The 72,089-nt window shown below is 36.7% G+C and overlaps 1 protein-coding gene across 1 annotated transcript; it reads left to right on the top strand.

The window, feature by feature from the left end:
* Positions 1-14,732: 14,732 nt before the first annotated feature.
* Positions 14,733-68,203, top strand: LOC139006210 (endogenous retrovirus group K member 10 Gag polyprotein-like). Its single transcript, XM_070408727.1, has 2 exons — positions 14,733-14,907; positions 66,912-68,203. Exons 1-2 carry the CDS (start codon positions 14,733-14,735, stop codon positions 68,201-68,203), a joined length of 1,467 nt encoding a protein of 488 aa, XP_070264828.1.
* The last annotated feature ends 3,886 nt before the right edge of the window (positions 68,204-72,089 follow it).

Genomic DNA, 72,089 nt, shown 5'->3' with positions numbered 1-72,089 from the left:
GGTGAAAAGTCTCAGCCTCAGGGACTGAATCATTTTTCATTTGCTATTGAATAGGATATATTTATTTATATTCTATTTGAAACTTTGTAAATATTTATTTTCTTTATTTTAAGTGAAAAACAAATAATATTATCAAATGGTCTCAGTAATACTTTTTCCCCCCTTTTGGAAACCAGTTCTTTTATGTTTTCCTTCCTCATCAGTGTTACAACTTTCTCTTTTTGTGAAATTGTAATGTACATACCAGTAAAGTACATAAAACTCTGCAAGCTTAATAAACAAAGTGAACTGTAAAAATGAATTATATAAATGTTTATAATTTTATATATTTTTTATTTATTGATTAAGGTATTACATATGCGTCCTTATCCCCCATCGCCACTCCCCACTCATGCCCTCCCCCCCTGGTGTCTGTGTCTATTGTTTAGGCTTATATGCATGCATACAAGTCCTTTGATTCATCTCTCCCCTTTACAACACCCTCCCTTCCCTGCCCTCTGAGGTTTGATGGTCTAATCTAGTGGTTCTCAACCTGTGGGTCGCGACCCCTTTGGCGGTCGAATGACCCTTTCACAGGGTTGCCTAAGACCATCCTGCATAACAGATATTTATATTATGATTAATTACAGTAGCAACATTACTGTTATGAAGTAGCAACAAAAATAATTTTATGGTTGGGTCACAACATGAGGAACTGTATTTAAAGGGCCAGAAGGTTGAGAACCACTGGCTCTAATCCATGCTCCTCTGTCGCTGGATTCGACCATCAAACCTCAGAGGGCAGGGAGGGTAGGGTGGGGTAAGAGGGAGAGATCTATCAAAGGACTTGTTTTTGTTCATCAGTTTATGTTGTTCATTATATTCCACAAATGAGTGAGCTCATGTGATATTTACCTTTCTCTGACTGGCTTATTTCGCTTAGCATAATGCTGTCCAGTTCTACCCATGCTGTTGCAAATGGTAATAATTCCTTCTTTTTTACTGCAGCCTAGTATTCCATTGTATAGATGTACCACAGTTTTTTAACCCACTCATCTGCTGATGGACACTTAGGCTGTTTCCAAATCTTAGCTATGGTAAATCATGCTGCTATGAACATAGGGGTGCATATATCTTTCTGATTGGTGTTTCTAGTTTCTTGGGATATATTCCTAGAAGTGAGATCACTCTCATTTAAATTTTATTTATATGCTATATTTAACTAGGCATGGCTGAATTATTATTAATTTATTTTAACCTAAATAATTGGGCAAAGGTAGTAAAGGCAGTTTTCAAATGGAGCAAAGGTATAAAGATATCACTAATACCATAAGTTGGATTTATGCTTTTCTATTAAATAGTATTATATGATGATTGATTTAATTATAATGTAACTGGCCACTTATAAATGATTTAATTATATTTGTAGATAAACAATTTATTTATATAAGTTTTATAAATGTTCAAGCAATTATCAATAGATTAATATAGTTTCATTTCTTCATGTATTGCTTTTTCTTTGGTGTCTTAAAATTCTGTTTAGCTTAACATGATTTTGGGTAAAGATTTAAAGTATATATGTAGATCAATTTAACTTAAGACTAATTACTAAAACAATGCATTTTTGTGTTTCACTACCTTAACTTCTTTAATTAGTGTGTACTAATTAATAATATCTAATTTTATTTGAGGTTGTATTAGTGGAGAAATTACTTTATAACCACTTTTTTGTTATTGTTAATTCTCACCTGAGAATATTTTTTTTTCCCATTGCTTTTTAAAGAAAATGGAAGGGAGGGAGAGAGAGAGAGAGAGAAAGAGAGAGAGAGAGAGGCATTGATGTGTGAGAGAGACACATCAATTTGTTGCCTCCAGCATGGGCCCTGACTGGGGCAGGGATTGAACCTACAATATTTGGTGCACAGGCTGATGTTCTAACCATTGAGAAACACCAGCCAGGGCAGCACTATTTTTTTAATTTTTTTTTTTTTTTTTTGCATTGTGGAAGGCAAAGGCATTTATTTGTTCCTGTCTCTCCCTTTTTAAAACCTTTTATTTTGGGGCCAGGTAAATTTTATATTGTAAGCTCAGTGTTTACATATTTATTATGTTCTGACCTCTTTTAAAAAATTTTAAGAAGAAAATATCCAATGTGGCTAGAATTTTAAATATAAGTTGAAGGAGACTTGCTGGTGGGGCGCCTTGGTTGATTGTTGATCCTGAAGGAAATCAAAGAATAAATGAAATGTTCTAAGCACCTAAGTTGTACTTTGTATATAGTAAATGGTCATTAAATGCTTGCTAAATAAATATATTGGTACTTCACACTATTTCAAAAGAAGCATCTCTTTGGATAAATATTACCACCATCAGAGTTCAGGTCAAGAAACTGCGTCTAAGAGACCAAGTTCTCAAAAAATTAGACTTGTCTAAATATACTAGTCTAAGTTGATTCTCAGCAAAACACTTTGTCATTCCTTCTAGCATTTTGTCCCTTATGACATACTGCAACCACATCTAGACAGCCAAGTAAAATTATACCTTTAATATCTAGTAGAAAAAAAAAGGAAAAGATAAATATACACACCACAACAGATACCTACACAATACTACTTTACTGTATTTGTTATATAATTGTTTTTATTTTATTTTATTTTATAATTACATTTTTTGGGGTTAGGGTTAGTTATATACTTCCATATCAATGCTACATATGAACACATCTTTTAAGACCAAGATGATTATAATCACTTTGGTTAACTTTCTATGAAATGTTATAGTGATTGATAAGAAATTAGCAGAATTCCCACTCACCTTTGTTTTTCCATCAATTTGATGGGGATCATCAATGCCTATAAGATCAGTACTTATTTATAAGGTCTTAGCTGTTTTTAATTATAATATCAGGAATTAAGAGATTCTCAATAGATTAATTATTTAATTTAAGTGCTATGGTATTATTGTAACTTAAAAATGTTTCCTCAATTAAGTGTTTTAAGTAAGTCAATGGATATGCGATGTTATAGCTGTGAATTATTAACAATCAGACTAAAATATATAAGCATAACTAATGGACATAAGACACTGGGGGGTAAGGGAGGGCAGGGGTTTGTCAAGGGTGGGGGGGATAAAAAGGGCACTTATGTAATACCCTTTGTAATACTTTTAGCAAAAATAAAAAAAATAATAAAAAAAACAATTAGACTAAAAGATCTTAATATGTTTCCCTTTGCATAATACTAATTATTGGTTTTATATCAGAAGAAAATTATTGTTTGCTTTTTTAATTTCAATTTTAATTTATTTTATTTTTAACATCACCATTTATTTCCTCTGTGCCCTCTTCCACTCCCTCCCCCACAACCACCACTACTGTCTGGGACCCTGAGTTCTCTCTGTTCCCCCCCCCCCCCATTTTTCTCAATCTCCCTACCTCCTGAACACCCTGCCTCCCCAATCAGAGCTCTCTGAATGCTCTCTATCTGTGAGTCTGTCTTTATTTTGCTTGGTAGTTCAGACTGTTCATTAAATTTCACATATGAGTCAAAGTATATTGCACTTGTCTTTTTCTGACTGGCTTATTTCACTTAGCATAATGTTCTCTAGGTCCATCCATGCTGTCAAAAAGGGTAAAATTTTCTTCCTTTTTATGGCCGAGTAATATTCCATTGTGTAAATGTACAACAGTTTTTTTATCCACTCACCTACTGATGAACACTTGGGCTGCTTCCAAATCTTGGCTATCTTCTATATAATAAAAGCCTAATATGCTAAGTGTCCAGTTGTCCGGTCATCTGTTCAACCAATCAAAGCGTAATATGCTGATGACATGCTAAGGCCGCTCAACCACTCGCTATGATGAGCACTGACCACCAGAGGGCAGACACTCCGACCAGTAGGTTAGCTTGCTTCTGGGATCCAGCCAATCGGGACTGAGTGAGATGGGCTGGACGTGCCCTGGAGCACTCCCTTGGTTCCTCCCTGGCTGGCCAACCTCCTGCCTCCCTCCCTTTGGGGTCCCTTGCCTGTCCTGTGCCTTCTCACAATCTGGGGCCCCACAGGGGATATCAGAGAGCCAGTTTTGGCCTGATCCCACAGGCCAGGCCGAGGGACCCCACTGGTGCACAAACTTGTGCACCGGGCCTCTAGTTGTAAATAATGCTACAATGAACATAGGGGTGCATATATTCTTTTGAATTAGTGTTTAGGGTTTCTTCAGGTAAATTCCAAGAAGTGGAATTACTGGGTCATAAGGTGGTTCCATTTTAAAGTTTCTCAGGAAACTCCATACTGCTTTTCATAGCGGCTGCACCAATCTGCATTACCACCAACAGTGCACAAGTGTTGCCTTTTCTCCACATCCTCTCCGACCCCTGTTGTTTGTTGGTTTATTGATAATAGCCATTCTGACAGGTGTGAGGTGATATTTCATTGTGATTTTAATTTGTATTTTTCTGATGATTAGTGACTTTGAGCATCTTTTCATATGGCTATTGAATATCTGTATATCCGCTTTGGAGAAATGTCTGTTCAGATCTTTTCTCTATTTTATTTTATTGGATTGTTTGTATTTTTAGTGTTGAGTTATATAAGTTCTTTCTAAATTTTAGATATTAACCCCTCATCAGATGTATCCTTGGCAAATATGTTCTCCCACTCAGTGGGTTGTCTTTTCATTTAGTTTGATGTAGTCCCATTTGTTTATTTTTCTTTTATTTCCCCTCCCTGAGGAGATATATCAGGAAAAAATATTGCTATGAGAAAAGTCTGAGATTTTACTGCATATTATTTTTTCTTGGATACTTATGGTTTCAAGTCTAGCATTTAAGTCTTTAATCCATTTTGAGGTTATTATATGTATTGTAAAATAGTGGTGTAGTTTCAATTTTTTGTGTATATCTGTCCAATTTCCCAACACCATTTATTGAATAGACTATCTTTAGTCCTTTATATGTTTTTGCCTCCTTTGTCAAATATTAATTGACTATAAAGGAGTGGATTTATTTCTGGGCTTTCTATTCTGTTCCATTCATCTACATGTCTGTTTTTTTGCCAATGCCATGATGTTTTGATTACTGTGGCTTTGTAGTATAGTTTGATATCAGGTAGGGAGATTCCTCCAAATTTGTCCTTTCTCAAGTTCACTGTTGCTATTTGGGGTCTTTTGAGGCACCATACAAAGTTTTGCTAATTTGTTCTAGTTCTGTGAAGTATCTCATTGGTATTTTTATACTAATTGTGGTGAATCTGTAGATGGCTTTGGGTAGTATGGACATTTATTGATGTTAATTCTTCCTATCCGTGAACATGGTATATGCCTCTATTTTCACTTTGCTGAGAGTTTTTATCACAAATAGAAGCTGGGTTTTGTTAAATGCTTTTCTGCATCCATGTGATGTATCATGTTAATTGATTTGTGAATGTTGAGCCAAACTTGCATGCTAGAAATAAATCCCACTTTATCATTGTGCATGTTCTTACTCATATATAGCTGAATTTGATTTATTAACATTTTGTTGAAAATTTTTGCATATATATATATATGTATATATATATATATATATATATATATATATATATATGTATATATCTTTATCTGGTTTTGGAATCAGGGTAATGATGGCCTCTTAAAATGAGCTTAGGCTCTTTCCCTCCTCTTGAAATTTTGGAATAGTTTGAGAAAAATAGATATTAATTCTTTGAATATTTGGTAAAATTCACCTATGATGCCATGCAGTACAGGATTTTTTGTTGAGAATTTTTTTATTATTAATTAGGTTTTGTTAGTGTAACTGGTCTGCTCATTTTTTTTTGTTTCTTCTTGATTCAGTCTTGGAAGCTCATATGTGTCTAGGAATTTATCTATTCTTCCAGATTGTCCAATTTGTTGGCATATCATTGTTTGTATTGTTTTCTTAAAATTCTTTGTATTTCTGTGGTGTCAGTTGTCACTTCTCCCATTTTATTTGAGATTTTATTTATTTTGGTTCTCTTTTCTTCTTTCTTTATGAGATTGGATAAAGAATTATCAATTATCTAATCTTTTCAAAGAACCAGGTGTTGTTTTCATTGATTCTTTTGTATTTATTTGTTTGTTTGTTTCATTTATCTCTGCTCTTACCTTTGTCATTCCCTGACTTTTACTAACTTTGGGCTTTGGTTGTTTTTCTTTTTCTAAATAGTTTAGGTGTAAATTTAGTGGATGTGAATTAAATGTATCAAGTTTAAAGATTGATTATACATGAACATCTATTTTTGTAGTTTTGGGAATCATTAACATAAGATCAGTGCTGGCTTAAGTTGTCCTGCAATCTATAGCCCATTGATAACTTAAAAATCAATGTATTACAGTTGTCATTGTGGAGTACATATGTGTTGTATATTAAGATTAAAGATTAAACCTTTGAAATAACCATATGCTCTAAGATCTGTTGGACTAACGTTTGTTTAAAAGAGCAATTTTAGAGAGAAGTAAAATTATTATTGATTAGAAATTCTGCAGAAAGTATCCTTAGAATAAGTATTTTATTTATTTAAATTTAATTAAATTTCATTATGATGCTTATTGATTATTTATGTCAATGACTACAATAATAAAATACTTTTTGTCACAATTATAAAATATTATTAAAAGAAAAATAATATGAAACATTGATTGACGTAGTAACTGAAATAGATGATACTAGAATAAGAAATACTTCTTTTCAGAAATAAGTATTATCTCTAAGAATATATAAACATGTAAATTTAGAAGTTCCCTTAGTTAAAACCAAATAAACGATGTATACATTTCAATTGCAATGTAAAGGGCATTGAAATGATAAACTTTCTCATTTATACCTTTTTTTAAAATTTTATTTTTTTAATTTTATTGGGGTGACATTGGTCAACATGAACATATAGGTTTCATGTGTGGTTTACTAAATTACAAAATATGTATATAAGACCACGTGCCCACTACCCAAAATCGAATCTCCTGTCACCTCATATTAGGACCACTTTTTTCCCCCACCCTCCTCCCTCTGGCAACCACCACATTGCTGTTTGTGTTCATAAGTTTCAGTTTTATATTTCACACTAGTGGCCTGGTGCATGAAATTTGTGCACTGGGGGGGGGGGCAGTCCCCCAGCAGGGCCTGTGCCCTGTCACAGTGTGGGAGCCCTGCAATCCATTGCCCCAAAGAGGTAGGCCCTGCCCACCCATCCAGGGCTCCTCGATAGATTGCCCCAAAGAGGTAGGCCAGAGCCAGGGGTCCTGCCTCTGCACCGCATGGAGATGTGAGACCCTGAGGCCTCACCACACAGAGGCCTTCGCCGGGCCCCACCTCTGAGCTAGGTCACACAGAGGCTTCCAGACCCTAGTGGAGCCGCGTGGTGGCCTCCACTGGTCCCCAGGCCTCCTGATGATGGATTGTGATGGCGTGACTCAAGTCCCCACCCACCCGCACCTGCTGTGCACACAGCCTCCTGCTGATCAGTTGTTATGTGTGAGGGCATCCCAACCATTGGCATATTACCCTTTTATTAGTATAGATATGAGTTAAATCATATAGTTCTTAGCTTTGTCTGTTTGACTTATTTCACTTTGCATAATGTTATCCAGGTCCATCCATGTTGTTGTAAATGACGCTATTTCATCCTTTCTTATGGCTATGTAGTACTCCATTGTGTATATCTACCACATCTTCTTTATCCAATCCTCTATAGTAGGGCACTTTGGTTGTTTCCAGCTCTTGGTCACTGTGAATAACACTGCAATGAATATAGGGGTGCATATATCTTTGCATATAAATGATTTGAAGTTTTTTGGGTATTTACTTTTTGAGTAAACACAGCTAAATATTGAGACTGCTTATCATTCATTGCACAACAATAGTGCAAAGCCATACTTTCTTATCATCTCTTTCTTGTAGAACTTTAATATCATCTTATTAAAATACATTTATTAGTATTGATATATTACTTGAGGCTCTAAAAGTTTTGGGACAAAATTATGCTATCTAATATTCCTGACATTATATCTCAAATTTGATGTGTACTATCAATGTCCCCTTTCTAGTCATAATAAAATATTATGCAAGGCAGGACCAGGTACTTGAAAGCCTATAGCATATCACTGAATAATTTTCTTAAGGTTCGCAAAAACTCATGAATCAAAAATATTTTTAAGAGTCTATTTATGGATGACTCGATTAAAAAGTTCTGACAGATACATACAAGGAAATATTATTCAGCCATAAAAAGAGAAAATTTTACTACTTATGTCAACATGGATGGACCTGAAAGAAATATGCTAGGCAAAATAAGTCAAACAGAGACAATACTGCATTATCTCACTTAAATGTAAAATCTTAAAACAAACAAAACAAAAACACCTCATAGTAAAAATATTAGACTTCTTGTGGTAACCAGAGGTGAGGGGGCAAGGGTGAAATGGAGGAAGTTGGCCAAAGGTATGAACGTCCAGTTTTAAAATAAAAAGTACTAGGCCTGTGATATACGACATGAAGACTATACCTAACACTGCTCTATAAAATGCACACTAGATGTTAAGAGAATAAATCCCAAGAGTTCTCATCACAAGATAAAAAGTGCTTTACTTTTTCCCCTTAATTTTCTTTTCTTTGTGTATGTGTAAAGATGGATAATAGGTAAACTTATTGTGGTAATAATTTCACAGTATATAAATATCAAACTATCATGTTGTATGCCTTAAACTTATGTAGTGATATATGTCAATTATTTCTAAATGAACGAGAAAACAAATTCGACAGATGAAATATAACAAGTTCTAAATCAATTGAACTGCATAATTATCCAATAAACATTTCTCCATCTTGTCAACAAGAATATCATAAGACACTTTCAAAATTTATTGTTTATATGAATAAAAATAATAAGAAAAGAGTAGTCTTTTTAACAAATGGTGCTAAAACAACTGTTATTTCCATGCAAAATAATAAATTTGTACTCTTTTTTGACACCTACAGCTATTCAAAAATATATTCATATTCATCATAGGTCTTAATATAAGACCAAAAGCTGTATAGCTTTAGAACAGCGATTCTCAACCTGTGGGCCGCCACCCCTTTGGGGGTCGAACCATCGGAAAACACATATATAATTACATATTGTTTTTGTGATTAATCACTAAGCTTTAATTATGTTCAATTTGTAACAATGAAAATACATCCTGCATATCAGATATTTACAATAGGATTCATAACAGTAGCAAAATTACAGTTATGAAGTAGCAACGAAAATAATTTTATGGTTGGGGGTCACCACAACATGAGGAACTGTATTAAAGGGTCGGGGAATTAGTAAGGTTGAGAACCACTGCTTTAGAAGAAAACAGAATTAAATTTTCATGATTTGGGGTTAGGCAAAGTCTTTGTTAGTACAATACCAAAAACACAAGTGGCAAATTCAAAAGTAGGTAAATTTGACTTCATTAAGATTGAAAATGTTTGTGTTTCAATGAATATCATCAATAAAGTGAAACAAACACCCCATAGAATGAGAAAAATATTTTAAATCATTTATCTGAAAAGATTATGGTGTCTCTTTTAATCTATTCTCATCAGTGCTCCATAAATCATCAATCTCACAAGTACCTAATTTACATTTCCTATATTTTTTAAGTTCGAATGAGCAAACATATGTATTCTTTTATAATTTTTCTCCTTTTTGTACAACATAAACACATACTATAGATATTTTTCAATTTGATTTACTCACTGACTGACATATAATGAAAATCACTTTACATATATCTTCATATGACTATCTAGCATTCCACTCAGTACATATAACAGAGTTTATTAAGCCAAGTCTCCTATTTATAAACAGTTATATTTTCCCAATAGTTTGAACTAAAACTATGTTGCCAACAATTACATTATTCATAGGTATTTTTTACTATTGGAGGTATACAGGGTGGGGCAAAATTAGGTTTACAGTAATGAGTACTCAAAACACAGAGTTTATAATTGTATTATTTAATGATTGTATTATTTTCTATATGAACAACTGTAAACCTACTTTTGTCCCACGCAGTATATTCAGATTAAATTTCTAGAGGTGAAATCAACAAAAAGTGTGATTTGTTAGATATTTCAAAATTCTTTTTAATTAGGACTGTGTGGAATTGCATTATTATCAATAATACATGAGATTCAATATTTTCCCGCAGAAAACCAACAGAGTAATTTTCATTTTAAAAATGTTTTTCAAATGTGATAGGTAAATATATTGATTATGATTTTAATTCTTATTTGTCATATTATAAGTGAGGCAAAACAACTTTGTACATATGTGAGGAACATTTTTAGAAATGTTTTGAAAAGTAGTTTTTAATTACATTTACATATTTTTTTTTAATCTTTTTAAAAATGTTTCTCTGTAGTTTCTTAGGATTGCTCTGGTCCCTTGCATTAGCTACTGAAAATATTTTCTTCCAGTTTGCTGTGTATCTTTGATTTTAATGTTGTTTTTGTTTTTGCAAAGTCATCATGTTTTTATAGAGTCAAGTTTACCAATCTTTTCTTCCAGTGCATCTGAATTTTGAGTCATACTTAGGATGCCTTTCCTGACACTCCTGTTATTTTTCATTATTTTTCTAATTAAACAATAGTATTTGTATCCTTACTACTGTTGAAGACACTTACCATGTCCTAAGACACCGGAAAACCAGATATGGTCAAAGGTAAAGAAATAGGAGATTTCTATTTGTTATTTATTCATTAATTTATTGATTCAACACATACTGCTGCTAGAGAACATGTTCTGGGAACACATTGCAGACATCAAACAGAAAACAGGATATAATATGCATCCTTACTTTATAAGGATTTAGAACTCAATTTTAGACATAAATCAATAAATAAAAATGGAAATGCAATGTGTATACTAGAATTATTTTGGAGAGAATAGAAGGAAAGTAACATAAAAAGATAAACTATTATTATCTTAAATCTTGAAGGATGTGTAGACTTTTCTCATAATCAGCAAGAAAGAAAGAGATAGAGATATAAATTCTGGAAGAAAAAGAAAAGAAGCAAACTACTTTGAAAAGCTATAATATATGTGGGATTAGGAGGTGTATAGGAAAAAAATGAGATGGGTACTTTAAAAATATATGACCGGTTCATGTTCTTATCTCAGATCACAGAACACATCTTACAAAATTATAATTTTAAAGACTTAGAATTAAAAATTTATACTGGGGCCACCTCAATTTCTATCCTGTTAGATATTTTTCTGGGGACAGGGAGTGATATTTGAAATTGCAAGGCATGAACTGTCTTGTTTGCGTTAGCTTAGATTATATCTGCAATATATAGTTGCAAGGGTTTGTGCATTTATTCATTCAGTCAGTCCATATTTCTTGAGTCCATTATAAACATTGTATTAGGAACTAGTATAAGTAAGTGAATCCTTAGCACAATAAAAATAACAGTTTATAGAAGAGCTAGACAAAATAAACAATGAATATGTGCATTTATGATATGTAAAATGAAAATAAACTAAGATCATTTTATATGTACAAGCAACTGTTTTTACATTTTACATAGAATATTAAATAGAATATACTGGGCAACTATTAAGAAGGGTCATTGTTTTTATCTTCACTTACAAGGAAAGTGATGTTTGGTAATCTTTGCTTTTATATATATCTCCCTTGCTACTAATTTTTTTTCTTCAGCATATATTTAAAAATGAGAGGTAATTAGCTAAATTTAAGTATATGAACTTAATATAATCTAGATGTAGTTAATGCCTTTTATAACATTAAAGTTCATGAGGAAACAAATATTTAAGTTTTATAAAATACAAATAGTAAGTATTAAGAGAAGAGCCACCGAATTTTGCCCTTTGATCAGGAAGACATCCACAGGAAGCCAGGCCTGTGCTGAGCTCTAAATGATGAATAGGTGTGGCAAGTCAAACACAAATCAGGGAAAGCAGAGGAAACAAGAAGTTCAAGAACTCAGACCCTTGAAAATGCATAGAATAAGAGGAAGATATTTACATGTAGAAATTGATTGGTTAGAAGATGCAATTGACAGCACAGTGAGAGTAAGACAAAAGAAATAGTGGGGATCAAAATTGCTGCTATAACGTAAGACCAGTGTTATTTCAGAAGAAAGAAAGGAACAGTTGAAATACATTGGGAGAATCGGTTAATTTTGCTAAGAATTGTTAGAGACAGAACATTAAACTGTGTTTTACTGAATAGAATTTCATTCTGATCCCTGGTAATTCCTCTGATCCCTGGCAATTTTGCACATACTCTGAGGTTGGCAAGGAGAGGACTTCCATCTTTGTTGGGTCTTCCTGCTAGTAGGAAATGAGATTAAATGGAAAGGATGGGGGGGGGGAATGTGGTTTTAAAAATAGCTTATACATTTCATAGGATTTTGGTTATTGATTGAAAATATATTAGCATCAATGGAGAGGATTTCCAGGTTTAAGTATAATATTTTTCTGCTATATTCAATACCACTCCACAAAGTCTATTAACACCTGTTCTGAGACTGGTTGGCAAATCTATTCTATTACCATTTAAATTATGTAATGTAGATTTGTATTAAAAAAGCATTAGAACATTCTCATTTTACTTCATCAAAATACTTGTGAAAAGGTTATAGCCCCGACCATTTTCACATGAGTGTATAGGCCAATGTTTAACATAAGATAGAACATATTTTGATTTTGCATTAGTTGGAATAGTTTTTGAAAACTGTATATTATTGCTAAATAAGTGTACCCTTGCTGATTCTTTTTAACATCAATGGATATTAAAATACATCATATATTTTAGCACATTTATTGAATCAATAAAACATTCATGAAGTTGTGCTTCATTTTTTATTTTTTTAAATTTCCCCACACTAATATTTTTAAATATATTTTTATTGATTTTTTAGAGAGGAAGGGAGAGGGATAGATAGAAACATCAATGATGAGAGAGAATCATTAATTGGCTGCCTCCTGCACGCCCTCTACTGGGGATCGAGCCCGCAACCTAGGCATGTACCCTTGGCTGGAATCGAACCTGGGACCCTTCAGTACACAGGCCAAGGCTCTTATCCACTGAGACAAACTGGCTAGGGCTGAAGTTATGCTTTAAATTCAAGGTGTTGCCCTGTCAGAATGGCTATCATCAACAAATCAACAAATGACAAGTGCTGGTGAGGATACAGAGAAAAAGGAACCCTAGTGCACTGCTGGTGGGAATGCAGACTTGTGCAGCCACTGTGGAGAACAGAATGGAGTTTCCTCAAAAAACTAAAAATGGAACGCCCATTTGACTCAGTGATCCCACTTCTAGGAATATATCCCAAGAAACTAGAAACAAGAATCAGAAAGGATATATGCACCCCTATGTTCATAGCAACACAATTTACCATAGCTAAGATTTGGAAGCAACCTAAGTGCCCATCAGCAGATGAGTGGATTAGAAAACGGTGGTACATCTACAGAAAGGAATACTACACTGCAGTATAAAAGAAGGGATTCTTACCATTTGCAACAGCATGAATGAAACTGGAGAGCATTATGCTAAGCGATATAAGCCAGTCAGAGAAAGATAAATGACATGATCTCACTCATTTGTGGAATATAATGAACAACATAAACTGATGAACAAAAACAGATCCAGAGACAGAGAAGCATCTATCAGACCGTCAAACCTCAGAGGGAAGGTAGGGGAGGGTGGGGGAAAGGGAGAGATCAACCAAAGAACATATATGCATGCATATACTATAGTACAGTGGTTGGCAAACCGGGGCTCGTGAGCCACATGCGACTCTTTGGCCCCTTGAGTGTTGCTCTTCCACAAATACCACATGTACAGTGCTATTGAAACTTCGTGGCCCATGCTCAGAAGTCAGTTTTCGGCCTAGGCAAGTCTATTTTGAAGAAGTGGCATTAGAAGAAGTGGGGGTGTTGGTCGGGAGATGCGGCGCAGGCGGGCCATGGGATATGCAGTGCAGAGGAGGCTGGCGATTCATGCAGGAGTTGAGTGAGCCAGTCAGTCAGCAGTCTCATGTGCAGTGGTTAGTGCTAGTCGCGTCAGCAAATCGCATGCGGGTGACAAAAGTACCTACTCAAAGCATAAAGTTACCTGTATTTTTCCAACCAGCTGCAAATCCTACAAGTATTTTTGTCATCAATTTAAGAATTGTAATTATTTTGTGTTGGTGGCTTTATTATTATAAAATGAAACATTTTTTTAGGTGCCCTGTTTGAGATGGCTACAAAGAAGAAGCAAAGAAAAACGGACGGTGAAAACCATGAATTTAAAGTTGAATGGACTGAGACTTCCACATTTATTCAAAATTTAAATGGCCTTCCGACCTGTTTTATTTGTCAGGAAAAATTGGCGCATAACAAGAAATCAAATTTGGAGAGAAACTTTACAACTAAACACGTGTCATTTAGTACTAAATATCCTGTCAGTGATGCAAGGAAGAAAGCAGTTGAGGAACTTCAGAAGAGTCAAGAAAAATCAAGTTCTATATTTAATTACTGGATGCAATCTTCCAACAATGTTAATACTGCAAGTTTTGTGGTTAGTCAAGAGATTGCTAAGAGAGAAAAACCATACACAGACGGCGAATACATAAAAAGTTGTTTTATAAATGCATCTGAATAGCTATTTCAGGATTTTAAGAACAAAGCAGATATTCTAAAAAAATTTAGAGTTACCATTGTCTGCTAAAACAGTGAAAGATAGAACAGTCAAAATGTCTTCGAATATAACCAACCAGCGAGTCGAAGATCTTAAACTGGTTTCAGCTTTATCAATAGCAGTTGACGAGTCTTGTGACATAAATGATACAGCACAAGTTTCACTTTTTGTACGATTTATTTCACCTACAGGTCCTAAAGAAGAACTTTTAGGATTATTGCCACTCAAAGGTTAAACACGTGGAGAGGATATAGCAAATGCTGTGATTGAGTGCATTGAAAAACATCATATTCCACTCGATAAAATTGTCTCAATTTCAACAGACGGGTCGAAAAGTATGACCGACATAAGAAACGGGTTTGTTGCTATTTTGAAAGAAAAAATTAATCACGAGATACTTACTTACCATTGCATCATTCATCAAGAAGCGCAGACATTTCCAGAAGAAATTTGCAAAGTTATGGGATTGGTGATTAAGATTATCAACCCCATTATAGCTAAAGTTCTTAATCATCACCAATTTAAAGAATTTTTTAGTTGAAATGGAAAGTGAGTACGCAGATCTTCTGCTGCATAACAAGGTACGTTGGTTATCAAGAGGAAACGTTTTGAAACGTTTGCTTCCTTATTAACAGAAATTAAAGCATTTCTCCTTGAGAAGGGTGTTCACTATCCAGAACTAACGAACGATCAGTGGATCCAAAAATTTTATTTCATGGTAGACGTTAAGTCTCCTCTAAATCAGCTTAATCATAAACTACACGGGAAAGGAAACAGTTTTTCGATGTTAGAAGAAGTTATTTCATTCGAAAACAAATTATCTCTTTTTGCTCAAGATTTTGAAAGAGAAACTTTGATTCACTTTCCAAGCCTGTTGAAACATTGCCAAGAAAATAATTCTGATATTGACATTTGCTATTTCAAAAGAACACTTTTAAATATGAAGGAAGCTTTTCTCAACAGGGTTCAGGAATTCAGAAACAGCAAAGCAATGTTAGCCTTTTTTAAAAAAACCTCTCAATGCTACTGTAACAGAATTAAATTTTTCTCCCTTTAATATTGACATTGGCAACTTTGAAATGCAATTTCTGGATTTGAATAAGAAAGAACTGTAGAGCTCAAAATTTGAATGTCTTTGTGCTGATATAGAAATATTGGAGAAAAACAAATGTGAACTTAGTTCACAGCACAAGTGGTCTGCTTTGAAAGACCTGGAGAAGGAAGATATGTTGATTTTTAACACCTGGAATAGTATTCCTGACTCATATAATCAACTGAAAAAAACTAGCGTTTGCTGTTCTTTCCTTATTCAGGTCTACTTATTTATGTGAACAATCATTTTCAAGCATGAACTTTATCAAGAGTAACTTGAGAAGTTGTCTTATTGATGAGAACCTGGAATCGTGCCTAAAATTAAAAACAACAACATACAAACCTGACTTACCCAAACTTTCCAAGAAGATACAAGGCCATTGTTCACATTAGTGTTTGTCAGTCATTGTCATAATTTAATTTTATGGATATTGTAAGGTAAGTTGTAAGGAATTTAATTTTATCAATAAATAATATCGTTAAGTATGATATCAAGTTTTATTCAACGTACCTATAGTTTAACTAAGACTTAAAACTTTAAGTAAAGTTTATTAAGTTAATTTTAGGGAACGTTGTGGAGTGAAAGAAGATGTGGTGTCGAGGATTGAGAAAGGTATGTTGAGATGGTTTGGACATATAGAGAGGATGAACGAAAGGAGATAGACAAAACAAGTATACAAGATGAGTGTGGATGGAAGAGTTGGAAGGGGTCGACCTCAGCGAACGTATCTCAATGAGATTGAGGACGTTTTTAGCAAAGGCCAGCTTAGGAGTGCTGGGGTCCAGCCCCAGCGGGTCCAGGGGTTCCCAAAGGTGTGGACGGAGTCGGCGAAGGATGTTTTACACAGAGACAGCGTTCAGAACTCTCTAGCTTTCCTCAGTCTCCGTGGATCTTCCCTGTGCCTGGCTGAGGCCACAGAGAGAGATCCCAAGGCAAGCTGAGCCTTTATTTTATACTGAGCGGTAAACAAGGTAGTGGTTTCCATAGTCACACAGTAAGTTACACTGTTGTAAGTTTCACTTGTTTACACTGCTCTTGTAAGTTTCCCTTGTTTTTGTTCTTGTTGCACTTCCCTCAGCCCATTAACTTCCCGAGTAAGATCTAGGGAGCTTTATACAAGGTCAAGCCTAATTATGCTAAGAGGACTGTGCTCTCTAAGCTGGGACTTGTTTATGACTTTGCCCACAGGTCAGTCCGAGGCTTAACCCTATATCAGTTCCCCACATCTCACCCTTCTTTTATTTTTTAAGCTACCATAATAACGGTAAAATTTAAGCATCAAGAACAAAACTCTGGCTATTAAAACAATAACAAAACAATGCCAATGCAAAACCTAAAACATTTTAAAACTTATGCATAACATTTCAAGAACAAAAAATGTTTTAAGTCCCAATTTCAACATCCAACAGTTCTGAGTCCAAGTTTCAATGTCCGACAGTTCCTTATGTGTACATGTCAGCAATGATATTTCAGTTCTGGATGGTGGAAAAATGGTGGCAATGCAGGTCCGACCCTCTCTGGTTTGATCCTGGGCAACCTGCAGTGACGCACAGCTGCTGACTGCTAGCATGGCAAAGTGTCGTCAGCGTCCTCCATCTCTGGATTGTTTTTCCTCTTGTCTTCATGGCTGGAGCATTCCTGATAATTCATCTCTGTTGCAGGAATCCACATGGTCTTGAAGTTGTTTTCTGAAAATATACAAACATATTCTCGACCGAAGGTTAATAAAGGGAATTTTACTTGGGGTCCTTTTTATATTTGCCCAAATGATTTTCCTTTGGCTTATTTTGACACCGTGTGTGTTTTCCTGGGTGTCTTGCTGTTAGCATTATAAATGAAAAAAATTTTCTAGATGTGATTTAGTTACAGGATATTTTTCCTTACATGGTATTTTTCCACTTAGGAGTACCCTAATTAAGTTAATAACAATGTACCTACCTATATAGTTTAAGTTTAAAAAATTTGGCTCTCAAAAGGAATTTCAATTGTTGTACTGTTGATATTTGGCTCTGTTGACTAATGAGTTTGCCAACCACTGCTATAGTAGATTGTTATTTTACTAGTGAATTGTACAGGATCTTTATATATTTTAGAGACTAATTCCTTATTAGATACATAGTTGCAAATATGTTCTCCCATTACATAGGTTGCCTTTTCATTTTGTTGATTGTTTTCTTTATGTGCAGAAGTTTGTAGTTTATTGTAGTCCCACTTGTTCATTTTGGCTTTTATTGTCTTTATTTTTGATGTCAAATCTAAAAAAATCACTGCCAAACCAATGTCAGGTTGTTTAATGACTATGTTTACTTCTAAGAGTTTTATGGTTTCAGGTCTTACATTTAAATCTTTAATTCATTTTGAATTGATTTTTGTGTATGGTAAAAGATAGTGGTCTGTTGTATTTGTTTGAATGTGGCTGTCCAGTTTTTCCTGCACCGTTTTCCCATTGTATTTCTTGATTATTTTGTCATAAATAAAGTGATAATACATGTGTGAGTTTATGTCTGTGCTCTCAGTTATATCCCATTGACATATATGTCTTTTTTAATGCCAACACCATAGTGTTTTATTACTATAGCTTTGTATTATTGTTTAAAATCAGGAAGTGTGTTGCGTCCAGATTTGTTCTTTCTCCATATTGCTTTGACTATTTGGCATGTTTTGTTGTTTCATAGGTATTTTAAGATAGTTTGTTCCATTTCTGTGAAAAATATCATTGGTATTTCACAGTTTTTAAATGGGAATGAAAATACATTTTCAATATGATTAAGATTCTTGTAACTATCAATTTAAATATAGTAAATATTGTAGAATTGCAATGTATATGCTTCTTAACTCTTTTTAAAAAGCTTCCAATCTTTCTATATGTGTATTTTCATGAGTTAACTCTATTATTATATTGTGATTATACAGAGTAAAACTTTGAATAACTCTTTATTAGAAGCTTTGGTGTTCTCAAGTGAATAGTTTTCCTTTTTTAACATTACCAGAGGGGCCCGGTGTATGAAATTCGTGCACTGGGGGGGGGGTGGGGGTGGAAGTGACCCTCAGCCCAGCCTGCACCCTCTCCAATCTGGGACCTCTTGGGGAATGTCCGACTGCTGGTTTGAGCCCAATCTTGTAGGATCGAGCCTAAATCGGCAGGTGGACATCCCTCTCACAATCCGGGACTGTTGGCTCCCTACTGCTCGCCTGCCTACCAGCCTGATCACCCCCTAACTACTCCCCTGCCAGCCTGATCAACTCCTAACTGCTCCCTTGCCAGCCCAGTTGCTTCCAACTGCCCTCTTCTGCCAGCACAGTTGCCCCTAACTGCCCTCTCCTGCCTGCCCAGTCGCCCTTAACTGCTTTCCCCTGCTTACCTGGTCGCCCCCAACTGCCCTCCTCTGCCAGCCCAGTCACTCCTAACTACCATCCCCTGCCAGCCTTGTCACCCCTAACTGCCCTCCCCTGCCGGCCATCTTGTGACTGTGGGCACTGCCATCTTTGAGGGCGTGACAGTCAATTAACATATTGCCTTCTTATTGGCTGTGGGCGCCCCCATCTTTGAGGGTGGGATAGTCAATTAGCATATTCCCTTCTTATTGGCTGTGGGCACCCCCATCTTTGCAATGGTGTGAGGGTCAATTGCATATTCCCTATTTATTAGATAGGATTTTATGTAGCTGAGTTTCAAAAATTTTTAAGTTTTTTTGTTATCACTAATGTGAAACCTGAGATTAGTAATGAAAACTTGGACTTCTGAAGTATATATGATTACATTAATTTAATTATTGAATCAGTGTTTCAGATATGCACTTTAGGCTATATCAGGAAATGCAATATGGTGTAGCTCTCATGGGTAACAGGGCCTCCTTTGTTATGAAGAAGGTTTGAAAAGAAAACCCTGAGCTTCTTGTATTAGGATGGCGATTTTTAACAAGCAGCTAAAGAGAAAGAAAGCTTGGGAAGGTATGTGGAGTACTGGAAATAAATCTGTCACTTTATTATTCAGTATTTAATATTTAAGATACATACACTAAGACTCTTAGCTCAGCAATGATGAGAATGGGGGGTTTACTTGTCCAAAGTATTAAAAATATTTCACAAAGAGGAAATTTAAAAACTAATCAGTAGGCCCCTGCTCTACTGCTACAATACTCTTGCCATTTTGCTGCTGTTGAAAACTATTGAAAACAGATGGTCCACGTAGCTCTGTGATATTCCTGCTCCTGCTATAATGACTATGGAACAAAGATCCACAGGTATTTCAGGGGATTCTACCCTTTCTGTTTCTACCCTATAATCTTTTCCTATAGTGCTCTTCTGTATCCTGTATCCCTGTTCAGTCTTCACCAATAAAGGATTTAATGTCATCACCTGACTTAAGAAATCAGTGGCCTGTAAAATGCATATTCATATGACCAAGTTTGATAAACTTTATCTTCTTTTTTAAAAAAAATATATTTTATTGATTTTTTACATAGAGGAAGGGAGAGGGATATAGAGTTAGAAACATCAATGGGCGAGAAACATCGATCAGCTGCCTCCTGCACACTTCCCACTGGGGATGTGCTCACAGCCAAGGTACATGCCCTTGACCTGAATCAAACCTGGGACCCTTCAGTCCACAGGCCAACGCTCTAGTCACTGAACCAAACCAGTTAGGGCTAAACTTTATCTTCTTTATTAAACTACTAGAGTCCCATTGCAGGAAGATTCCTGCAAGAATAGGGCTTCCTGCAGCTGGGTTTTTTTCTCCCACTCCCAGCCGCTGTGTCTGGGTTTCTCCTCCTGCTCCCAGCCGCTCCGGCTGGGTTTGCCCTCCCACCTCCCGCCTCAGCAGCCTTGGCTCCGTTCCTAGCTCTGCCGCCTCTACTTTGCTTCCTTCTGTAGCGCTTCGCTTCCACGTTGTCTTCAGTCTTCGATCCCAGCCTGTATATGCAAATTAACCACCATCTTTGTTGGTGGTTAATTTGCATATCGTGCTGATTAGCCAATGGGAGGCGTAGCAAAGGTACGGTCAATTACCATGTTTGTCTATTATCTTTCTCTGACTGGCTTATTTCACTTAGCATAATATTCTCCAGGTCTATCCATGCTATTTCAATTGGTAAGAGTTCTTTCTTTTTTACAGCTGCATACTATCCATTGTATAAATGTATCACAGCTTTTTTTATACACTCATCTGTTGATGGGCACTTGGGCTGTTTTCCAAGTCTTAGCTATGGTGAATTGTGCTGCTATAAACATAAGGAAGCATATATTCTTTCAGATTGGTGTTCCAGGTTTCTTGTGATATATTCTTAGAGTGGGATAACTGGATAAAAAGGGAGTTACATTTTTTTAATTTTTGAGGAAACTCAATACTGTTTTCCACAGTGGCTGCACCAGCTGTGTACTAGGGTTCCCTTTTCTCTAAATCCTTGCCAACACTTGTCATTTTTTGATTTGTTGATGATAGCCATTCTGACAAGTGTGAGGTGATACCTCATCATCATTTTAATTTTCATTTCTCAGATGATTAGTCACTTTGAGCATTTTTTCATATGTTTCATGGCCATCTGTATGTCATTTTCATTGCAAACTATCAACAATCATCCTTTGGATTGAAGCGCTAACTATACCTGTTGCATGACAGTTCAGACTGCTACAGAAATGGTTCCACTGTAGAAGGATTAGATTGATAATATATGCTAATTCTGCTTTCTGTCATCTCAAAGTGGTTTCAAGAAATGTTGCTTGTTCTGATACTCCAAACTTAATTGATATAAATGCATTATAGTAAACTACAGAGGTTTCATCTCAGTTACTCTTGCAATCTTACAAATAACCGCTGAGGTAGGAAGTTCTATATTTTGGCAAAGAAACCTCGAGTGTTACATCTTGTAGCTAGAAAACATGAATGGAAACTGATATGAGAACTAAAGGAATTGGAGCAGGCCTACAAGCTTTACTTGAAATATATCATGGAGAAGGTGTGAATGGATGGGTTTATTCAAACATAAAAAAGAAAAAGCTTGAAGAGATTTATTATTAGCTTGGGGTTATGTGAAAAAGATCTTGTACAGTAACAATGAATAGTTTTTTATCTCTGTTCACTGAATATAGGACAAGAGGGGATAGGTTTGCATTTTAGAAAAGAAGTACTTCCTGGCAGAATATCCTAAGCACTAGAATGTGTTGCAAGGGGAGGTTACAGTGCCTCCTTTTCTAAAGGTGTTTAAAAAATATTTTATAAAAATAATCCTTTAATAATTCAGGTATTATCTAAGTGAAAGGCAGGGGGGAAAGTGTGCTTATTTATTGGACCAGTTTAATCTATTCCCAAGAGTGAATTAGGTAAATAAAAAATGTTTCAAAATGTATTTTTTTAAATAAAGGGTTGTACAAAATTTTGTAGTTAGCGAAGTTTTTATATTTGAAAATTCTTTTAAAAAAATAAGTAATAAGTTCACTTGCCCAGCTAGTGTGGCTCAATGGTTGAGCATTAACCCATCAAACATGAGGTCACCTAATGGATTCTGGGTCAGGGCACATGCCCTCATTGCAGGCTCAATCACCAGCAGGGGGCATGCCGGAAGCAGCTAATCAATGTTTCTCTATCTCATTGATGTTTCCATCTGTCTATTCTTCTCCCTTCCTCTTCTCTAAAATCAATAAAAACATATTTTTAAATAAATAAGTTCACTTGATTTTATTTACCCAACTGAAATAAAGGACTTAATGAAGGACAGAAAAGTCATAGAGAATTTTTTTCACTGCTATGGAAGGTCATATAGTGAAATGCCATTTAAAAATATATAATTAAATGTAGTTACACTCACGAATATCATTGTAACGTTTAATATGGGGATAGTCATATCTCATGATTTAGACCATAAAGTAATTGCTGTCAGGGTAAGAGGGAACATTTTATTTTATTTACATTCTAACATGTTATTTGACATTTGTATATTTACTCTTTATTTGTTTGACTTATTTCCTCTTTATGGTGCTGCAGTCTGGCCTTTGGCACTGACTGTATCTGAAAGCAAATGTGCAAACTGTCTAACAACATTTATATACTCATGTTGAAGTAGAATAAGAGGTCACAAAATAATAACCATTTTACCGTTAACAAGATAAAACCAGATACATGAACTAAGCATAATGTTTGAATAAATATATTTTAAAACATAGCATTACTTCAATTTATGTGCCAAAAAATGGCACTAGATCAGCTTATTTCAGGAGACAGTAAAGGATTCTGTTGGCATATAAAATGTTGCAATCATTACATTAATCTTTTCATGCTGTGAATCAGGGGAATAGGTGGTTGTTTTCTAGTTTGAAGGGGTAAGTGTTCCTACACAGATGGCATTAAAGAGAAGAGTGTTGAGGAGAACATGATTATATGAGGGAAGGCAGGACAATGCTCCAAAGTCTTTTGTTGTAGATAGTTGGGGAGATATGACTCAGAAAACAAAGTAAGATATCAATTGAAACATATAAAAACATATGAAACAATTGCATGTATTATTTTTACCTACAGAAAAATTCAGTGCTATAAAACTAGGTATCAGAGATTAGAAATCAATTATTTTAAGTCCTTATCTGTCAGAGACTTCACTAAAATTATTTCTCAGTGCCAATTCCTAGCTCTGACATTTTTTAGTGCTTTTTCTTTCTTTAAAATTTTTTTCCCAGCTTTATGGAGTTATAACTGACAAAAATGTGTATATTTATGATGAAGAACATAATGTTTTCAAATACATATACATCATGTCATTAGGTCTGCTTAACACATAGATCACCTTGAACACAACACACTGTGTGTGCATATGTGTGCGGGTTGTGTGTGCGGTGTGAACACTCAAGGTCTATTCTTCTAGCAAATTTCAGTTATACAATACAATGTGCATTAACCAAAGTCATCATTCTACACATTAGATCTCCGGTATTACTTATGCATAAATGAAACTTTGTATTCTTTGACTAACACACTCCTAGTTTCTCAACCTCCCACTCTTGACTACCTCCATTCTACTCTTTGCTTGTATAAGTTATACATTTCTAAGTTCAACATATAAGATTATACAATATTAGTCTTTCTCTGTGGCTTATTTTACTAATTCTGTTTTCCTTCTTTTTAAAAAGTGAATCATATTTCACTGCCTCCTTATATGTCACATTTTCTTTAACTGTTTGCCTGCTGATGGACAATTAAAGTATTTCCATATCTTGGCTATTGTGAATAATGCTGCAGTGCATAAGAAGTGCAAATACCTTTTTTGAGATATTGATTTTGTTTGATTTCTGTATATACCCAACAATAGAATTACTGAATCATATGCTAGTGATATTGAAAACATTTGAGGAAACTCCATGCTGTTTTCCACGTAGAAATAAAATCAAGCACTAAAACAAACAAGGAGATCTGGGAGTCTTTGAACCACTAAGAATCAAGGGGACCTTTGAACACTTGTATCAATGATAGAGCAAAAAAATCATTATATTAATGGGGGGAAATCATCAATTCTAGAAAAATGGCTTCAATTACTATAGAGCAGTACATTCAGAGAGCAAGAAGCCTATTCAAAGGGAGCAGCAAATGAAAACAATATCAAGATTCTACACTTGGAAAATTTATTCAACCAAGAAAGTTTTTTTAAAAGATGTTTTATTGATTTTGAGAGAGAGAAAGGGAGAGGGAGGGAGAGAAAATTGATGTGAGAGCGGAAATGTTGATATGCTAACCTCCTGCATGCCCCTTACTGATGATCGAGCCTGGAACCCAGGCACATGTGCTGACTGGGAATAGAACCACTTGCAACCCTTCGTTGCACAGGAGCATGCTCAATCAACTGAGCAGCACTGGCCAGGGCCCAAGAAAGTTTTAAATCACTAGTTTTTTTTTTAACCAAATAATCTCTCATGCTACATAATACAAATTGATACTCTTACAAATTATTTTATAGTTTGTCTTAAATAATCAGCAATAATGTGCTCATTAACTTCATTTAGAACTTTAACTCATTAGAACATTTTAAAGCAGTGATGGCGAACCTTTTGAGCTCGGCATGTCAGCATTTTGAAAAACCCTAACTTAACTCTGGTGCCGTGTCACATAGAGAAATTTTTTGATATTTGCAACCATAGTAAAACAAAGACTTATATTTTTGATATTTATTTTTTGTATTTAAATGCCATTTAACAAAGAAAAATCAACCAAAAAAATGAGTTCTCGTGTCACCTCTAACACCCGTGTCATAGGTTCACCATCACTGTTTTAAAGGATATTAACATTCTATCTCAATAGTTAATATGGTAGCATTCCTAAATGTTCCAATATTACAATTTAATAATTTTTTCTTTAATTTCAGTTTTATTGATGTGTAATTAACAAATAAAATAATCAGATATTTAATGTGAACATATGGTGATTTGATATTTATAAACATTGTGTTTTGGTGAGAACATTTAAGTTTCTACTATTTTAGGAAATTTCAATTATACAATAAAGTGTCATCAATTCTAGTCACCATTTTTATATTACATCTTCAGACCTTATTCATCTTATAGTTGAAAGTTTGTACCCTTACCAAGCTCTCCCTATTTCTGTCAATCCCTACTTTTCTAATATCAGTTTCCATGACTTTTTGTTCTTTTTTCTTTTAGATTCCACATATCTAGAGTGGTACTTTGAGTATATACTTTCATTGTCTGGCTTATTTTATTTAGCATAATGCCTTCAAGATTCATCAATATTGTCATAAAAAACAGGGTCTCCTTATTTCTTATGGTTGGATAATATTCCAATATATATCCCACTCTATATAATATATATTCCACTATATATCCTTTATCCATTCATCTTTTACTGGGCACTTAAACTTAGTTTGTTTCTATAAATTGGCTGTTATGAATAATACTGTGATGAACATGGGAGTGGTGATATCTCTGTTTTTATTTTTCTTTGGATATCTAGACCTAGAAGTGGGATTGCTAAAATACATAGTAGTTTTATTTTTAATATTTGAGGAACCTTATACAGTACTATTTTTCATAGTGACTGTACCAATTTACATTCTCACCAACAGTGCACAAAGGGTCCCATTTCTCCACATTCTTGCCAACTCTTGGTATCTCTTGTCTTTTTCATAATATTCATTCTATAAGTTGATATCTCATTGTGATTTTAATTTGCATTTCCCTCATGATTAGTGATGCTAAGCACTTTTTTTCATGTACCAGATGATCATTTGTATGTCTCCTCTGGAAAAATGTTTTCTCAGATCCTCTGACCTTTTTAAAATTGGAATTTTTTGCTGTTGAGTTATAATGTGTTTCTTATCTATTTTCAGATGAACCTCTTTTCACATATATGGTTTGCAAATATTTTCTTGTATTTCATAGGTTGCTTTTTCATTTTTTTGATACTTTCTTTTGCTATGAAGAAAGAAGCCCTTCTTTATGTACTCTTTTTCTTTTTGGTTTTGTTTTCTTTGTTTTTTTGTGTGTCAAATACAAGAAAACATTGCCAAGACAATGTCAATGAGTTTATTGCTATTGTTTTCTTCCAGGAGTTTTATGTTTTCAGATTTTACATTCAAGTCTTTAACCATTTTCAGTTTATTTCTATGTATAGTGTAAGATAGGTATCCATTTTCATTTCTTTTGTATGTGGTTGTCCAATTTTTCCAACACCATTTATTGAAGAGAATATCCTTTTACCATTATACATTTTAGTTCCTTTATCATAAATACATTAACCATATATTCATGATTTATTTCTGGGCTCTCTATTTTGTTACATTGACCTATTTGTCTATTTTAATGCCAATCCCAATTGTTTTGATTACTATACCTTTATAACATACTTTGAAATTGGAAAGTGTAATGCATCCAACTTTGTTCTTTCTCAAGGTTGATATGTCTATTTGAGGTATTTTATGGTTCTATACAAATTTTAGGATTATTTTTCTATTTCTGTTAAAAATGCCATTTGAGTTGTGATAAGAATTGCATAGAACCTATAGATTGTTTTGGTTAATATGTACATTTAAACAAGATTAATTCTTCCTTTAATTCTTAGTTTTTTCATCTTTTTATATCAGAAAAAATGCCCTATGATGTTTTCAAATGTGAAATGTGTATAGCATGCACCTAAAATTTGTTAATTAATGCAAATAAAATATAAATGATTTGCAGGTATGTAACTTTATAGTTAATATATTTATGCTATGTAATATATATCATTAAAAAGTTCTCTTTTGGAGAAATAACATTAAAATGAGATATACTTAAATGCAGTATGAATGGTTTCTGAAAAATCTTGTCCAGGATTCTTTGGCAATAAATTGGGATAAACACTTTTTCCTACCTGGTTTTCTAACTTCGAGTGGCTAGCATTATTAGTTTTTATTTAATAAAATCCACATGCGTTTATTATGTGACATGTTGAGTCATGTCTTGTGATGTGTTGTAAAGTAATTTTACCAGTTTCCTGCTATATACTTACCCAGTGTATTTTGAACTCATTCTGTAACTCCAATGGAATAAATGATAATTTTTAAAACAAAGTACACATCCAATAAAAAAACCACACTGACATTTTAGAATAAGATAGAAGATAAAAAATAGTAGATAATTTAGAAAATGTGAACGTTGTTTGTAATCTGACACTTCTTACTGTTATTGTTCACTTGTTTTATACCCACTGGAAAATATTTGTTATTTTTGGTAGAACTTCAAGTTTATGTTAATACAAAATTAACTAAAATTAAACTATTTTATTACCTTTCATTGCCCTAAAACCATAAGTTTAAGCTGTGGCCATCAAAGGCCCAATATGTGTTAGTAAAGTCTATCCGCTAGTATTGTGAAAGTCATGTGTCAAATGAAATGTCTGGCATCATGTAGATAAGCTTTGATGTAAAGGGAACTACCAAGGACAATCCAGTTAACATTTAAAATATATGAAGTCATTTCTGAATACAGGAAGAGAGAAAAGATAATAAAAGTATCAAAAAGAAGCGAAATTAATTCATGCAATGAAATGAGCCAAGGAAGAATAATGTATGGCAAATATTTGAAAGGCTGTTTAACCAAAGGAACATTACTTTATATCTTTGACTGTTACATAAAAAGTGAGAATAGATTAAAAAGCACACACAGAGTACATCAAGGTGGCAGAAACTTTCACTTTGCATTACTTCTCTTCAAATAAAAGGATTGTACATGATTATATGATTTTAAAATATTTTATTACCTCATATTTAGCAATGTTGTGGTCTGTGTCATTGAAAGTACTTTCTGTACTGTGGAGAAGATAGGGATTCTGTCCATACCTAATAATACTGGAATATCCAGTCAAGGGCCAACAATGTAAAACAGATGCATAACTGTCTTAAGCATCCTGTATTTTATATTACTGTACTTCCAATCCCCTTCAAGCAAGCTCACTCACTGGTAATGTCAGTAGCCACATGGGTGGCCTATCCAGTTTAATGAAGTTTTGACAAGTATTAACTTAATTAAAAGTAACTACTACTATAAAGTGAGCCATTTCATTTCCTTAAATCTGTGTAAAATAGATACAAATATTTAAGGTAGAATGATTAGTTTATAGCAGCTTACATTGTGAAAGTCTTAGAAATTATAAGAAGCACAATAAATTTCTACTCGTTCATACTCTTTAAACCTTAGATTCAGAAGAAGCAGGAAGACTGAGTTATAGGTTAAATTATTTGATCAAATTTGTACCCTTAGTTGGAGAGGAAGACACAAGTTTAAAGATTTCTCACCACAAATGCTGGTCATTCTCCAGCATACCACACTAGCTTGATATATATATAAACTTTTTAAATTTGACCAATGCTATATTTTTAAGTATTCCAAATAGAACAGAACATATTATTTTATTTGTATATTTTTCTGAAATAAAATTTAATTTCTATAAAAATTCATACAAACTAGAGTATTTCAATATTGTCATATTGATGATTGATCTGAATATATGTATTTTATTATAAAGAAAATAACCATCATACTCATGCTAATTTCTACTTGTGTAAAGTTTTTCATTAAGAATTCAAAATATTGCCCTAACTGGTTTGGCTCAGTGGATAGAGCATCAGCCTGCAGACTCAAGGGTTCCAGGTTCGATTCTGGCCAAGGGCGCATTCTTGGAGCATTTTTATTTACATAATATTTTGATCTTCAAATTTCCCATTAAACAGCCCGACCAGTGTGGATCAGTTGGTTGAGCATCATTCCATGCGTCAGGAGGTCATTGGTTCGATTCCCAGTCAGGGACATGCCCTGGCTGCGGGCTCAATCCCCTATAGGGGACATGTAGGCTGCAGCTAATCAATTGATGGATGTTTCCTTTTCACATTGATGTTTCTATCTCTTTTTCCATCTCCCTTCCTCTCTCTGAAATCAATAAAAACAAACTTAAAAAAATTACCATTAAACAAAGAAAACAGCCCTAGCCCATTTGGCTCACTGGATAGAGCGTCGACCTGGGGACTGAAGGGTCCCAGGTTCAATTCTGGTCAAGGGCATGTACCTTGGTTGCAGGCACATCCTCAGTAGGGAGTGTGCAGGAGGCAGCTGATCAATGTTTCTCTCTCATCGATGTTTCTAACTCTCTATCCCTCTCCCTTCCTCTCTCTAAAAAATAAATAAAATGTATTAAAATAAAAATCAAGATAAAAATAATCATTCTCCCCTTAAAAAAATAATTCAAAATATTAATAAAAAGTTTTGAGTAAAACAACATTTAAGGGGAAGAAGAAAGTATACCTTTATTAATAGTTTTGCCTAATAATACATTTTTGAGATATAATTTAATGGATGATCTCAAATTAAATACAAATTATGTAAAATAATTCATAAAAAGATATTTACTTGACAAACATAGATATAAAGGAGTGGGACATATTAATGTAGAAAATACATTCGCACTAAATGTGCTGCAGTAGAAATGTAATAAAATAACAATAAGAACCAAATTAACACAATAAAAATAATTAGAATTCAGAGGCTGAAAAATGTAAGGGGTAATGATAATAGGATCTCTTTAAAAATATGTTGTAATTTTAACATTTTGAAACATTTTGTTTAGTAAATATTATTTTAGCTCCATTATATCTTCAAAGTAAATTTCATTTTAATTTGCAGTTCTAAGAGGTTAACCTACAGAAATAAAAATGTGAAAAAATGAGTATGTATGATCATTTTAAAACATAAACATCATTATTTTTGAGGCTAGCACTGCCCTGATATTAAAGCCAGATAAAGACACTACAAAGAGAGAAAGGAGAAAGAAAGAAACAAAGAAAGGAGGGAAGAAAGAAAGAAAGAAAGAAAGAAAGAAAGAAAGAAAGAAAGAAAGAAAGAAAGAAAGAGAAAGAAAGAGAAAGAGGGAGGGAGGGAGGGAGGAAGGAAGGAAGAAAGAAAGAAAAAGAAAGGAAAAAAAGAGAAGGAAGAAAGGGAGAAAGAAATTCAGTTCAATATCCTGGATGAACATAGATGCAAAATTCCCAACAAAGTTCTAAAAACCCCACATCCAATAACACAATAAAAGCATCATAATCCTTATCAGTGGTATTTATCTCTGTGATATAAAGATGATTCAGCATATGAAAGTAAATTGAAGTAATGCACCACATTAACAGAGTAAAAATGACACAATCATCTCAATAAATACACAAAAAATTAACAAAATACCATACCCTTTTGTAATTAAAAACTTTCAGCAAACTAGTAATAGAAGAAAAATACCTCAACACAAAGGTCATAAATAAAAAGCCCATTCAAGTGTTGAAAGACAATACTGTTAAAGCAATCTCTAGTTTAGTGAAATTCCTATCAAATTAGCATTTTCTACAAATAGAAACAAAATAATGCTGGCCCTAACCGGTTTGGCTCGGTGGGTAGAGCATCGGCCTATGGACTGAAAGGTACCAAGTTCATTTCCGGCCAAGGTCATGTACCTTGGTTGCGGGCACATCCCCAGTAGGAGGTGTGCAGGAGACAGCTGATGGATGTTCCTCTCTCATTGATGTTTCTAACTCTCTATCCCTCTCCCTTCCGCTCTGTGAAAAATCAATAAAATATAAAAATAATAATAATAATTCTGAAATTCATACAGAACCACATAATACCCCAAATAGCCAAAACAATCTTAAGAAAAATAAACAAACTGGAGGTATTACTCTCTGATTTCAAAATATTTTACAAAGTTAAGGTAATTAAATCACTGGTACTGACATACAGACACATGTTAATAGATAAATCATATTGGAGAGTCCAGAAATAAGCCCATGCATATATGATCAACTGACTTTGACAAGGTTGCTAAGAATACACATGGGGAAAAAGTACTCTATTCAACAAATGGTGCTATGAAAATTGGAAACCCACATGCAAAAGAATAAAGTCTAATGCTTATTTACATTATACGCAAAAAAATAACTCAACATGGATTAGTCTTAAACATACAACTTGAAGTTATAAAACTCCTAAATGAAAACTTTGGAGAAAAGCTTCATGACATTGGCCCTGCCAGTGAATTATTGGATATTACACCAACAGCACAATCAAAAAAACGAACAAACAGAACTACATCAAACTAAAAAGTGTTTGCACAGCTAAGGATATGAGAATGGAAAGGCAACCTACAGAATGTAAGAAAATATTTGCAAACTTCATGTCTGATAAGAACTAACTATCCAAAATATATAAAGACTTTCTTCAACTCAATAAAAAATAAATAAATAACCCAGTTTAAAAATGGGCAAATAAGATATAATCTCACATTTGTTAAAATGACTACAATTTAAAAAACAAAAGTTAATAAGTGTTGGTCAGAATGTGGAGAAATTGGAACTCTTTGTGCACTATGGGTTAGAATTTAAAATGAAAAAGCCAATTTGGAAAACAGTATAGATGTGCCTCAAAATATTATAAATAGAATTACTATATGATCTAGATATGCCACTTCTAAGTGGTTATTTATTTAAAAGAGCTGAAATCAGGGTTTGAAGAGACACCTGTCCTCTCATGTTCATTGCAACATTATTCACAACAACTAAAATATGAAAATAATCTAAACATCCATCAATAGATGAATGAATAAATAAAATGTGGAATAGCCTGGCCAGTGTGGCTCATTGGTTGAGTGTCAACCTATGAACCAGAGGGTCACAGTTCAATTCCCAGGCAGGGCACATGTCTGCGTTGTGGGCTTGATCCCCAGTGTGGAGTGTGCAGAAGGCAGGCCATCAATGATTCTCTCATCACTGATATTTCTATCTCTCTCTCTTTCTCCCTTCCTCTCTGAAATCAATAAAAAGATATTTGAAAAAACAAAAATAATAATTAAAAAAAGAACATGTGCAATAAATCTACAATGGAATATTGGTCTTAAAGAGGAAAGTCTGCAATATACAACAACGTGAATCAACCAGGAGGACAGTATGCTACATGAAACAAGGAAGTCACAGAAGGACAAATACTGTATGATTTCACTTAAATGAGTTATCTCAAATAGCCAACTGCTGAGAGGACAAGGTTAGAATAGTGATTACTGGGGGGAGAGGGAAAAGGAGTTACTACTCAACAAGTGTAAAGTTTCAGTTATACAAGATGAATGAGTTCTAAAGATCTGTTTTAAAACACTGTGCCTATAGTTAAAAATACTGTCTTGTACATGTAAAATGTTTTCAAATGGTATATTGCATGTTAAATGATCATTCTAACATTTAAAAATATAGGAGTGGCAAAAATATGGTGATGGAAGGAGACTTGACTTAGGTGGTGAACACACAGTGCAGTATACAGATGATGTGTGTTGTGGAATTGTGCACCTGAAACCTGTATGTATAATTTTGTTAACCAGTGTCACCTCCATAAATTCAATAAAAAGAAAAAATATATTTGTGAGGATAAATAAAGCAACACTGAATTAGTTGAGGTGGTTATTGTTTAACAGACTAGATTTGCCTTTTAAATGCCTCTTGACACTAATCTCATGAATGTAATAGCATTTAAGCAAAGGCATTTGAATATCCTTTGATCAATACAACAAGTGAAATATCTGGAGCAGAAGAGTGCTATAACATTAAAAATATTAAAATAGCTACAGAAAGGTAAAACTTTAGTGGTGAAAAAGAGGTAAACCTCTGAGAATAGCTGTAGTTCAGCTGAGAACTAGTGAACCACGTAAGGGGCAAAACCACATAAAGGAAGAAAGCAATTGGGAAGAATTTGCAAAAGGAGATCTTAGTAATAACAAATGTTTTTGAGCAGCTTACTTTCTGAAAAGTTTATAGTAAACACTTTACAAACATTTAATTAGCTCAACTATATGAAGTATATTCTACTATTATTCTCATTTTGCAGGTAATAACACAGGTTTATGAAAATAAACCAAATGCTATATGGTAAGTGGCAGACATAGAATGGAAGTAAGAACTTAATGTAAATCATATTTTTAAATACGATCATATCCCGATTCCTTAGATATTCCTAACATTTTTCTAATTAAATATTTCTCCATTGATCAGTTCCTATATTGCTACCCTCTGGCCTGGATCTCCAGAACAAAATTATAGTGAACCCAAACTCATAAATCCCTTACGCCATGCTCATATCCCTCTCACCACCTAGATATCTATCATAATTTCCTCTGTCCAGTATCAAAGAAAAAAAATTAACTTTATATATCTATAATTTTAGCCTTCTTAGTCACTCATTCCTGACTTCTCTTGGATGTTGCCCTATCAGCCATCTCCTCCCTATAATGAGTCCTCACTTTCAACCAAAAAACTTTTGTTCCTGCAATTATAATAAACACTCTTTCTATATTGTTTTATTCTTTTGTTAGAATCTGCTATATCTCCTTCCTTTTGTATTCACTCTGACCTTTTATTCACTCAAGAATTTATAGCAATTGAGTCTTTATGCAATACATTTCCTATTATATTATAACTAGAGGCCTGGTGCACAAAAATTTGTGCACTCTGGGCGAGGGGAGGGTCCCTCAGCCCCGCCTGTGCCCTCTCGCAGTCTGGGACCCCTCGGGAGATAACGATCTGCTGGCTTAAGCCTGCTTCCGGGTGGCAGAGGGCAGGCCCAATCCCTAGGTGCAGCCCCTGGTCAGGCTCAGAGCAGGGCTGATTGGGGAGTTGGGCGCCGCCCCGTCATGCACAGAGCAGGGCGGATTGGGAGGTTGCGATGCCACCCTCAGTCACGCTCAGGGTAGGGCCAATTGGGGGGTTGGGGCACCACCCCCTGTCACACTCAAGACAGGGTCGATGGGGAGGTTGCGGCACCACCCCCTGTCATGCACAGAGCAGGGCCGATCAGGGGGTTGGGGCGCTGCCCCCTGTCACACACAGAGCAGGGCCTATCAGGGGGTTGGTGCGCTGCACCCTGTCAAACACAGAGTTGCATGGCAATCAGGGGATTGGTGAGCTCCCCCCTGTCACGCTGATCCTGGTGCCGGGAGCCTCGCTGCTCCTCTGATCCCAGTGCCGGGAGGCATATTACCCTTTTACTATATAGGATAGAGGCCTGGTGCATGGGTAGGGGCTGGCTGGTTTGCCCTGAAGGGTGTCCTGGATCAGGGTGGGGGCCCCACTGGGGTGCCTGGCCAGTCTGGGTGAGGGGCTGAGGGCTATTTTCCGGGTGGCGAGTGACGGAAGCTTCCAACTGCTCCTTGTTTTCTTTTTTTTTTTTTTATTCTGGGCCAGCTTTAGCTCTGAGGCCTCGCTGCTGAAAACATCGATACAAAGTTGCTAAAGCCCGGCTGAATGAAAGCCGGTTTCTGGTGTTTTGATTAGCTTCTTATTTGCAACATAGTACATAGTTTCTTAGAGTTGCAACTCAGAGGCCGGCAAGTGAGGTGGGGAACGTTGGAGTCTGCAGCAAGCAAGCCTCATGTTCGCTTCAGTGCCTGGCTGCCGGCCGCCATCTTGGCTGACAGTTAATTTGCATATACTCACTGATTAGCCAATGAAAAGGGTAGCGGTCGTACGCTAATTACCATGTTTCTCTTTTATTAGTGTAGATTGCCTTTATTAGACTAAGGTCACCAAGAATTACCTCAATTTCCAAAACAATAATGAAAGGGCGAGGGCTAGGCCCTCCACCTTGCCCCAGGGTAAGGGCTACGCCCTCCACCTTGCCCCAGGGCAAGGACTCCATCTTACCTTGGCCACGTGTTTGGCAAGGAGCTTCTTCCCAGAAGTCTAAGCCTCTGCTAGCCACACCCAGGAACAAGACACCGACTTGTGCCTGGCCAATCAGCAGAGCACAGTCCTTTCTCCTCCCCTTACTCCAACTCCTCCTATATAACCAGTCTCCACACAGAGTTATCTCTCTCTCTGCTTCCTGCTGCTGTGTTGGCAAGGTGGGGGAGCCGAGCTAGCTCGAATAAAGACTCTTATGCTTTTGCATCGGACATGGCTGGCTCCCTGATGTGGTTTCTTGGGGATCCTGAAATCTGGGCATAACATCTGGGGGCTCGTCCGGGATTCCCAAGACCATTGAGGGACCCCCCCAATCCATAGAGTCTGACTGGCCGCGGTAAGTGTCTGTGTGTTGTGTATTCTGTTCTGTGTGATATATGTTATCTCTAAGGGACTCATCCTGTATCTGGAGGAATGGCTTCTAGATGGTACTCACCATCAAAACTCGGACTGGCTAAAGGTTCGAATCTGGCCTATCTTTTAAAAAAGGTAGAAGAGAAGCATTCCTAGGCAGTTTTCTACTGCCTCTGTTCAGGGACTTGTTCTGTATCTCTTCTGTGTGAGCTCACTTCTGGAATCTGTGCCTGAGGGGTCCAGGCGGACGCGCCATGAACGACCACAGGCGGGGGGGAGAGTTAGAAGACGTTCTGCTCCCCACGAGGGATGTGTATTCCCCTCATGAGAGATGTGTATTCCTCTCGCGGATTTGAGACGAGGGGGGTCGCTCCCACCGGTTTGGCATAAGGCCATCGTCTAGTTGCTTCCATGGAGATGGAAGGCTGTTCTTTGGGGCCCCCTGTTTGTCTGTGTCTGTGTTTTTGTTTTCTGTGGACTTACTGGACGGATGTTATGGGACGGACTCAGACTGCTCCTTTGGGTATTGTGATTGATCATTTCAAGGAGATTGGGGGAGGCTGTAGAGCTCCCTCAGGAGTTGGAAAGTTGTTATTGTTTAAACTCTGAGTGAATGTCTGGTGAAAGTGTGTGAGTGTGGAGGGAGGGGGCCTGCCCTCTCCCCTCCTTTGTGTGGCTCCACGACTTCGGTCAGGTGGGCATCTGAGTGAGGATCTGTGAAAACAGGTCACCCCCTCCTCAAGTAAATGCGTCTGGGATTTCTGTGCATGTGTAGAGAGAAAAGCTGGCTTAAAACTAATGCGCGCACTGTCCGATTTTGGATAGAGTTTTGAGCTAGAGTCTCTTTGCAGATGTGCAGGATGGAGCCCAAGACTGATCATTTACCCCCCCCCCCCCCCCAAAAAAAAAACGGATGCTAGCTAGATTCTAGACTGATTGAGAAATGCTGAATATTTTGACTTGCCAGCTAAAAGTTTAAGGTTCGGATTGAATTGGGAAAAATTGTGTTATTGTGGTAACTAAATGCGTTTGCTTATTGGTACAGCCACCATTTTGGCCTGCATGACTTGGCAGCTGCCATGTTGGCCGCATGGTTTGCCGCTCCCCTGGGGGCCGCCATCTTGAAACAGCAAAGGCCCCTCCCTCTGATTTAGTCAGGGGTGGAGCTTTAAGGTGGAGTTTTATGGGGCAGAAGTAAGCTTGCCTCGCGGATTTATTTTTAAGCTGATCTCTTAAATCTAGAAAACCCTGCTTTCCTTAAACTAAGGACAATCAAAGGTTATGTCAAAGTCTTTAAAAGGGACTGATAGCAGTAATCCAATTTCTAAAAGTCAGATAGAGACTGTGGTTTCATGCTGATATTCAAGGGCATATTTTTCCTTTGCCTGGGAGGGACAGTGCAGCTGTCCCAGGGTCGGGAGGGCTCCAGCTAACTTGCAACTCAGTGTTTAGGAGACCCAGGATATGCCTAAGTTTAACATAGGTTACCCAAGGACTCTAGATAATGTGTTTACCCACAGCTGTGGTTTGGTTTGCATGCTGTCTCTGCTTCTGTAAATTAATCTGTCCTTATTGCTTAAATATGTATCCTTGTTGTTAAATTTGAATGTATTGTTAATCTGAGGAATGTTAATTATTTACATGTCACCTAAAAATTAAGGCTAAAAGTTTTAACTAACTGAAAAGTATGGCTTTGGTGTGATGGGAGGAAAGAAATTTTGAATGGATGGTAGGCCAGTAAGCTGGAACTGGTCACTGGTGGTGGATTGTGAGAAGGGCTGGACACTGCCTAACTTCTCCTTCCTTGGTACCCCTGAAACATCAGAGGGTACTTTTGGCCTTGGTTTTCTTGGTTTCTGGTTTTGGATTTGTTTGTTTGTGATGAAAACCGTTTCTATCTGAATGAGACATAGGTCAAGAATCCTGTCCTGGAATGTGGGAAAGGGAAGACCCCCACATCTGTTCCTGTCAGGCCCCCATCAGAGGACTTGGGCGATGTTCCTGTTATCAGCTCAAGAGCCCAAGACTGTAAAAATACTTGTTCACTGAAAAGGTGTAAGTGTAAATGTTTATTTGATGTTTGTAAGCATCTCTGTTTGTTTGCTGGGAACTTTGATTTGCTATGTGATATTCTGTGCTGGGTTGGGATTTTGGAATTCTGGGGTAAATTTAAAAGGTATCTGTGGCTTTTCTAGTCTGATTGGGACATTTAAGGATGGGGCTCACAGTTCCTCAGGACAGAGATTTCACGGGCCCTTCCCCCTGCCTGTGAAAGGAAGGCAACGGGCTCTAGAATCTGTACGAGACCAGCCCAACCCCAACTCCTCCTCATCAGCACAGACCAGGAGATTGGGTCTACAGCAGAAGGCACCGCCAGGAGACCCTCGAGCCACGTTGGAAGGGTCCCTACACTGTGGTGCTGACGACCCGCACCACTCTCAAGGTAGACGGCGTCGCGACCTGGGTCCATCTGTGATCTGGGAAGACTTCGTCACCAAATGGAGCGTCGATCGAGATCAACGCAACCCGCTCAAGCTCAAGCTACGGCATGCTCGACCTGCCTGATGCTGGTAACATTGCTCGCGATCACTCCTGCTACTGGGAGCCCCCACAATACTGTGTAATAGACTGAGATGATGCTTGCATCTTCATGGACATGGCTCCAAAGAGACAAGGATAATTCATAGGAAGGTCAAGAATAGACTTTAGTAGGATTTGGCTGCCTGAAGCGGCCATGATGCCAATATTATGTTTCATTGTATTGATATGTTATATTGACCTTTGATTCTCTTGCAGGTTTGAATGTATGTTGGCTGTCCTGGAAGGGGACTGTGTGGGGTGAACCCCAAGAGTAGAGGGTGTCTGGCTGCCAAGAGGGCAGGTGCCCAACTGGGCAGGGAAGGGTGCCCATCAGGTTTTGGTCTCTGTTGAGATACAGTTGATAGTTGGTAGCCTGTGTACTGCTTGCAGGCCTTTGTGACGATGCCCATGTCAGGGGTAGTAAGCTGGAAAAGGCCTGCTTAGAATAGAAGGTCTAAAGCATGGTTATGCATAGGAAGAAAGTTTAATGCCAACAATTAAAAGGAATTGGCAAGGAAAGTCAGAAAATCTTAGAGTAGATCAGTATGTCTTTCTTATGTAATTCCTCCGAAATTTGGCAATGCTAACATCAGGACATTTCTTTGCATAGATTCAATAAGGACCGGTTCCTAATAGTGGTTTTATTAACGGAAAACTTTGACTGGAGTATCATGTTTTAAAAAGCCCTGTCTGAGCTCTAAAGACTTGAAGCCAGTAAGAACGCCATGAAGAAAGCCTGGTATCCTGCTTGGAAGCCCCTGAAGATGGCTGGCGCTGGAGTGTCAGGCCGATGCCCTACCATCACTGGCGGTTGGTAAGAGTAGAAGGGGAGCAGTAAAGATGCTTCTGCATCCCTGCGGAACCCCCCACACACTCTGGGCCGCAACAAGTAGGAGGGCTACTGAGATGGGCCTTAAAGCCTGGAGCGTGGGCTCAGGTGGAGTTGCTACAGGTGAGGGATTCACCTAACTCAGCAGATACTGCAGGCGGGCCTGATGGCAGCTGGGTGGCGTGGCTTCCTGGCCCTACGGGGCACATTAAGATTCAACCATGAGATTCCAGCAAAGGTAATCAGTTACCATTCTTGTTGTGTTTATGCAAACATAATCTTAATTTGGCTTTTTGATAGCCATGGAGGAATTTTAAGAAGAAAAATCCTATTTCAATAGAAGTTGTTAAAGCTAAAATGTTTCTTTCCCTTCCACCAGACCATTTGTTAAGATATGCCCAGTATGGGCCTCTAGCAATGGTGGAATAGAAATGCAGTCCGTCTCATGATTGAGCCGGAAGTTCCAAGACAAAGGGGGGAATGAAAGGGCGAGGGCTAGGCCCTCCACCTTGCCCCAGGGTAAGGGCTAGGCCCTCCACCTTGCCCCAGGGTAAGGGCTAGGCCCTCCACCTTGCCCCAGGGTAAGGGCTACGCCCTCCACCTTGCCCCAGGGCAAGGACTCCATCTTACCTTGGCCACGTGTTTGGCAAGGAGCTTCTTCCCAGAAGTCTAAGCCTCTGCTAGCCACACCCAGGAACAAGACACCGACTTGTGCCTGGCCAATCAGCAGAGCACAGTCCTTTCTCCTCCCCTTACTCCAACTCCCCCTATATAACCAGTCTCCACACAGAGTTATCTCTCTCTCTGCTTCCTGCTGCTGTGTTGGCAAGGTGGGGGAGCCGAGCTAGCTCGAATAAAGACTCTTATGCTTTTGCATCGGACATGGCTGGCTCCCTGATGTGGTTTCTTGGGGATCCTGAAATCTGGGCATAACAAATAAAGGTATATCAAGTCTTATATTTGGATCTATCTTGAGTGTGGCACTAGAATTCCCAACTTCTTTACTAACAAACTCTATTTTCCTGGCTTCTGTGCTACCACACCTTCTTAGTTCTCCATAAAAGTGTGATTATTTTGTTTCAGTCTGATTTCTGGACTACTCTTAATCACTTTTGTCCTTAGTATAGTGTTGTTCTCTTAAAGTTCAGCCTTATGTATACCATGTATAACTTTTATAAAATCACCTTAACTGATTTTATAGACTCTCATTGTTGGTCGGTACCAATTCTAATAAGTCCCAAATCTGTATGTACTCTCTTATTATTCAAATGGTCTACATACACTACTATGTTGATATAGCAGAAGAATTTCAATGACAGTATTTCAAAATTTATCATCAACTATCCCTTAGGGCTTTTTCTTCCTGTAATAATCTCTGCCTCACTTTGTTTAATAGCACTATGATCCATTTAGTTACCAGTATTAGAAAATTTAGAGCTATTGTTTATGACCATGTCTCTTTAATACTAATAATCTATTTATTAAGTATTCTAACATTGGTGTGTTCCCCAAACTACATATATTAGAATCAGGCTAATATTTAAGTATTTAATATCAGCACTAAGCTGATATTAGAATTTCCAATGTTGCATAATGATTCAAATTTTATAAAACATTTTGATACTGATTAGATTTTTGCTATATAGTAAAATTAAGGATTAAATATTATATAGTTCACAACAAAAATATTTGTATTGAAGGAAAGAATCAGAGTCTATGAGTCTGGTCACAGAAAGACTAGACTAACAAATTTTTTTACTATAAATATATAATTTTATAAAGCATAAAAGTTATAAAGATAAAATCTATAATCTCATACAGAATCTTTGCCAAATATACATGGTAATTTATAGGAGAAAGTGAACTAAAGACAAGAGAAAGGTAAGTGCAGAACTGAAGTTGACCAGTACTGGAATGCAGCAGTGGTTACAAAGGCAATATTTACCCAAGTAAAAGTCTATGTGTAGCTGTATCTTTCAGTGTAAATTTAATCTGTGGATACTGAGCTACACTTGTACATATGGAAAATCTTATGTGTATGTCTTGTTATCTATCCTCCAGAGAGTAATTTCCACTGTCCTGCTTTGAAATTCAATCCTTCTCATACCTTCCAAGCTTGATTTGACATTCAGGATTCTGAACTGGTTTCATCCTCTGGAAACATGGTAACCATAGTCTCTTTTCAAATTTACTAGTGAAGTCAGTTACCTTATAACATCAGCATTTATTAACAATATACTCCATTATTTAAAACACACATTACAATGTTATAAAGTAATGGTTAAACTAAAATAGTATGAAAATTTACAAGTAAATGTTCAAAATAACTTATTACAATGCATCTTGAATGCTGTTATTTCTAAGACTCATAAAGAACAAAATATGGATGACTGGAACTCCAACAAAAGAATGGCGATACTGTAAACTATTTCTGAGGGCACAGTCCTCTGAATTTGACCAGTTTCCCTTCTTGAAACATTTGTTCCCAAGGAACACAAAAAATATTTATGTGAATAAATATTTTAAAAAATAATTTGACTTCAATAACTTTGAATCTAAAAGTTGTTGTTTGTTACAAAACAAAAAGTTATAAATTGACACTTTATCATGTTTTAGTGGTTGTAAATTGCATTGATAAAAGGTATCATATGATTTTTGTTTAAAAAAAAAGAAACAGCATGTGTCTCATTAATTGTATAAAAAAATGACTCCTGCCCAGCATGCATGGCTCAGTGGTTGAACATCGACCTATGAATGATGAGGTCATGGTTCCATTCCCAGTTGGGGTACGTGCCCAGTTTGCAGGCCTGAGCTCCAGTGTGGGGCATTCAAGAGGCAGCCAATCAATGATACTCTCATCATCACTGATGTTTCTTTCTCTCTCTCCCTCTCCCTTGATCTCTGAAATCAATAAAAATATATATTTTTAAAAAGAATGACTCCTAATTTATTGGAGCTGAAAATGAAGAATTTGTCTTTACCAGTTTGATGCCATATGTATTACAATCCTAGGTATTAAGAACACTCCCCTCAGTCCCCAGTTATTTCTGTCTTTTCTAAACCAAAGGAAAAATTGACCAGTAGGTTGAAGCCAGAAGTGACCCTGTCACTAAAGAACAAAGAGAGTGAATAAAAAATCAAAAGCTTATTTCACCTAATAGCAATTAGATCTAGCATGTTCTGAGGTACTATAGAGAGTCCTAGTTATAATGTAGTTTCTCAGACTCAAGCAAATATTCAGTGTAGGTGTTCATAGACAATAAAGCCACAAATTTCCACATGAGAAATTACATTAGTAAATAGAGTACCACTGCTAATTTTGGATAAGATACTTATAAGATCATGATTTGCTTTTGATTATTTTTTCTTATGTAATGGAATAACTGATCTGATTCCAGAAATAATTGTTTTTATACAAGTTGTACATTCACATATACATTTGGGAAAAATATAACAGTGCCATCTGATTAGTAAGAAATGACAAATGTAGGAGAATGTCTTAAGATCAATGTGATTCATTAAGTCTATTAAAGTAAAAAAAAAATGCCATAGGAATATTGAAAAAAATAACAGAATAGCAAAAATTATTTAAAAGCAAAATTCTGAAATAAATTTTGAAAGCTTCTATAAGTATATAGCACAGCCATTAATTTATAACAAACATGTATGAAGAGGCAATAAAAAGTCTGAGCAAGCCTAGGAAAGAATGAGATTCAGTGTATAAATACATTTAAAATGAAAATTAGGTATAGGTGTATGATACGTGATTTTGTGTGTTTGTGCTGTGAGTTTCTTCTGAGGATATTGATTTGCTTGCTTGTCAAATACCCATTGTTAAAGATTATTGAGTATTTTAAAATTATTTAAAATGTTAATGTTATTTTACAGAATTTTAGATAATTTTGAAAATAATAGGTACAAAGTCATTAATGACAAAGGAAAATAGATCTGGGGAGATTGCTCAATACCCCAGATTCTCATGAATAGACTTTTTCCTAAGGGTTAGAACTTACTGTGTGGTGAAAGATAGGGAACATTGTTGAGGTTAAACATATTTCCAATCAGCTCAAGCAAGCAGTCCTTTCAGAGGCTATCTGATTTAATTATACTCTAAAGACTAAGTGAAAGGCTTGATTAATTAAACTGAGAAGATAGTGCTTGCTTAAGTAATTCTCTCCCATTGGCACATACTCTTTAGAAAACTTCAGAATTTATTTTTTAAAGTTGCAAGTTGGTCACACAATAAAGTCAATGGAACAATTTAGATGGAAATTGAAATAATCATAAAAATGCAACCATATAATGCTTTAATATAGTTAAAAGTGACCACCCACCAATATTGAAGGTTATGAGAAAGAAATTTTTTGTTTCTATACTAGCATTGTTGGTATAATTTATAGGTAGGTCCTAAGATTTTTCATCTATTCCTTAGGAGTTATTTAAAAATTAACCTAAATCTATTGCATCTTAACAAATATATTTCTCACATTTTATTGGTAGTTCTGCGATAGCTTAAAAAAACCCTACAATATTAATTTTTCACTAAAGTCAGGGTCACCTATCTTATACTACAGCTCCTACAGTTCAAGAATACCTTCCCAAATATTTTCCTAAAAAAACAAAACATTTTTCATTATTTTTCCATTTCCACAAACTCAAATTTAAATGTTTATAAAATGTTGCATTATTATGAAATATAAAATGATTATTTCTTAGGACTGTGAACCCTTAATGAAAGACTTTATCTTGTTAAAACAACAAATGGTGAATACAATGTCTATCTACTAGACAGTTTCCTATAAATACATTAAGTTGATATTTAAGTAAATAAAAGTATGATTTAATTAAGTTCCATACAAGCAAAATACATTACTTAAGATCTCATTTAATCCCTTTAAGCTCATGTAAAATTGCCTGCATTTATTACCATTTACAGACAAAGATTCTGACACATAAGTATATGTAACACCACTGTTTTGGTGGGATTGCATGGGTGGGAAAAAAAATTATTTTCTTTTTTTAACCCAGTGTGTGTGTGTGTGTGTGTGTGTGTGTGTGTGTGTGTGTTTTCTTAGGTTATTTAATGACTTCTGGTTGCTTTCACAGTATAAAATATAAAAATGCCTGGTCAATTTAAGTACATTAATTTCCTAATGTTCCTTTAACAAATTATTACAAGCTTAGTAGTTTAAAACACACAAGTTTATTATCTTATAGTTCGAGAGGTCACATATCTGATGTGGGTCTTATAGGCCTAAATTCATTATTTTGACAGGGCTACATTTCCACTAAAGGGTCTAGGGGAAATCCATTGCTTATCTTTCCTAGTTTCTAAATGTTGCCCAGATTCCTTGGCTCAGGGCCGCATCATTGTGATCTTTACCTCCTTCTTCACAGCTTCAATGACTCTCTTGCCTACTGTATAAAGATCCCTGTGTAATCACTTTGTCTTCAGCCAGATAATTCAGGATGCTTTCCCCATACACAGATGATTAATTTAAACACATCTGCAACGTCTCATTAGCCATGAAAGTAATATTTCCACAGGTCTTAAAATACAGGCATAAATAACTTGGAGGGGCCATTATTCTGCTGACCACACGAAAGAACAAGAAAAAAATCTTTCTAATTATAAAAATATGTATGTCAGTATAATAAGCAGTACCTTAATTTGATCCCAAAGTTCTTTCACACCAAATTTATTACCTGCTTATTTTGAAAAACTCCAGGAAACATTTTTTTTGCTATTTATTTTTTCTTTCTTTCTTTCTTTCTTTCTTTCTTTCTTTCTTTCTTTCTTTCTTTCTTTCTTTCTTTCTTTCTTTCTCTCTTTCTTTCTTTCTTTCGTATTGCTTCATTTTTGCTTTACCCTGAAAGCTTGTTGGGTTTTTATTCCTCCTAGACCAGAACAGGGAAAAGGAGGTAATAATATATTAGGATGTTCTATTGGACTTCCACTTTCATGACCTGACTCGATAGTTTGGTAGGTATTTAAAGGTAGTTCCTTCTTTTGCAACATTTTTGTGGGTCCCTCTGAAATTATTTTGATGAAAACATGTAATTGATATTAGAACTTGGGCAATACATTTTCTTTGGATGACTACTTCTGAGTTCTCCCTCAATTTCTTGAATTCTTGTCTGTTTTTGTTTGTTCCAGTCACACCAGACCTCTAGGCAGTCCTTTTGAACACAGTTTAGAATGTGTACAGACACTTCCCAATGTAGTTCATTCTCTGTGGTAATTCTTCATTTGGATACCCAGAACCCTTGGTCTTTAGATTCGTCAGTCCTCTGTCAATCAGCAGTCTACTGGAGGGTCAAGGAGCTCAGCTTTCCTAGCAGCCTTTTCCCCTTCCTACCAGGAGGCAGCAATCATGTCCAGCAGGCATAATAATAGACACAATTAGTGAACTGAAACACAAAGAAAATTTTCTAAGAAATAGAGCAAGAGCATAAGTGACATATATAACTGAAAAGGGGGCAGTATCCTTTCTTATTTTTGTTTTTTTACAAAATAATAAGTGAAAAACCTTTCAAAATTAATATATATTGTCATGTTTAAGAAAGTGTGTATACCAAAAGCAGAATAAATACAAAATAACTACTAGGCATATCTTAATCAATCTGCTACAACTCAGAAACAATGAGAAAATTCATAAAATGAGCCAGAGAGAAATGTACATTAAATTCAAAAAAGCAACAAGACTAATGATTAAATCTTCAGGATAGAGAATTTAGCCAAAACACCATTTAAAGATTGGAAGAATATAATTATCAACTTAAAATTCTATATGCAGAAAAATATTCTAGAGAATGTGAAATAAAGTTGTTTTCAGAAAAATGTATCTGTAGAGTCTATGAATTAAGTATGCTATAGCTTATTTTGTGAATATTGAAAAACTGTTTTGAATTTTAATTAGGGACTTAAAAATCCAAGAATATCTAAGACAATATTGAACATAAAAACAAAATTGAAGATTTGAAAAAACTAATATGAAGGTTTATTCTTACATATATAAATTAAGAAGATGTACTACTGGTGCAAGAAAAAAATAGACTAATCAAATCAAATAAGGAATTCATAAAGAGACCACAAATCTGTGATCGCCTATTTCATAACAGTTATCTCTGCCATATATAATGTTGAAAGGAAGGTACTTTCAATATCTGGCACTGTATCAATTAAATGTCTATACAGAAACCAGTCAATCATGATTCCTGTTTCACATCAGACATGAAGAAGTCATTAGAGCTGGGTTTAGAACCAAATGTGAAAGTAAAAACAAAAAAGCTTCTAAAGGAAGTCAAACATCTTCTTAACTTGCTATAGGTAAAGATCCTTTAAACAAGATGCAAAAACTAATAATAACCATAAAAATATTAGTTAGACTACATTTAAACAAGGACATATGTTTAAAAAAGATATAACTAAAAAGTTTAAAGCGCAAGCTATAATTTGGAAAACATGTATAAAACATATATGGGATAATATGTATACATATACATGTAAATGTACATATACACATGCATATACATATACATAGCATGAATATGCTGGAAGCCAGTCCATCCTTGCTGCTTGACACAGTCGCTTCAGGGAAGAAACATCTGCACAGCATATGTTTCAAGGGACCTGCGTATATGGCATACTGTTCTTAATATGTTTGCTCCGCTTCTTAGCGCTATGTGTTTTAACCAAGGTCACCTCTCTGAGAAAGGTTGTTTCCCCAGGTGGGAATTTTTCCCTGGAGTTAGGGATTAACAGGACTAAGGAAGGGAATAAAACCCCTTAACTAAGTGCCAGGCCGGTAATTAATCACTTTAACTACGAACAATCACACTTAAGCCACATAATCTTTACTTAGGATAATCTCCTTCAGTTACTTCCTTGTAGCTTAACAGAACAATAGAGTAGTGACCTTGGAATGGAGATAACAAACGCCCTAACCTTTGGAATAGAATGGATAGGATTAAAATCAACTGATATAAATACAGATGTAACAGGAGACTAAAGATAGAACCTGGCTGGAGAACCTGGCTGGAGAACCTGCCTAGAACCTGGCTAGAGAACCTGGCTAGGCTGCTGATAAACTGAACACTGTCTCCATGTCATTATCTACTAAAGTGAACATACACTATTACCCAAGATTCTTTCAGGGCATAAATATACAGAAATTCATACAAAAAGTTCAGTAAAAAAAGCTCATCACAGTACTGTCCATAGTAGCCCCAAAATGAAAACAGCCTAAATATTTATCACCAGTAGGGTAGATATATAAATTGTGGAATATTCATGTAATCAGATGTTATCTTGCAGTGGAAAAAAAGTACAATAATATAGAACAATATGATGACTCTCACACTAAACCAATGTTACACAGAAGAAATTAGACTTAAAACATTACATATTGTATGTTCTATTTATGTAATACTAGAGGCCTGGTGCATGAAATTTGTGCATTGGAGGGTCCCCTCAGCCCAGCCTTCACCCTCTCACAATCCTGGACCATTGGCTCCTAATTGCTCACCTGTCTGCTTGCCTGGTCACCCCTAACTGCCTCCCCCCACTGCCGGCCTGATCACTCCTCACTGCCCCCCCCCCCCCACGCCTGCCTGCCTGGTCGCCCCCAACTGCCCCCATCTGCCAGCCTGGTTGCCTCCAACTGCCCCTCCCACCAGCCTATTCACCCCTCACTGCACCCCTACCAGCCTAATCACCTACAACTGCCCCCCCTGCTGGCCTGGTCACCCCCAACTGCAACACCCCCCCCCCCCCCCGCTGGCCTGGTCACCTCTCATGGCCCCCTTGCTGGCCTGGTTGCCCCACACAACCTGCTGTTCAGTCGTTTGGTTGTCCCTCACTAACCCCCCTGCAGGGCTGGTCATAGGTAGCCATCTTGTGAGGGTTAATTTGAATATTACCTCTTTATTATATAGGATTCTGGAAAAGCAAACTACATGGTAGCAGTAGTAGTCACAATAGTAGTGATTCTTGGGAGGGTAGAAAGACTGGAAGGGAACACGGGTTATTTCTGTGGTTCTGTTAATGTTCTTTGTCTTCATTTATGTGCTAATAAAATTGATATTTAAACCTTATCATTTGTGACTATTTCTATTTGTAGTTGTCATTCAATCAAAAATGTACTTTAAAAATTTTAGTCACTATACAATTTATAATCTCAACCTCAGCACTTACTTTTCCCCATGATTTTTGCCTTTCTTCTCACCACTCTCTTTCTATGACCAGTAGACTTCCCTACAGAATCAATAGTTGTGTTCTCTCATCAGAAGACTTGCCTCCATCCATAACTTGTTTGTGCAAAGTCTATTTATGAAATAGAAGACATGTCAGTAGAAGAAATATGTATTTTTGTTTTTTTGGTGAAGAGACAAACATTGTCTTGAGTATCATTGATTAGATCAATGGTTAACTGGAAGGTTCCAAACCTATGAGTAGAAGGTATTAAGGTTTAGAGGCAAAAGCAAGTGCAGAGATTTTTGAAATTTGTTGAAAGTTTACTGTCATTGGAATGTTGATATCAAAGGTAAAAGCATGGAGAGAACAAAGTTTTATGATATTGCCAGGAAAAAAAATCATCCAAGAGATGGAACACATCAAATAATTTGTATATATTTAAGAGTAACAAAAGGCTGTGGAATACCTCAGAGAACTAAAGATTCCCATTTTCATCTTTTATTAATTATTTCTGCATATATTTCACTACACCTTGCATATTTTATACTAACGTAGCTTCAGTTTGGGTTTAGCTTTGGTTAATGAAGTATGAATGGAACGGCAGTATCTGAGTGGAAGTTGTTAGTGCCGGTGCTTACTTGATCACAGTGTCTCTTCCAGACAGTGGCTGCTCAGTCACTCTGGCTCTCAGGGTGAGGGCAACAATTCAACTGCAGAGCCCCAGCAGGCTGCAAAAAGTCCTAAAATCATTGTAGCACTTACAGGATGCCTGTTGAGCATGTAAATAAAGACTGGCCTTTGGCAATCTCTATACTACTTGGAAAAATGTGTGCTTCTTGTTTTAATTAGGCCCCTGGGATTTAACTAAACCCAGCCATAAGCAATATGGTCAGCATAGCCAAAGTCCATAGTAGCATGAAGGCAAACCCCTTTAAACAAGCCTGGAAGTTATCAGACATTGGCAGTTGTAAATTTTTTATCATAGTTTTTTCTCCCTACGTATTCTGTCTATAAGCCAGAAATTTAAGTAGCAAAACTTGACTTAACTCCAAATTGAGTACAGAGCACTATTATGTAAGGTTTGTTTCCATTTATTTAACTTTAGGGTTTTTGTTTTTTTTTTGGTTGGCTTAATATTCTTGGGTCACTGCTAAGCCAGAGTTCCCAACTCTCCTACATACTCCCCATTCAGTCTCTGTCTCAAGATAAACTGATCCAATGTCAGAGTGAAAATGAGCATGTAATTACTGGTGCTTTGTAGATAGTTTAAAATTTCCAGCTCTATTTTACCTGGAGACCCAGGAAAGACTATGGTATAATTCAATTGGAGTCTAAATTCTGAAGAAACAGGTGACTGTGCTAAGTTGCACATTCTAAAGACCTGAGAACCAAGAGCTCTGATGTTCAAGGTCAGGAGAAGATGGAAGTCCAGCTCAAGCAAAGAGATAATCCACCCTCCCTGCGACTCTTTGTCCTATTCAGCCCTCCTCAGATTAAATGATGACCACCCACGTTGGTGAAGGTGAATTTCTTTCCTCAGTCTACTGATTCAAATGTTAATCTCTTCTGGAAACATCCTCACAGACACATCCAGAAATCATATTCTACCAACTATCTGGACATCCCTTAGCCCCATCACATATCAAATTAACAACCACAATCCCTATTTTTTTTTAAAACCTAGGTTAAGATTGGTGGATTCTATACATTGCTGGGGAGGTGTGGGGAGGAGAAATAAGTGGTGGTGGTGGTGGAGGGAGAGTAGAACAGAAGTCATTATTTCATTGAGAGCAAAGATAATTGGGCTAAAGTGGAGAAAAAAATACATATATATATATATATATATATATATATATATATATATATATATTGTTTAAAGTATTATATATGTCTCCTTTCTCCCCCATTGACCTTCCCCCTGGCCACTCAGCCCCCCAGGAAAAGCCCCCACCACCCCAGTGTCCCTGTCCATTGGTTATGCTATTATGCATGCATACAAGTTCTTTGGTTGATCTCTTACCCTCCCCTCCCCAGCCCACCTTCTCTCTGAGGTTGGATGGTCTGTTCAGTGTTGTTGTTGTTTTTCTGTCTCTGGATCTGTTTTTGTTCATCAGTTTATGTTGTCCGTTATATCCAACATGTGAGTGAGATCATGTGATATTTATCTTTCTCCAACTGCTTATTTTGCTTAGCATAATGCTTTCTAGTTCCATCCATGCTGTTGCAAATGGTAAAAGTCCTGTTTTATAGCAGCAGGGTATTCCATTGTGTAGATGTACCACTGTCTTCTAATCCACTCATCTGCTGATGGGCATTTAGGCTTATCTATTGTAAATTGTGCTGCTATGAACATCGGGGTGCATATGTCCTTTCTGATTGGTGTTTCTGGTTTCTCGGGATATATTCTGGGATTACTGGGTTGAATGGGAGTTCCATTTTTAATTTTTTGAGGAATCTCCATACTGTTGTCCACAGTGGCTGCACCAGTCTGCACTTCCACCAGCAGTTCAAGAAGGGTCCTTTTTCTCCACATCCTCTCCAGCACTTGTTGTTTGTTGATTTGTTGATGATAGCCATTCTGACAGGTGTGAGATAGTACCTCATTGTTGTTTTGATTTGCATCTCTCAGATAATTAGTGACTTTGAGCATGTTTTCATATGTCTTTCGGCCTTCTGTATGTCCTCTTTTGAAAAGTCTCTATTTAGGTACTTTGCCCATTTTTTGATTGGATTGTTTATCTTCTTTTTGTTAAGTTGTATGAGTTCCCTGTAAATGTTGGAGATTAAACCCTTATCGTTGATAACATTAGCAAATATGTTCTCCCATGCAGTGGGCTTTCTTGTTGTTTTGTTGATGGTTTCCTTTGCTGTGCAAAAGCTTTTTATTTTGATGTAGTCCCATTTGTTTATTTTCTCCTTAGTTTCCATTGCCCTAGGGGCTGTATTGGTAAAGATATTGCGAGGACATATGTCTGACATTTTCCTGCCTGTGGAGTCTTCTAAGATTTTTATGGTTTCCCGTCTTACATTTAAGTCCTTTGACCATTTTGAGTTTATTTTTGTGTCTGGTGTAAGTTGGTGATCTAGTTTCATTTTTTTGCATGTATCTGACCAATTTTCCCAGCACCATTTTTTGATGAGACTATCTTGACTCCATGAGAAATATATTTTTTAAATATGTTCTTATTGATTTCAGAGGAGGAAGGGGAAAAGGGGAGAGAGATAGAAACAACAACGATGACAGAGAATCATCGATTGTCTGTCTCCTACACAACCCCTACTAGGGATCAAGCCTGCAACCCAGGCATGTACCCTGACTTGGAATTGAATGGTGACCTCCTGGTTCATAAGTCGATGCTCAACCACTGAGGCATGCCAGCTGGACTAAAGTGGAGAAATTTTAACAGTCATAATTCAAAATTTAAAAATTATTAAATAATATTTGACCTCAAATACATAGGTCTTGGAAGTAGCTTAGGTAGAAAAAAACTGCAAAAACTATACTTCATTCCAGTTCCTAAAATCACATTCCCTCACTCTTCCCTTCTCTGAAAACTCCTTTCTCCTTCAATCTCCTCCATTATCTAGGTATCTCATGTTTTTAAGCCTGTCCAATTTCCACCACACTGAAGAAAACAAAAAATATCAGTTGAGAACATTTTAATTGTTTATTTAAGAAGGTTGTTTTCTTAAAAAATAAGAGCAAAAGTATGTCTTAGAGATTATCTAGTTAAACATGGTTTCTGAGAGATGAAAACAAGTGAGATACAAAGACTAGATTTGAATTCTTTGAGTCCACATATCTCATTGTCACAATCCAAAACTAGAGGTCAAATCTACTAATTTCCACCCTGGCTTTCTTTGAAGTATACTATAGTTGAAAACCATGGATTTTAATATGTTAGATTAAAAGAATAAAGCTTTACACTGAGATTTATAGCATTCCACTGAAAGAGTTTTTGAGATATTGATATCTATAGCAAAAAAGTCATATAGCATCTCTTCATTTATTCAGCATTTGTAATATGTCTGTGATGTGCCATGCATTGTCTTAATTTATAGCAAACAATAATAATGATAGAAAGACACACATATTATCAAACAGTTCTCGAGAAAGTTTTTCCAAGAGTGTTATGAAAACATAGAAACAGGAATATTAATCTTATTTGGGAACCTACTGGAGATGATGCTTTAAGTCTTAAAGGATTAAAAAAAAGTCATTCAAATTGAGATACTGAGAGTAAATAATGAAGAGGACATTGAATGTGGAGAGGCCTTAATGTAAAAGAAGGGATGACTCTGCAAGTAGTTTGTTATCTATAAAGATAGGAGAGAGTTTTTTTTTTTTTCTTTTAATCCAGTAGGAAGGGGGTAATATTTGATCCTGAAGGGAAAATGATAATATTATAAGACTTTGCATAGGAAGTGGTAAAATTCAGAAAGCCCATTCAGGCTGCTGTAATAAATAGCATAGAGTGGGTGGCATATAAGAAACAGAAATGTTTTTCTCACTATTCTGGAGACTGGGAAGTAGAAGACCAAGGCACTGGCAGATTTAGTGCCTGGTGAGAGGTCACTGCTGGTTCATACAAGGCACCTTCTGCTGTGTCCTCAAATGGCCAAAGGGTAAGAGATCACTCTGGGGCTGTTGTTGAAGGGCATTAATTTCACTCATGCAGGTTCTGGTCTCATGACCCAGTCACCTCCCAAAGACCTCATCTCCAAGTACCATCATCTGGAGGGTTAGAATTTCAACATGTGCTTTTAAGAGGACACGACATTCAGACCCTAGAAGCTATCAGTAAAGACCCTGGATTAAAATGAGACAACTCTAGAGAAGATAATGTTAGAAATTGTGTATATATATATATATATATATATATATATATATATATCCCACATTCAAAGACTGTTAAATCACATTGTTTACCCATATATCTTCAGAAAAAAATCACTTCTACTGTCGTGGTAAACAACCTGTTTCCCTATTTATAATAGTCTGGCCCTCTAGCAACTTCAGTGCGAAGTTATAGCTAATTTGCCTACAAACATCAGGTGGTCACAATAATCTGGCCACTCAGTGTATAGTCATAATGAAGAAAAATTAGGGGAAAACTGAACTCTAAAGCTGTCATAGAAAAGAGGTGGAGAATGAAACTGTAAATGAGCACTGAAAGGACTTGCTAATTTATTAGTACACTAGTTATGGGAGAGGGGAAAGCCCACATGATTCTTGCATTTCTTGCTTCATTAATTCAGAGCATGGTGGAACCATCCTCAGTGATGGAGAACAGAAACAAATGGAAAGTGATCTGTATGCAATGATATACCCAATTCTCACAAAGTAGGCATTAAAGTAACAACTCTAGATACAAATGAATAAATGTGGCATGATTTCATTACGTAGCAAATTCAGGTGAAACTAATAGAAGATATTAAAGATCATGACAATTAGTTAATTCCTTGGTTAATTAATGATTGGAAAGGGACTTGTGGATGGCTCCTGGGGCACTGGCACCTCTTTTGTTTCTTATGCATGCTGTTGGCATGGATACCTTCAGTTTGTGAAAATTTATACATATATATATATATATATATATATATACTTATAATAGGTGCAGTTTTATGTGTGGGTATTTTACATCAATAAAACATTTTAAATACTAAAAAAATATTATGCATAAACATATTTTTGGCACTTCAACTAGATTGGATGTTTACTAAAAATACACACATTGTTTTCTATTTTATGTCTATCTCCAAATTGTCAGCAAAATTGTTACACTCAGTTCTCAATGAATGCTTATTTAATACATTATACAATTGTATATGAGTGGAATCTTTTGAAAATAACAAATATGTGTGTTGCTTTTCCATAAAAAATTTGCAAATTATTGTAACAAACAGAAAATAATTACTCTTAATGTAACTGCCATTTTCTACTTGAAAAAACAAACAAACACCCAACACTATCCATCATCTTTTTTGGTTGCTCTTTTGGTTTAAACTGTTAATAAATGCCTCTAACGTATTATAAATGGATAAAATCAGGGACTAGAATGTCTTGCTTAGTGCAGGTATCTATTTTTTCTTCACTTAAGAGTAATTTCCATTCTTGTCAAATGAGGATATAACACACAAAATCACCTTGAAATAAGTTCATCTACCTCTCAAATTTCTTCTCATCCCTGAATTAATACAAATGAAATTCCATGCATATCATTTCAAGGAACTAGCATGAGCTATCTTAATACAGTGATTTACTCAAGGACACACTGCAAAACCACTTGAGAATGTATGTTTGTCATGGGAAATGTTGCAGAATAATATGTCTTCAACCTATACAGCATCCCCAAATTTACACCTTTGGATTGGATCAATAATTATGTTCAGATTATTTTATTTCTATAGTCTTTAAATAGCATTTTGAGGTTTTAAAAGTGCAATCAGTGAAAAATATTTATATTTTAAAATACTTTTTAATACATTTCTTCCTCTTGTTCACATTTTCTCTCCCTGCTCTATTTCTACTCACAATTTATCACTACTTATAGTTACTATATTTTATTCATCTCATTTCTTCTTCTTTCTTCTATTATAACATAAGACCATTTAAGGCAACAATTATAATCTATTTTTTCTCTGCTCTATACCTGGCATTTGGAATAATACATGATCAAAAGTAGGTGGTCAACAAATATTTTTGAATGGATGGATGAATTCCATATAATTTATTATGTTCAGGTTAAACATCAAAGTAGGTTGAATTATCGGATGATGCCTGAGCCTTCAGCAAACCATGGTTTTTGCTGATGGTCACCAAAAAGATATGGATAGCAAATTCTGTTCTAACTTTAAAGCTATCTTTAGGTGGATATGAAAGCAGTAAAATTTCTTAGATCTGAGGCCCTTCATTCATTTACTTCGTGTTAAAATGAAGAACAACCATTGCAGGGAAAAGGACCAATGCTTTCTAGGCTTCCAGCCACAGTTGCTTTATGAATTTTTGTTGATCATTAGCCAAAACATTAACTTTTTTGAAATTGTCCAGGTAATTGCACAGTTCTTCAAAGAAATATGAAATTCTGATGATAGGCCCACATGTATTTTCTAACATGTTCTAGAACTAAGCACAGGATTCAATTTATAGCAAGCATTCCATAATATTTCTAGAATTAGCAAACATTATATTTCTGTCTTAAAAAATATCTAAAATATTATGTGTAACCACAGAAAAACTCCTGCTCCATCACTGTGTGTCCATTAATATCAAAGGTTTGTGAGGGATACCTAAGCATAATAGAGCCTTTGTAATTCCATAATACAAATGTGATGAAATTGTAATAAAGCTATGGGAAAGAAACAGATTTCAAGAACACATTTTTCAATGATATTTTTATGCCTGTATTTTGATCATACCTCTAAAATAAGTTTCTAATTATGTATTAATATACATTTTGTTGTAGGAGCTTAGATTTTTACAGTACACAAAATAAAGATCCTTGACTTGTGTCATTTTCATTCCATCAAGGGGGAAAGAAATGATAGTCAATAAAAATAACACATAAGTAAATCATAAATTCTAATAAAAAGCAATAAGTGATTTGGTAAAAGAAAACACAAGATGAGTGTGGTAAGTTAAATAGTGGCCACAAAAAGTCATGTCTAAGTCTTAATCCAGGAACCTTATCTGGGAAAAAATAAATAAATAAAAAGGTCTTTCTAGATGTAGTTAATTTAAGGATCTCAAGATAAATTCATCCCAGACTTATTTTGGGCCCTAAATACAATAACAGCTGTCATTATATGAGAAAGGCAAAGGGGATTTGAGACACAGGTACACAAAAGAGAAACTCATGTGAAGCTGGAGGCAGAGACAAACTGATAAATTCCCAGAGTTTCCATAAACTAAGAGGCAAAGGGTGCTTCCCTTTAGCCTCCATTGGGAGCACACCCCAACTACACTTTGTTGAGATAGCTAGGCCCAGTTCCTGAAAATTTAAATTGCTGCTGTTTGTGAGCCTCCGCATTTGTGGCAATGAGTTATAATACCCCCAGGAAACAAACACAATGAATAAAGGGGAACAAGGCTTATCATGGTGGCTGGTGCTGGTGGCCACAGTGAGGTGATATTGGGCAAGACTGAAAAATAAGTCACAGGGTTAATTATAAATAGACTAGAGGCTCGGTGCACAAAAATTTGTGCACTCGGCGGGGAAGGAGGGGTTCCTCAGCCCGGCCTGTGCCCTCTCGCAGTCTGGGACCCCTCGGGAGATAACGACCTGCTGGCTTAGGCATGCTCCTGGGTGGCAGAGGGCAGGCCCATCCCTAGGTGCAGCCCCTAGTCAGGCTCAGAGCAGGGCTGATTGGGGAGTTGGGGCGCCGCCCCCTGTCATGCACAGAGTAGGGCGGATTGGGAGGTTGTGATGCCACCCTCAGTCACTCTCAGGGTAAGGCCGATTGGGGAGTTGGGGCACCGCCCCCTGTCACACTCAAGGCAGGGTCAATGGGGAGGTTGCGGCACCACCCCCTGTGATGCACAGAGCAGGGCCAATCAGGGGGTTGGGGCGCTGCCCCCTGTCACTCACAGAGCAGGGCCAATCAGGGGGTTGGGGAGCTCCCCCCTCTCATGCACAGAGCAGGGCCCATCAGGGGGTTGTGGAGCTCCCCTGTCACGCACAGAGTAGGGCCGATAGGGGAGTTAGGGCACCACCCCCTGTCACACACAGAGCAGGGCGGATCAGGGGGTTGGGAAGCCACCACTGTCACACTCAGGGCAGGGCCGATGGGGAGGTTATGGCTCTACCCCGTCACAGACAGAGCAGGGCCCTTAGAGGGGGGCGGGGGTTGGGGTGCCACCCCCTGTCACACACAGAGCCGCAGGGCGATCAGGGGGTTTGGGCGCTGCACCCTGTCATGCTGATCCGGTGCCAGGAGACCTCTTGGCTCCGCTGATCCCGGTGCTGGGAGACATATTACCCTTTTACTATATAGGATAGAGGCCTGGGGGCTGGCTGGTTTGCCCTGAAGGGTGTCCTGGATCAGGGTGGGGGTCCCCACTGGAGTGCCTGGCCAGCCTGGATGAGGGGATGATGGCTGTTTGCAGCTGGTCACACACCCTTCAGGGTGGGGGTCCCCACTGGGGTGCCTGGCCAGTCTGGGTGAGGGGCTGAGGGCTGCCTTCAGGCTGGCGGTTTTGACTGAAGCTCCCAACCACTCCTTTTTTTCTTTTTTTTTTTTCTTCTGGGCCAGCTTTAGCTCTGGCTCTAGCTCTGAGGCTTCCGCTGCTGGTTTGTTTGCTGTTCTGTAATCGAAACAATGTATAACTTCAGCTCTGAGATCCCAGCTGGCTATATTTGTTACAAAGTTTCAAACTGCCTGCTCAGAGGCCTGCAAGTCAGGCAGGGAACGTTGCAGTCTGCAGTCACAGGAGCAAGCAAGCCTCATGTTCGCTTCCAGCTGCCTGGCTGCCGGCCGCCATCTTGGCTGACAGTTAATTTGCATAAGGATATGCTGATTAGCCAATGGGAAGGGTAGCGGTCGTACGCTAATTACCATGTTTCTCTTTTATTAGTGTAGATTTTTGAAACTCAACCTGGGTACAGACTTAAATTTGGGAGATGACTATAAAATCAGTTATCTCTCTGGAATCTATTTAACATACATTAACTTGGGTAGGGCAAGCATGAATTGAATAATGAACAGCCTTTCAACATTGAAAACATCAATGCAAACTCTCATAGACAAACATCCAGTCACCATGATCTGGTGATTAAGATTATGGACTTTAGATAGTAAATGGCCTGATATTTATGCCCCCATTTACTCTCTATATGTGATGTAGGCATGCTTCTCTCTCCCTCATCTGTAACATAGGAGTGATCATAAGGTCACTGTGGCGATTACATGAGTTAAAATACAACTTAAAACAGCACCTAACAAACTGTCAGTGTTAGCTATTATTTTACAAGGAAGAGGAATTTGTCAAAAAGTTATAGCAATTGGAAACTCTCAGGGTAATCACCCAAAGGCATTCAATCCTTCTGAGGGCGCTGTAGGAGAAAGAACAGCTTTTTATACAACCCTGACTCTCTATACATCTAGATCTAGGTATTGGTACTATTAGGAAAAAATTGAGGCCTGAGGCAGAAGACAAAGTTTTCATTTTGAGATAAATAAGCATTACCTCTATGATATTTCATGATAGGCAACAGAGATCCAATTTATTTTATTTTATTTTATTGAGCTCAGCTCCTCCTTTGGCTGCAGTTTCTTCCACTATGTCAACACTGATATTAAAATCTCATAAGAAGAGGTGGAGAATTGAGTGGAGTATTAAGGCAAATTTTCCCACAGGCTATTTGTAAATGAGGTATTTCTGAAACTAGATTCTCTCTCTTAATTCTGACATATAAATTTCTGTGGGTTGCACGACACTCTAAAGAAGAATAAAGAAAGAGTGATTAACACATCTTTGGTCATTGTTCTAAGGCAGGCAGTTCTAATCTGCTTGTGTACACTGCCTGCTGCTCTCTTGTGCCATCTTTGATTGGTGTCCCATCAGGGCACAGTTCTGTGGAACAGATGACCTGCTCTTGGCTAGGCTTCTGGACTGCCAGTTCTGTATGTCTGCTGGTCTTCAAGGATGGCAAGGCTCCCTAAGTAAGATCTTTGTTAGAGGGCATAGGCAGAGCTAAAGGGTGGCATCGACAGTCCATCCTTTATATTTGCTCCAGGATTCTTTAACACAACCTGTAAGCCTCGCTTTTCTCACTGTGTGGAAATATATTGCATTTTAAGTAACTCTCTAACAACGTGAACTATCAGAATTGCCTTTGACAGATTCTTAATCTTTTTGAAGTAAAGATTTCAGTGTTCCTATTCATTTCAATTGACATTGTTTTTGTCTTTAGGAGGAGATTTTAAGTAGGCTTCTCAAGTGTTTGCATATGAGGTAAAGGATTATGGGATAATTTTCTGGTCTATCCCATTGTTTGTCTGCCAGTCTGTCAAATCATTTGAGAATATAGAGGAAGAAATTATTCTCACACTAAAGGAAATTGGGTTTCACTGTCAAATTAACTATCCAGATACAAAGTTTTAACTTAAAAATGGTTTTCTGGGCCAATTAATTAATTTATTTTACAATGTGTCAAGATAAAAAAGGATTAGAAAGCAATGACCAAGGATTAAACAGATCAAATTAGTTTTCTTGAATGAAGGTCTCATACTAGGGGTGTTATTAGATTTCCTTATGACAAGATATCAATGATGATTTGTTTATAAATAAATTTCCACTAATTACATGAAGGCTAATCAATTTGAATATTCTAGTATATAATTCTATATACCATTATCATCATTTTATTATGTACTGCAGCCAGATATGATCCAGATGAAAAAATTATACAATTAGAACATTATGTTCACCAAAAAGAACTTTCATCATAATAAATAATCATGACTTCCTAAAAATGAAAAATAACACAATAATACGATTAATTTCTAATAGAACTTAGAAAAGTACCATTTATAAACTTATATATATATATATATGTATGTATATTTATACAAACTCTCTTTTAGATAGTCCTAATTTATATATATTACATATATAAGAGTTATTTTAGAGCTATCACCTTCAACATATGTCATGGGGTTTCTTTTTTATTATTTATTTATTTATTTTTTATTTAAAAATATATTTTATTGATTTTCCACAGAGAGAAAGGGAGAGAGATAGAGAGTTAGAAACATCGATGAGAGAGAAACATCGATCAGCTGCCTTCTGCACATCTCCCACTGGGGATGTGCCCGCAACCCAGGTACATGCCCCTGACCGGAACCGAACCTGGGACCCTTCAGTCCGCAGGCCGACGCTCTATCTACTGAGCCAAACCGGTTTCAGCTATTATTTATTTTTTTAAATGTTTTTATTGATTTTAGAGACAGAGGAAGGGAGAAGGAGAGATAGAAACATCAATGATGAGAGAGAATCATTGAACGGCTGCCTCCTTCACGCCCCATACTAAGGATCGAGCTCACAACCCATGCATGTGCTCCAATCTGGAATCGAACTGTGACCTCCTGGTTCATGGGTCGATGCTCAACCACTGAGCCACACCGGCTATGCTCATGGGGGCTTCTCATCAGACAGAACAGTGATCTAATAAGCAGTATCATATGGAGGGAAATCAGTGAGCTTAGGTTCGGATACTAAACCCAAATTGAATACCATCTCTACGTTTGGTTGCTCTATAACTTGGTATAAGACATTTAGCCTCATTTAGTCACAGCTTTCTAATTTACCAAACGGTGATGGGATTAATATGTACCCATAGGGTTAGTCATGAGATTAAATCTATATATAAAAGCCAAGTGACCGGAACAACCAGAACGACCAGAAAGACCAGTCACTATTCTGTGCATTGCGGCTGGCCAACCAGCCCGATGTGGGTGGGGCCAGTCGGCCAACCTCCCACAGCCCCTCCCACTAGCTGTCATTGAGCCCCATCAGCCCTGATCTGGGCAGGCAGCTGTACCCCACCTGTGCACCAGGCCTCTAGTATAATAATGAAATGTAAATTATGTACAGAGCCTACTCTATAGGGGCTTGATATATAAATTAACCCTTGTTTTAATTAAGTACTTAAATCTTGTCCAATCATTATTTTTAAAACTTTATACAACTATATTATATGATATTTTATAGTATACATTATCATTTATTTCTATTATAAAATAGCTAATGTGAGATATTATTAAATATAAAAAGTACAATTCAAGTTATTTCCCAGTGTCCATATTATTCCCCAAGTGGAATCAAAAAATCTTAGTGTACTAGTAATTCCTAAATCGCTCTCAAATAGTTTCAAATATAATGACAGTGTATGGGGAAAATGGATGTACGTTTAAAGTGCCAACTCACTCCCGCAAATTAGTTGAAACAATGGGGAAAAATATGATTAACAAATGATTAAATGGAAGATTTCCTCTGTACAAATTTAATGTACTGCTTCTCTATATTTGCACTCACTGTTTCTTTTTTCACCTTTGAAAACTTTAGACTAACCATAGTTTAAACTCTCCATCAATTCTTTTTCTCACAGGGTGAAGCTGTCCTTTCCCCAGCATGAGTGTGTTGGAACATATGGTGCTCTGTCCTTCTTCTACTGTGAAGTTAAGCCCCTACTGCCTCATGGAAAATTGTGTCACTAGGAGGCCAAAGATGAGACATAACAATTTTGTATATTGAACATATAGTAATAAGAATAAAAGTAGAATGACAGAGAAAAATAGTGTGTTTTAGAATCATTTTTGTGCAATTTGTGTGTGTAATTTCCATAGGGAAAGTATTATTATGAAGCCTAGTTTTGCAAACATGTAATTATACACCTAAAATATGTATTTGTGCTTTTTAATATAGTGAATTAAATATAGTTGTTTCATCAAGAGTTATTGATTAGCTACCTTCAGTTATTTTTAGAGTAAGCAGAATATATTGAATTAAAGCAGATACATATTTTAAAAATATATTCTGAATGCTATATATAAAATATATTTGAATTAAACAAGAGTTTTTTAAGAAGAAGGGGTAGATAGATGTTTTAGAGAATATTCTAAGCAAGGCTTTTAACTAACACAAGTTTTACAGGTTAATTATTATGTTCAATATGACTTGACAATTTATGGGTTTTCTTCTTCCTGAACATGTAGCTCCTGTTCAGATACTTATACTTATCAGACACAATTAAGTAACTTTTTGGCTCATTATTATCCTGAGGGCAAGAGAGAGAAATAATGAGAAGGTTAAAAAGGACGACAAAATGAGAACCAGAAGTAAATTTATTCAACTGTCAGCAATGAATAAAATCTTGTTGGAGACAATGTTTCCTCAGGAAGTTTGCAAAGGGAGCAAGTGAATGAAGAACATTTAATTATCGTCCACCTTTGCCCAACTGCTCCTGGGTATCATTTACTAGAGTGCTTTTGTTGTTGCTCAAAGCAAATGTTGGGGTTACTGGTAGATACCAGAATAGCATTACATTTGGTATAGAGAAAGGAAAATAATTTTTCATATGTAGTTAAATTTTACCACATCAATGTCCAAAACTCATAGCATCATGTATTTTAAACATAATTAAGACTTTCCATGGTTTTGGTTTGTTTGTTTGTTTTGTATTGTGTTGTTCTCTGCTTTAAATTTATTTAATGACATGTTACTGTTGCATCCATTTTTAAAATAAATTTATTGGGGTGAAATTGCTTAATAAGACTATTATTATTATTTTATCCTCACCCAAGGACATGATGCTATAAGCTCAATCACCAAAAAATGTTTTTCTCTCTGATACATATATACACACAAGACTTATAATAAAATGATCAAACAAAATTGCTGAGTTGAAGGAAATGCCTCTTAGTATAACTTTTCTTCCTTCAGATTTTATTGAACTAGTCATCTATACTATCCTTTTTCATATTATACTAGAGGCCCGATGCATGAAATTTATGCAAGGGGCTCAGCCCTGGCAGCCACAGCGGCTTGCCTCAGCCCTCGCAGCCCTGGCTTCATCTGGAAGGTCATCCAGAAGGTCGTTCAGATATCCAGTCTAATTAGAATATTACTTTTATTATTATAGATTATATTTTGGTCTGTGTAAACTCTTTCACTTCCATTTTTAAATCAAAACTATTGATCAATGTCTCAAAACCCCCATGTAACTAAATCCATAATTATATCTCAATATTCTTTTTTTTTTTTTTTTTACCTCTCGAGAGCATTTGAGACTTTGATCATCTTCTTTCTTAAAATATATGTCTTTCAGGAGCCCACACATGCCTGATTTTACTTCCATCACTCAGGCAACTCTTTCCAACATTTTTTGCAGGTTCCCCCCCTGATGTTTCTGGCCACTAAATATTGGGATAGCTCAGGGCTCTATTCTTAAGTATCTTCTCTATTATAGCTATCTTTAGTCTTTTGTCAATATTCAGTCATAAATTTTAATAAATGTGTATGATAATGACCTCAAAATTTGTATTTTAAACCAAGGCCTTTCATATGAACTCTACTTGGATGTTTAACATATATATTATATGATATATATATATATATATATATATACATATATATATATATATATTTTAACATCCAAGTAGACAACTCAATATTAATAATATTGAGCCTAGAAATAAATGTTTAGCTCATAGCAGATGCTCAACAAATATCTGCTGAATGAATAAATAATTATATATTTTAAAATCTTTCTTATCTGAATAAAGGCCAAATAGATTCTTTTAGCTGCTCAGGCCAAAAAGCATAATGTCAGCATTCATGTTTTCTCTTGTACTTCACATTCAATTTATCAGCAAATACTCCTGAATCTACACTCAAATTAGATCTAGAATATAATGGCTTGACCGAAAGTCCTCCTTAGACTGTAGGTCCCTGGAACCTAGCTACTTTATTTTACACATATATACAATAAAGCGTATTCTAATACTGATATTCAATGACTTATGGAGCCTGGATAGGGAATCATCACATTAGAATCAGCCATTTAACAAATAATAATTAATTTATCATTCACTATAGTGGTGCAAAATTTTCAAGTTTAAGAAAAAATATTTTTGAACTTATACTTCTTTACATAGGCAATCTAACAAAAAGCTGTAACACTAAAATAAAATCACTTTTACAATTTATCTTTACTGTTGAAAGTATTACAGATGTCTTCTTCTCCCCCCTCTACCCCCATTGACCCACTGCTCTCCACTCCTGTCCCCTCCCTAGGCCTTTATCACACTATTGTCTGTGTCCATGGGTTATACATATATGCATATACTGTATTTGGTTTATCTCTTCCTGCCCTACCTTCCCTCTGAGAATCCTCAGTCTGTGAATCTGGATCTATTTTGTTGGTCAGTTTATTTGTTCATTAGATTCCACATATGATTGAGATCATGTGATATTTGTCTTTCTCTGACTGGCTTATTTCACTTAGCATAATACTCTCCAGGTCCCTCCAAGTTGTCTCAAAGGGTAAGAGATCCTACTTCTTACAGCTGCATAGTAATCCATTGTGTAAATATACCACACGTTTTTTACCCACTCATCTACTGATGGGCACTTGGGCTGTTTCCAGATCTTAGCTATTGTAAATAATGCTGCTATGAACATAGGGGTGCATATATTCTTTCTGATTGGTGTTGAAAGCTTCTTAGGTCATATTCCTAAGTGGAATCACTGCGTCAAATGGCAGTTCCATTATTAATTTTTTGAGAAAACTCCACACTGTTTTCCATAGTGGCTGCACTAGTCTGTATTCCCACCAGCAGTGTACTAGGGTTCCCTTTTATCCACATCCTCACCAGTACTTGTTTCTTGATTTTTTTTATGTTAGCAATTCTGACAGGTGTGAGATGATAACTCATTGTCATTTTAATTTGCATCTCTCTGATGATTAGTGACTTTGAGCATTTTTTCATATGCCTCTTGGCCAACTGTATGTCCTATTTGGAGAGGTGTCTCTGTAGGTCCTCTGGATTGTGTGTCGTCCTTTTGTTGATTGGTATGAGTATTTTATATATTAACACAAGAAATCAGAACATTTACTTTATTCCACCCATATTTTAGGAAGAAAAAAAGGAAAGAAGATCTTGTTGCTAGAGGACATAATCTGCAAAAATGGAGGACCCCCCCTGCCACACACACACAAAAGTAACAGCAAGATGAACAGTTCATTTAATTATATATATATATTAGAGGCCCGGTGTCCCTCAGCCCACCCTGCAACCTCTCCAATCTGGGACACCTCAAGGGATGTCTGACTGCCCGTTTAGTCCCGATCCTGGTGGGATCGGGCCTAAAAGGGCAGTCGGACATTCCTCTCACAATCCAGGAATGCTGGCACCCAATCGCTTGCCTGCCTGCCTGCCTGATTGCCTCTAACTGCTTCTGCCTGCCAGCCTGATCACCCCCAAACCACTCCCCTGCCAGCCTGATCAACGCCTAACTGCTTCCCTGCTGACCTGGTCACCCCCAACTGCCCTCCCCTACAGGCCTGGTCACCCTTAACTTTCCTCCCCTGCAGGCCCAATTGCCCCTAACTGCCCTCCCCTGCCAGCCTGGTCCCCCCCTACTGCCCTCCCTTACAGGCCTGGTGCCCCCCAACTGCTCTCCTCTGCCAGCCCGGTCACCCCTAACTGTCCTCCCCTGCCAGTCTGGTTTCCCACCAACTGCCCTCCCTTACTGGCCTGGTCCCTCCAACCTCCCTCCCCTGCAGGCCTGGTCCCACCCAACTGCCCTCCCTTACAGGCCTGGTCCCCCCCAACTGCCCTCCCCTGCTGGCCATCTTGTGGTGGCCATCTTTGACCACATGGGGGCGGCCATCCTGTGTGTTGGAGTGATGGTCAATTTGCATATTACCTCTTTATTATATGGGAGATATATATATATAAAATAGTGGCCCGGTGCACGAAATTCGTGCACATTGAAAAGAAATTAATTAGAGGAATGTAATTTGGACTCACTATCTAATATCAATAATATGTGAGCATGAGGCAGTCCATGTTTCTGAAATTCAATGACATGAATTTTAGCTATTACTTTGCCAAATAAATAGAATTTACAGATATCATTTAAAAGAGCATTAAGCTTAATATTAAAAACTCTGGCTACCAAGTCAGGTCTGTTTTCCACTTTTTGCCAGCGTTGTAAATTGTTTGCAATATCTGCCCATTTTGGGTTGCATGTCATGGTTATGAATAAATCGGGCTTGCCATAATTTGTTACAATTGCCATAGCATCCTGATATCGCTGCTGCATATTTCTGGGACTACTCTCAGAAGATGATGGAAGTATTATTATTTTACCAATTGGCACATTGTCATTTTCAGATCTCGATTTGAGATAATCTGTTGGGGGCCAGATGTAAGCTGGCAAGGTCCTTGCACCTGTAGGGGCTAGCAAGGCTGGGATTCTCACCCACACAGTTTTCCCAGACTTGTTTGAATGGCGTTTATCAGTAGAATAAGAGCAACATTTGTAGAATGAGAAGAGCCTCCCATAGCTTACTAAGAAGTCTGTAACTGTTTACTGAGATATGCTGTACTGAGAACTTGTCCTTCTACTGTGTCTTTCCCTTAGAGATTAAGAGGAACAAAGAATACATTCCTCTTGATAGACCTCCTATTCAGTGTATTATGTATAAATAGTATTGTGTAGCTAATAAAGTTGCTTCAGTTCATCAAGAGAACTGGGGTCCTCCTGATCCCGCTTTCCTGTCTTTCTTTCTTTTCTCAATTCCCACCTCCCTGCCTCAGCCCGGCTCAACCCTGTCAGGCTGGCCCTGACAGATCTGGCGCCCGAGCTAAGGGACTGAGGAACTGGGAAAAAGACGGTGAGGAACTCCGTCGGGCTTGGAGAGACGATGGTGAGAAACTCCTCCAGATAAAGAGTGCACTCGTTAAGGTAAGGGAGGAGCAATTTTTTGATAGTCGGGAGTAAAGCATGGGGCAATTAGAATCTAGAGAAAATGCTCTTTATGGGCAAATGTTAAAGTCTATGCTTAATAGTAGAGGAACTAAGGTTAATGACAAGCAAGTAGAAAATTTTTTAAAATTCATTCAGGAGGTCTGCATTTCCTTATCGAATTTAATACGGGATTATTTAGATCCCAGGCATGACCATAATCAACCGTCTCTTAAGCCAGAAAAAAAGGAGAAACAGCGTGATAGCACAAAACAGGGGTCTAAAAAAAACAGTATATTAAAAAGAAATAATGTAACTTTTAAAGGCAATTTAACTCCTCAAGATGAGGAGGATTTTGAGGAAGCTGCTGCTCTTTGTCATAATGATAATACAGGTATTGTTCAGGCAAAAGAGGAGGAAAAATGTTTTTCTGCTGGAACTGAAGAGGGCAGTGATATAGAGGATGTGTTGGAATGCTTTTTAGAAAAATTAAAGCTTCTTGTCAAGAAAAAGAGAAGCCGCGGGGGCCGTTCCCGCCGCTCTCCGCTGCCGTGTGCAGCACCAGTTCCACTTTCCCCTCTCCAGATGGCTTTGCAGGAGGCACGAAAGTGTGGTGAGGAATTGGGCATTCACGCCTTCCCTGTTATGGAACAGGTGAACCCTCACACGGGACAGCGTGAGCGTGCTTATGACCCGCCTCCTTTTAAAACCTTAAAAGAGTTAAAAACAGCCTGTGCTCAGTATGGGCCTACTTCCCCTTATACTTTAACCATCTTGGAAACTATGGCCTCAGAGGCTCTCCCACCTAATGATTGGAGAGCTATTGCCAAGGCTTGTTTATCAGGAGGGGATTATCTCTTGTGGAAATCAGAATATGATGAAAAGGCTAAGGAGCAAGCTTCTCGTAATCGAGCTGCCCAGATTAATATTTCTTATGAAATGCTGGTAGGTGAAGGAGTCTATGCTGATACCCATAATCAAATTCAATACCCCCAGGAAGCTTATGGACAGATTAATGGAGCTGGGATTAGAGCCTGGAAAAAGTTACCCACCTCTGGTCAGAAAACAGAGGAGCTCTCAAAAGTTATTCAAGGGCCAGATGAAAAGTATCAGGATTTTGTCTCTCGGCTATTACAGGCTGTTGGCCGAGTAGTGGTGGATGGAGAGGCTGGCATGTTAATAGTTAAACAGTTGGCATATGAAAACGCCAACACTGCCCGCCAAGCTGCACTGCGGCCCTATCAAAGACAGGGGACTCTCTCAGATTATATCCGAATTTGTGCAGATATTGGTCCCTCATATATACAAGGAGTTGCCATTGCAGCTGCATTAAAGGGAACCACCATTGAAGGAATTCTTCAGCAACAATTTAGCACAGGGAAAAGTCCAACATACAAGTGTTACACTTGTGGAGGAACAGGACACATGGCAAAACAGTGTCCTTCTAATAAAGGGATTAATAAAGGAAATGGCAGAGGTCCCAAACAACCTGGACTATGCCCTAAATGTAAAAAAGGAAAACATTGGGCAAATGAGTGTAAATCTAAGACGGATGTCCAGGGAAATTCTTTGCCTCAACACCAGTCGGGAAACTACCAAAAGGGGCCAGCCCAGCCATGGCAAATAACAGGGGCATTGTCTATTTACCCTCCTGTCCCTGTGCCATCTCAAGGCCAGCAGCCTGCACAGCATCCAGCCTGCCACAGAAAACAAAATAGATACAAGAGCTATTCCGAGCAACCCCCGGAAGTACCGGGCTGGACCTTGGATCCATAGAGATGAGACATTCTATCTGCCCTGGGTGCTGCCATTGCTTATTAAAATAAACAAAATATCATTAGATTTAAAACCTCCCACATAGAGAAGAAATGATGATTTCCTTGCATTTCTGATACAGCTACAGCAAATGCCACCGGATCTGAAATTTAAAAATATGTCTGGGATTTCTGTACATGTGTAAAGAGAAAACTAGCTTGGAACTAAGGCGCCCATTGTCCGATTTTGGACATTTAGATAGAGTTCTAAGCTGAAATCTCTTTGCAAATATACAAAATAAAACCCAAGACTGATTATTTCCTAACAAAAATAGCAAAATTTAACCCAAAGGAAAAAAGATGCAGGCTAGATTCTAGCAGCAGGATTGGCATTTCCATAATAAAGAACAGTTTTTAAATACTAATAAAGAATATTAAAAAGTTAACTTCAAGGCTGAAAAGGAAATTCAGTAAATTGTCTCTGTTACAAAAATTTGCTAAAGAATATGCCTTAAAATAATAAATTAAATTTAAATCTCAAGAATTATTAAAAATATATTAATTATAAAAATCTAAGTAGCCCAGGTAAAAGACGGCTACGCCCTCTATTTAAGGCTGGCTTCCCAAAGCAATTTCTAATAGAGGAAGGGCTAGCCTCCCTTCCCCCAACAGAGCAGGTAGGCCAAAAATTTCCTGCCAGTGACAACTTTTAAAAAGAGGCTTGCTTCTCAGTTTCCCATCCTTAATAGAAAAAATGTAACTAATTTGCATTTTAATGGTTACCTGCTTCCAGTCAATGGCAGCCCAAGGCTTTGAAAGTTTACTAAATTAAATTAGATATTCTGAAATAACAAAATGCTAAAATATTAATCTAAATTTCTCTCATGAAAAATCTAAAGGACAGAATTAAATCTATTAATTATGTCATGTATTTTTAAAGTTTATTCTTAAAAATGTTACTGATTGAGAAATGCTAAATATTTAACTTGCCAGCTAAGAGTTTATAGTTCTTGTTAAATAAACTAGGAGAAATCATATAATTATAATAAAATTTCAACATTTGTCTAATTGAAAAAAGAGGATAAATTCTGTTATCCCAACCAAAAATTTTAAATACAAAGATCAGTTTTAATTTAATTGATATCTTTTAATAATTATAAAAGGTATATAATCTTTAAGTTATATATACACATATATATTTAATACTCTTTTAAATTAGATTTTAAAACTATAATCAAGGAATGACTTTAGGACATTTCATGGGCCCTGAAATGTTTTCAAAAGTTTATTCTCTCTCCTTAAAGGATTTTTTAATAAAGGCAATTAAATATACTTGAAATCACATACAAATTTTTATCAAATAAATATTAATAAATATATATTTTAAGTTTTTGCCTCTAAGAAAGGGCAAAACAAGTTATTTTATTTAATATTTCTTAAAATTCAACAGTAGAATTTTAAAATATAATTTAAAATAACAAAAGCTCGTTAATAATTTTTAATATTTTACAACAGCATATTATACATTTATTCCAAACAAGCTTACAAACTAATTGTTTGGCAGCAATTTAATAAGAACATGAAAGGATTTTATCCGTTCCACTGTGTGGAAGGCCCCCTGGGAAGGCACTTAAGCATTCTATATTGACCTTTCTTGCCCTTTTGCCAAGGGGGTCCCTCTTCCAATTACCTAGAGCTGTTACCTAAGCTCTCTGTTCATACTGAGGTTGAAGCCTCATGGTGGTTGGTACCATGGATCTGTCTCTTGCCCAATGGCGTAAGCTGGGCCCTCTCTGGAGAACAAACCTGGGTTCCCCATGATCAATGCCAGGGCCCCGCCAGCAGGCGAGGGGATCCCAAGGCAGTTACTGGGCATGGATGCCACAGGGGCATACACTACCAAGGAGACCGAACTAAACCTCACATCACCCTGCTTGGCCCCAGAGGATGGCTGGTTAGTCAATGACGGGTAAGACCCCTCAGGGAGGGGCGACCTAAGACAGGCACAGTCGCAGGGGGCCTCAGGGGAGAACTTGGGGGTCAACAGAGGTGGGGCAGAGATCCTCACCCCCCCAACTATGCAGGGGCTTGAACACTCGCCCCTTCTAAGGAAGGTTTCCTGCCCCCCATGGCTGCTGCGCTTCCCATGCCCAGCTCAGATCGGGACCTAGATAACAGAAAGAGACTTAGTCCAGCCGAAATCGGTACCCAGATAACAGAGACTTGGCTAACAAAAACTACCCTATATCTAAATCCAGCTTAACACCAGGAATGCTCAGGGCCTTCTCAAGGATACAAAATAATCCTTTCCATTAATATTTACAGTATAAACTAAAATTGTTATTAAAGTATTAAATTTGACAATAAAATAATAGTCAAATTTTAAAATTAATTAAAACTAGCTCAAGAAGTATTAATCAAAATTTTCATTTCATAGACATATTAACATACAATAAACCTAAAGCAGTCATAATTTTGTACAAAAAATTAAAATTTAAAATTATCTAGACTACATTATAAAATTTCCAAAAGCCTCTTAATAATTAAATTTATAAAAAAAAAAGGGGGGGGGGGAGGATAGTGGAAAGATAGTGGAAAAATACCATGTAAGGAAAAATATCCTGTAACTAATTTACATCTAGAAAAATTTTTTTATTTGTAATGCTAACAGCAAGACACACATAAAAAACACATATGGTGTCAAATAAGCCAAAGGAAAATAGTTTGGACAAAAATTAAAAGAATCCCAAGTCTAAATTATAGATATGATTCCTTTATTAACCTTTGGTCGAGAATACGTTTGTATATTTTCAGAAAACAACTCCAAGACCATGTGGATTCCTGCAACAGAAGAGAATTATCAGGACTGCTCCAGCCACAGAATAGCAGTGGCCCCGTGAGACAACAAGAAGAGAAGCAGTCCAGAAATGAAGATGGTGACGACGCCTTGTCATGCTAGCAGTCAGCAGCTGTGCGTCGCTGCAGGTTGCCCAGGACCAAACCACAGAGGGTCGGACCTGCATTGCCACCATTTGTCCACCATCCAGAACTGAAATATTACTGCTGACATGTACACATAAAAAACTGTCGGACACTGAAACATGAACTTCGCCTAAAAAACAAAGAAGGGGGATCTGTTGGGGGCCAGATGTAAGCTGGCAAGGTCCTTGCACCTGTAGGGGCTAGCAAGGCTGGGATTCTCACCCACAGAGTTTTCCCAGACTTGTTTGGATGGCGTTTATCAGTAGAATAAGAACAATATTTGTAGAATGAGAAGAGCCTCTCATAGCTTACTAAGAAGTCTGTAACTGTTTACTGAGATATGCTGTACTGAGAACTTGTCCTTCTACTGTGTCTTTCCCTTAGAGATTAAGAGGAACAAAGAATACATTCCTCTTGATAGACCTCCTATTCAGTGTATTATGTATAAATGGTATTGTGTGGCTAATAAAGTTGCTTCAGTTCATCAAGAGAACTGGGGTCCTCCTGATCCCGCTTTCCTGTCTTTCTTTCTTTTCTCAATTCCCACCTCCTTGCCTCAGCCCGGCTCAACCCTGTCAGGCTGGCCCTGACAATAATCCATCAAACCACTATATTTTTCAACTCTCAACTTAGATTGATTTGCTTTAATGAAATTTATCCGATTGACCTCCATTTTTGAATATGAATCCACAATAAACTGTTGAGTTAATTTTCCTGCATTTAAAATAGGATTGAACATGTCCTGCGCAGAAAGATGAAATCCATAATACTGCATTTGTGTGACTCGTGTCCTTATATTTTGTCTGGTATTATTGTCGATTACACTGTTGTCTCTGAGTCTTAATGCAATATCTTCCCAGACTTTTTCACCATGTGGAAAAAGAATAGGATATGTCATTGCATCTAATGTAGGAAACAGGATATTG

This window comes from Myotis yumanensis, unplaced genomic scaffold (assembly GCF_028538775.1).
Source record: "Myotis yumanensis isolate MYYU_CA2020_CCGP unplaced genomic scaffold, mMyoYum1.0.hap1 SCAF_3, whole genome shotgun sequence".
NCBI lineage: Eukaryota > Metazoa > Chordata > Mammalia > Chiroptera > Vespertilionidae > Myotis > Myotis yumanensis.
Note: the sequence above shows the minus strand (reverse complement) of the source record. Positions and strands in the feature narration are given on the sequence as shown.

Coding starts and splice junctions, on each gene's coding strand:
- LOC139006210 (XM_070408727.1), top strand. CDS start 14,733: ATGTCTTCGAATATAACCAACCAGCGAGTCGAAGATCTTAAACTGGTT. Junction 14,908..66,911: donor AGGATTATTGCCACTCAAAG/GTTAAACACGTG, acceptor AATGCTTTTTAG/AAAAATTAAAGCTTCTTGTC.